Source organism: Manis javanica, chromosome 14 (genome assembly GCF_040802235.1).
Source record: "Manis javanica isolate MJ-LG chromosome 14, MJ_LKY, whole genome shotgun sequence".
Lineage (NCBI taxonomy): Eukaryota > Metazoa > Chordata > Mammalia > Pholidota > Manidae > Manis > Manis javanica.
Window position 1 is genome coordinate 44,699,820 of NC_133169.1, and position 72,089 is coordinate 44,771,908.

Sequence of the window (72,089 nt, forward strand, 5' to 3'; positions counted from 1 at the left end):
GGTCAACATTTATAATTAATCTGTGTAAAATAAAAGGGGCACATATTTTAAAAGGAGCCGTATTTGCTGAGGTAGAGAATTGCAATTCAAAATCATCTATTTAATTACTGAATTTTCATTTATTCTTTTATACATGAGCTATTCTTGTTGACTTGGAAAAATTTCCAGTGAAGTAAGAATAATAATTTTTGAAGACCTCTGTCATTTGGAAAAGTCATTGCTTACATGGATTTTATGATTTAAGAAAAATCTGAAACAAACAAGTAGTTTCATTTTCTTGTTTGACCCAGACCCGGCAATTTTAAATGTGTATTTAAATAAAACTCTAGGGACCAACAGGAGATTGACAACAGATTACCTAAATCATTCAAAATATACATTCATTAATTATATTTACATAGCATTCTAATACCTTTATGATTATAGGAAAAAACAAGATTGTTTTTATTCAGTGTCTCCTCAGAGGGTTCAGTGCAGACAGCATAGTCAGTTGGGCATCTCAAGGGGATGAATCCATGTCAATCACCCCTGCTCATGTCACCGTATCACTCATGGAGAAACTTTAGCATAGCTCAGAAATTAAATCTTGGAATTCTTCTATTATATTTTAAAAAGCCAATCTGAAATATGAAGCTGTATGTAGGTATTTATTTAAAAGTATAATGGGCATGCCCTCAATATAGAAAATTACAATTTTTTCAATGATAGTTTCTTCAGTTTCTTTGTTCATCTTAGACTATTTTAATTTAAAAGTCATATTATTTCTCTGTTTTAGTTTTTACTGTTATAAAAATCATGTGAAATAGCTTGTTTTATCAAGCTAATCACTTTCCTGTTGGCTTCTTTCTCTTGTTCTATTTAATATGGGAATTATTCAAAATCTGGTTATGTGTTTTGTTTTCTCAGAAAAAAGAGCATTTTTTCCTTAGGTATACTTATTCATTCATAGGGATACAAAACAAAAGAACATTGTAAAAACTATAAACTTATGTGTACATGAAGCTTCCTCTCAGCATGTAATTTAAAAATTTCACATCACTGATATTTAGCAAGTGGTCATGAGTAGTTGTACATAATGGGCTATTCTGATTGGTCAGGTGACTGTTCTGATATCTTTCTATAGATATTATAGATACTCTGCTAGTCTGTATATATTTTGAATATCAATTCTTCATATGATGCATAAGTAGAGCCATAGACATATTTTCGCTGAAAAATATAAATCAGTCACAATAGACATCTAGTCTCTGGTTTCCATTTATTAAGTGCTAGTCCACACCAGGTGCTGTGTTAAATGCTTTTTGTTCTTTAACCATTTAAAACTTCACAGCTACTCATGAGAAACTCACTATAATTAACTCTTTTAAAGGAAAATGGAAGCATCAAAAGTTAAGTAAATTTTACAGAATTACATAGATAATCAAGGAGCTAAAACTCTAACACACCACCATTTGATACCAAAGCCCATAGTGTTTTAATCCCAAACTATACTGCCTCTTACAAAATATTAAATGCCTTCTTGTCTCTTTAAAGTAAAATTTAGATAGTCCAATTAAGACTCTTTTTAATTGGTGCTTGCATGGAACATAATTTTTAAGCCACTAGTGGTGATTGATAAAAATTCATTGAAATCAATTTTATATGACTTCTGTGATCTGGACTCCAAAATGGTTACTTTTTCTTCTATGTGACTATATTGATAAAGAGGCAGAAAATAGTTACTATTTTGTGAGACAGGGAAATGAAGAAATCACTGAACCAGAAGCTGAAGTTTTGTTATTGGCTTAACTTTACTTGGATGCAAGTATGTATTTAAAAGTAATTTTTGTTTCTGTGCTACAATGCTGGAAATTATAGGAAATTTAGTGAAATTAAGCATATAAATTGCTTTATACTTCTAATGTAATGTTCCATGAATATGGCAATGGAATAATCTTGATATTAATTTCAGGAATAATCTTTCGTGTAAAAGCTTGATTTCATTTTATATTAATTGGGATCATCAGTGTGATTACTGCTTTCAAGTAATATTGCTATTGTGAGTACTGTTTTTATGGTATTTATTATTCTGTAAGAATTATAGACACTTATTAAGCAGAGTAAAATGTCATAAATATTTATCAGTGAGAATAAAAATTAATTTTACAAAATCTGAATTTAAAATCCTATATGTCATGAAATAAAAAAAAAATCCTGGAAAGTGGAAGTGGTTAGGAGGAGAGTGAAAACATGTTTATTTCCCAGGCTTTTATGATTGGCTGGTGGCAGACAGTTGATTTTTTTTCCTTCATATTCCAAGTAGAGAAATAACATTTTGAGTATTATAAATGAATAGCCCTTGATTATTCCAAATGTAATGTTCCAAAGTGAATAACAGAAAAGATCCATTTCACATAAAAAAGAAGCAAAAACATTTAAAAACTAGAAAGTCTAAATGGTAAACAAAGACCAGATTTAGTGTGTGTCACAGTAATTCATATTAATATTAGAAAGGGAATTTAAAAGTTCTCCAATCCAGTTTTTAAACAAAGCTAATTGGCATAGGTTAAAAGTAAAAACATGAAAAGAGATATAAAGATTAATATATAAAAGCAAGAATTATTACAAGTCTATTAGTATCTTTAACTACACATAAACGATCGTTACCTTAAACCAAACAGAACATTGTATAATAGTGAGAACAGTGTAAAATTCAGTAGAGCATTATGCATCAAATACCACATTACACAAAGTAGCTATAAACACAAAAAGGATGAACAGTTACAGATTCAAAAAGTTAATCATAAACACAATTTTACAGTGAAATTTTAACTATTTCTGTCTTCAATAAGTTTGTCAACATTATTACACTTTTATAGAGATATATTTTATTGTATTATCATTATTAGAGTACTTAATAGTTGGATATTACATTTATAGCCAAAAGGGAAATAATCTTTCTTTCTTTAAAAATTCCAGGTTACTATTTATAAATAAAATAAATATATTTAACCACAATCAAGACTTCCAAAAATTTTAAATAAAAAAAATATGAACTGTATTTAATCATAATATTAGAATACTATAGTATAATTTTAACAGCAAAAAGGAATATAATTACTAAAGAAAATAAAACATCAAAAAGTAAAGAAAATGAATAGAATCTAAATTTATAGAATATGTAAAGTTGATGATAGAAAAATATTTAATGAAACATGGAATGACATCACATTAATAATTGATAAAATTTTTTAACTTTAAGAATTTAGGTTATTAACATGTAATATTGAGGCCAAATTATCTTAACTCTGGCTGTATATTAGATTTGTATGAAGAATACCCCCTTAGACTGGTTAAATTAGAAACTCTGGCAGTGGATCATGGTATCCATGGGTTGTTTTTTTAAATAAATGCAAGGGTTGTTTCTAATGGGCAGCAATGGTTAAGAAATACTACTCAAAATATCCTAATATTAGCAAAAAACAGAAAAAACATAATTTGAGAAAAGGGAATAATGAAAGCAAAGGAAAATTTAATTTATTAGACAACAGAAAATATTTTTAAAAGTTGGAAAGCAAAAAATAATATAATTGAGAAATAAATCTATAAGCTCCTCATAGAAAGATCAGCAGAACAGATGAACTTCTCAAGAATCCCACTGATAAATAGAGAAAATAGTAATATTTCTATTAAAATTAAGTAATATTCAAAAAAAATAAAGAATTAGTCAAAGGTGATATTATCCTAAAAGATTTCATAAAGGCCTTTGATAAGCTGCAGTACGCATTTATTTTAAAATTAAATTATGTATAAAATGTTAGCATACACATATTCATTAATGTGGGCAGTTGAAAAATCAACATACAAAAGTAAATAACATATTTACCTATTAAAAATGAATGATTTTTCAAATCTCCTTTTAAAATTCCAACTACAAAGCCATAAAGATCAGAAAAAATGTTCAGGAATTTTATGAATAAAAATATTAAAGTTCAGTTCTAAACCAGAGAAAACCTGCTCAATTTGAGAATACACCTTTGTTTCTGGATAGAAAGGCTTAATTTTCAAAGAAATGAAAATGTCCTCAAATTAATGTGTAAACTTTACATAATTCCAATGAAATTATTTTTAAAAATGAAATGATTTCATTCCATTTGAAAAAAGTAAAATAAAACAAAAATGTGAGAATACAGAAGAAGACGGGAGGACATGTACTGTGAGATACTAAACATACTATGAAATTATAGTAAAGTAAGAACAACAAGGTATAGAATCTGGAAAATGGGTCCTCACCGGAAAACAAAAAATGTCCCAGGTAGGTGTAAAGGAATGCAGGAAACACCCTAGAGCGAGAGCCACCCAGTTTCAATAGAAAATACTCGAGGCTAACATTCCTAAACCCTGCCCTAAGCTAGATAACTAGGAGTGGGCAACCCCCTGGGAACGAAACTCGTGATAAGTCATTAAGGAATGCTTGTGCAAAGGTCAGGCAAGTGGCGTGTACCCGTTTCAATTTTATTGGCTAAAGTATGGGATGTGTCTTAAATTTATTGGTTGTGGTAATGTGGCTGTGAAAATCCTATATAATCTATACCTAAAGTTGCTTGGGGGTCAGCAGCTCGGACTCTACCTGCGTGTCAGGGGAGGTGCTGTCGGCCCCAGCTAGCTGGCTGAATAAAGACTTTGCTTGGATTTACATCTCCATGCCCGTGCGGTTTGTTCTCTGGAGAGGCCTCGGAGTCCAGGACCCTAACATTTTGGGGGCTCGTATGGGATTCGAGCGACTTTCCCGAGAACAAGGGACGGCTGGAGGCAAGGTCCAATTGTCTGGACAGGGCAGTGTAATTCGAGGGTCACCCCCTCTTGTCTCCATAAATCCAGTATAAAGCGGGAGTCACCATCCCGTGTCTGGTCTCAGGTTAGTGATTCCAAGCAAGGAAGTCCGGGTTGGTAGTCCCGGCCCCCAGGTTAGTGACCCTGGGTGAAGCCCAGGTAACCAATCCTGGCCCTAAGGTCCAAGTGATTCGGTCTTAGGAAGGGAAGTTCAATCGGCAGGAACCTGGCGCCTGAGGAGGAAAGGATCGAGCTCGTCACCCTGCGGCAGTCTGAGTGGATGCCTTTTGGGAGAATCACGAGAGTTTTTGAGGATCCTGAAAGTGGTGAGTGTGGTGCGCACCATAGTGAGAGAAGGATCGGTCCAAGCGAGTGCGATCAAATGTGGTGTGTGTGTTTGGTGATATTGTTGATTGTTTTATTGTGTTTTGGTTTATATTTCTTTTTGCGCTTTTCCCTTTAAGTTTCTCTTACTCTGAGGCACTCCTGTTCCTGTTCTTTCCGTCCCTCCTTTCTGCCACTAAATTATTCCTCTGCAGGCATGGGTCAGGCAATTAAGAGCCATTAGGGTGCCCGCCGCTACAAGACTCCCGTGACAGGATAAGGGGGTCACAGCCGCGAATCCCAGATAAATTCGCGTCCCCCACAGAAGAAAAAACTGTGCAATGACAGGCACCCATTCACAAGCACATACACCAGTCATCTTGTTTAAAGTGGCACTTCTACCTTTCACCTTTGTCTTCCTTGTATTTTTCACCATGGGCCAGACTCAGGCTACTCATAAAGGTCTGATCCTTTTCCAGTTTTCTGAAGGTCAAGGCTCGATATCTTTTGCTCAGCTGAGTGGCCCTCCTTTGGAGTGGGCTGGCCGGCCCAAGGGTCTCTTTCCATGGACCTTACTGGCAAGGTCAAAGCCATCATCTCCCAGCCAGACCCTAAGGGCCACCCTGACCAGCTTCCCTATATTCTTATCTGGATAAATTTGGCCAAGAATCCCCCTTCCTGGCTGAGGCCTTTTTTGGTGGAGAAATCTCACACTGACCCACTAAAAACCTCCGTCTTAGTTGCCCAGGAAGATCTAAAGCCCTCTGACAGCAGGGCCATAACCCCGAGTGCGCCACCCATTCTCCCTGACAGTTCTCCCCTCTATCCCCCTTTGCCAGTTGAGCGGTCACCCCCCTTATGAAGAGGAAGGGGGTGAAGCTGCTGGGGGGTGGGTAGAAAATGAGGCTGTGGAGCCCGGAAGCAACCAGGCGGCCACAACTTCCCCAGACTCTTCAGCAGGAGAAGGCAGGAGGCCAGAAAGAGCTTCCTCACGCTGCCCCACCCAGGCCCCATGCTGGGCACCAGGTAGAGTGGGAGGAATGCAGTTGAGGCCTCGAGGGGCAAGGGAGCAAGAAAGGGAGACCTCCACCTCAGAAGAAGCAGTGCCAGTTCTGCCCGTGCATGCCATTGGTGCAGGTGGTCTGGGCAGAGCTCAGCAATATCAGTATTGGCCCTTTTCATCTAGTGACCTTTATAATTGGAGGACTCAGAACCCTCCCTTCTTGAAGGACCCCAAATGTCTTACAGGTCTGGTGGAGTCCATTATGTTCATCCATTGTCCCACATGGGACGACTGCCAGCAGTTGCCTCTTCACAACAGAAGAGCGAGAGCGTATCCTCAATGAAGCCAGGAAAAATTTCCTCGGAGAAAATGGAAGGCCTACTACCCTCCAGCCCATCATCGACGAGGCGTTCCCACTTACGCGCCCAAACTGGGAATTCGGGATGACAGAAGGTAGGGAGCGTCTCCGGGTCTACTGCCAGACTCTGATGACTGGTCTCCAGGCGGCCGCCAGATGGCCCACTAACTTAGCTAATGTAAAAACTATTGTTCAGGGGGAAAAGGAAAGCCCGGCCGCATATCTGGAAAGATTGTTTGATGCTTACAGGCAATATACCCCCATAAACCCAGAGGCAGAGGAACATAGATCAGCTGTAGTCCTCTCATTTATCAACCAGGCAGCCCCCCGATATCCGGAGGACACTCCACAAGTGGGATGACTTAGGAGAGATCTCTATTAGAGAAATGCTGCAGCAAGCGGAGAAAGTCTTCACCCTGTGTAAGGGATATGGGCATTGGAAGAGAGAGTACCCCAAAAGGAGGTAACAGGGAGGAGGGAACCCCACTAAGACCCTACACCTAGGAGAGGAGAATTGATGGCTTGGCACCCCTCCCCGAGTCCTGGGTAACCTTGTGCGTGGAGGGGACTCCCATTGGGTTCATGGTAGATACTGGGGCACAGTATTCAGTTCTCAACCAAGTCCATGGCCCCCTAAACCCAGGATGCACAAGTATAGTCCAGGGAGTGACAGGGTCCAAGAAATGTGCCTGGACTACTAACAGAAAAGTGGACCTAGGAAGGCATCAGGTCTCCTACTCATTCCTGGTCGTACCCCAAAGTCGGGGCGCGCATCCATTTTGAACCCAAAGGAATAAAGATCATGGACAAAGAAAGGCAGCCTCTGCAACCGGTGCATGTATTGACTCTATCCCTAGCCGATGAACATTGTCTATTTCAGGCAATTCAAGAAAAGGGGGGCCAGGGAGAGATGGACTCTTGGTTGCAGAGGTTCCCTTCTGCTTGGGCCAAAACTGGGGCAATTGGTCTCGCCAAACATCTGCCCCCGGTTATTGTTCAACTTAAAACCACAGCCCTACCCATCCAGATCCGGCAGTATCCAATACCAGAAGAGGCTAGGAAAGGGATAGCACCCCATATCCACAGAGTATTGGAAACAGGAATCCTTAAACCCTGTCAATCTGCATGGAATACACCCCTGCTTCCAGTAAGGAAGCCTGGTAGCAGAGAATACAGACTGGTGCAGGACTTGCGAAAAGTTAATGAAAGGATAGAAGACATTCATCCTACAGTGCCCAACCCTTACACCCTACTCAGCCACCTGCCACCCTCACATGTGTGGTATACTACTCTGGACTTGAAAGATACCTTCTTCAGCATCCCACTCTCTGAAGTTAATCAGCCTTTGTTTGCCTTTGAGTGACAGGAACCAGGGGGAGGAAAGGGCAGCTTCTGGAGTGCAGCCCTGCCCCCTGGCACCTCAGCACAGAAGGTGGAACTTATTGCTCTCGCTGAGGCCCTGGAAAGAGCAGAAGGCAAGCCGGCCAACATCTATACAGATAGCAGGTATGCCTTTGGCACCGTCCATGTCCACAGTGCCATCTACCAGAAAAGAGGATTCCGCTCCGCGGAAGGAAAGGAACTGACGAATCTACAAGAAGTCCAAAGACTACTAGCCGCTATCGGAAAACCAAAGGCAGTGGCAGTTATACATGTACCGGGCCACCAATCAAAGAAGACACCTGAGGCCATCGGCAACAACCATGATGATGCGGAAGCTAGGAGGGCGGCCCTCTCAGACTCCCTTGCACTTGCAGCCCTCGAGATACCCATAACTGAACTGCCCACCCTGCCACCCAATCCTGAGTATTCCCCTCAGGATCTTGAGTGGATTAGGAAACAAGTCTCGGGTAAAGTGTTTGAGGAGGGAAATTGGAGTAGGGACCAAGAAGGTAGATTGATTCTGCCAGAAGCATTGGGACAGTACATGCTTGCTAATCTGCATAAGTCCACCCATCTAGGCTGGAAAAAGCTGCTCAGCCTTTTCCAGTCTGCGCAGTTGGTGTTTCCCCACCAGAATGAGGCAGCTCGACAGATCACGAAAGAATGCAGTAGCTGTGCAGTGCTAAGACCAGCCCCAAGAGGGCTGCACCTGGCAGGTACTCGGGAAAGGGGGAGGGCTCCAGGGAAGAATTGGGAAATAGACTTCACCGAAGTAAAACCAGGGAAGTATGGATACAAGTATTTTCTAGTTATGGTGGATACCTACTCAGGGTGGGTGGAGGCTTTTCCAACCAAGCATGAAACCAGCCAGGTGGTAGCAAAGAAAGTAATTGAAGAGATCATCCCCAGATAGGGGGTCCCTGAAGCCATAGGTTCCGATAACGGCCCGGCATTCATTAGCAAAATCCTGCAGGGATTAGCCCTGGCTTTGGGGGTAGATTGGAAGTTACATTGCGCTTATAACCCACAAAGCTCTGGGCAGGTAGAGAGAATGAATCGGACCTTGAAGGAGACCCTTTCTAAATTGGTATTGGAGACTGGCAGAGACTGGGTGAACCTCCTTCCCTTAGCCATCTTCTGTGCTCGGAACTCCCCCTATGTACATGGTTTAACTCCATTTGAGATAATGTATGGGACTCCTCCGCCCATAACTCGGCGAGTGCAGCTTCCCGGGGCAGAGGACCCGGCCCCTGACTATCTGAATGTGTTGCAAGCTCTCGCTAAAGTGCAACAGGAAATCTGGCCCCTGATTAGAGCATATTATGAGGGTGGGAAGATTCCGAGCCCGGAACATGGCATAGTCCCAGGAGATGTGGTATGGGTTAGGAGATACCAAGTGAGGACTCTGGAGCCCAGGTGGAAGGGACCTTATGTTGTATTGTTTACCACCCCCACTGCTCTCAAGGTTGATGGTATTGCTCCATGGGTACACCACACCCACGTTCGGAAGGTCCTACCTCATAAAGACCCAGGGGCCCATAAGGAAGAGTGGAAGGTGCAGCAGCATCCTGCCAATCCCCTAAAACTACACCTAAGCCGAAGATGAAGGGGATCCTGCTAATAAGCTCCTTAATATAAACCTTCACAGGAGCCACATCTGTGGAGATCAGAGGCACCAACCCCCATCAACCAAGGAACCTGACCTGGATGCTGATTGATAGTGACACTGGGGAGGTCGTCAACTCCACATGACGCATTGTGCCAATCGGAACTTGGTGGCCTCACGTGTATTTCTGCTTTCGGCAGATCAACCCCATTTACCGATCCATCCCTCCAAATGTGGCTCGCTCCCATGGGTTTTATGCTTGCCCAGGAACAGGTAAAGGAAAGCGACGTGGGGGCGACATGCCCTCTTTTGTGCCAGCTGGGACTGTGTAACCTCGAACGATTGGGATTTTAGATGGACAGTTACAAAAATCGATTCTGTCAAATTTAGTTATGTCAACAAGGGCATACCTTGTTACCAGACTATGGCCCTTTACAAAGACAAGGCTGGTGACAGAAGGGACCAGGATTGGGTAAGAGTTCAATTCACCGAGACGGGCAAAAAGACTGAGGTATTGCGCTGGATAAACGAACTAACATGGGGGATGTTGTAGAGGACCGGGTCTGGTTCCCTCCAGGTTAGATAATCCCATGTGGGAAATGGTGCAAGCAGTAGTAGAGACTCTTAACCACACCACTTCCTCCTCACCGATCCCTGATGGCTATGCTACCCAGGTTCACCCCCCTTCTATGAGGCAATCGGGATAAATGGCTCCTACACTATCAACAACTCCCATCCCACTTACTGGGACGGGAAACCGTGGGGACTTACGATTGCTCAGGTCTCAGTTGCTGGCATGTTTGTGGGCATAGTCCTGATAATTCAGAACCAGTTATGCTCTTCCTACACCTACGCCACGTGGGAACAGCATAAGTGGCTTATACCCTCCTCGAGTTGGTGGCTCTGTTCAGAGACAGGCCTCAATCCAGCACTATCCACCTCTGTGCTTAATGCTAACAGTGAGTTTTGTGTGCTTATGGCCATTTTACCTCCCTTAATGTATCATTTTCATGAGTCCCTCCTTTCTTATTGGGAAGAACAGCCGAGTTCCCACCAGGAAAAGAGGGAGGTTGTTACCGCCCTGACCACTGGGGCCCTCTTCACCCTAGGGATGGCAGGGGCAGGCACAGGGGTCGCAGCCCTTGTAACTTGAGAAAAGGGGCTTACAGCCCTGAGGTTGGCTGTCGACAGGGACCTAGAACAACTTTGACAGACAATATCAGACCTGGAACAATCCCTTACCTCCTTGTCAGAGGTGTTCCTACAGAACCGAAGGGGCCTGGACCTCTTGTTTTTAAGAGAAGGTGAACTGTGCTCAGCCTTAAAGGAAGAATGCTGTTTCTATGTAAACAAAACAGGTGCAGTAAGAGACTGCCTGGCCAAACTGAAGAAAGATCTAGAGAAGAGACATAAAGAATCTGAAAGTAGCGGAGGATGGTTTGAGTCTTGGTTCAAATACAAACCTTGGTTAGCTACCCTCCTCTCGGCCGTTGCAGGGCCACTGGTCATCCTGCTGTTGTTGCTTATGATTGGCCCATGCATAATTAACAGGCTTGTTAGGTTTGTGCGGGAAAGAATTGACACTGTCCAACTTTTGGTCCTTCGTCAAAGGTATCAGGCCCTAGATGCTGCTGTGGAAGATTCCTCAGTTTGATCAAGAAAAGGGGGGAATGTAAAGGAATGCAGGAAACACCCTAGAGCGAGAGCCACCCAGTTTCAATAGAAAATACTCGAGGCTAACATTCCTAAACCCTGCCCTAAGCAAGATAACTAGGAGTGGGTGAACCCCTGGGGACGAAACTCGTGATAAGTCATTAAGGAATGCTTGTGCAAAGGTCAGGCAAGCGGCGTGTCTCCATTTCAATTTTATTGGCTAAAGTATGGGATGTGTCTTAAATTCATTGGTTGTGGTAATGTGTGTTCCCAGTTCCCTCCTAACCACAACCAAGGCTTTCCGAAGAGTCTAGAAAATAGATTTTAGCTTCCCAGTCTCTGTGAAGTAGGCTTCTCCATTAGAAGACTGGATGGGTGGGTAGCACCACTTCACCGTAGAGACTATCGCAATGTTTGCTCCGGGCCTTAAAGAGAAAATAAGAATGTGCCAGCAGGACAAATCGTAAGACCTTAGGCAGAGAAAGCAATGTTTATAACGAGAAAGAAAGAGAACAAGTGAAAACAAATGGGAAGTTTATTTTCTTGAAGCATAAATACATTGGGTAACTGAAAAATGTTCATGTGGATGGGTGGGTGGTGGGTAGAAGGATTTTAAATACCATTTTATAGTGATTAGTTTTTGTCTTAGGAGTAATGGGGAGCTGATGAAAATCTTTAAAATGATAAAAGTACCAAATCCTAGTTAAAAAAAACTATTAGTAGTTTTCATGTTCTTCCTGCAAGGATCTTAATGCACTCGCATATATTTTAGTTCCCCAGCATGAAATTCAGGACGTAGTATAGAAAAAATGCCCAACATGTTTGTTACTGTTCCAAATGTCATAATGACCAATCATTTAGAACAACAAAAGCTTAAAATAACTGGATGTAGGCTTGAAAGGATATGCATATGTGGGGTAAATTGCAGAATTTCCAGAATCTGTAACTGCTTACCACTGCAGCCTCCTTCAGAGTTCAGGGACATGGGGTGGAGAAAGAACAGCCATTCTCTCTTCCACTCTGTTCCTGGTATGTAATTGGTGTGGTGTCTGCCAGTCATCAAGCACCCGCCCACGGAGTACCTCCCAGAGAGGTGCGCAGGAATTAGTGTGCTGAGAAGGCAGAGTGAGAGTGTCTGCCCCGGGGGATGGATGGGGTGGGGCCTAGCTAGTGGATTGAGCAAGCTGTGAGCAATAAAAACGGTTTCTCCCAACCTATCCTTTCTCCTGACTTATTTCGGTTTCACCAGTTTCATAGGGGCTTAACCCTCAGCCTGAAACACCCTTCTCCCTGGAGTGACAGCATATTTTTTAGCTTTCTGTATTAAATGAGCTCAGGAAAGAGAACCATGAGCCAATCACAAAAGTTCCTTAGGAAAACAAGTTTAGGCATGACTGAGTTAAACACATCCTCATGGCTTATTGCGAAATGTTCAGTTTTTATAAACTGATGTATAATTTGAATCTTCATGCTGATATTGTGCACCATTTTTCACAATTATTTAACAAAGCATATTTTCCAATAGCATTTTGGAGGACAAGTGTTTCATGGAACAGACTTTGAATGTATTTACTGAAACTCATTGAATTTCTCAATTCTTTTCAGACTTCTTGGGAAATACTATACTTTAAAAATTTGAATTAAGTCATCATTTGGTTTATCTTTGGATATTTGTGTTCCTTTTTAATGTGCTTCCCTTGGGCATTTACAAAGCCAGACAGTTCTTCATTTACCTGGACAGCTGGAAGGGGAAGATAGCATGCAAAATTAAATTTGTAGATTATTTTTTAAAACATCTTTTATCCATTTTCTTTACTCCTCCTCCTCACATCACAAGTATCTTATTCTGAGGCATGGTTAACAATTTGTACAATTTACAGTCTCTCCTTTCTTATGCTTACTAGGATTAAAAAAACTGCTGTAGATGGCTGAGAGCTACGAAACAGAATAAATGAAACACATGTCCTGAAAACCCGTGGGTGGCATTGATGTTAATTATTTTAAATTATTAAGAATGCTAATTTAAATAAACAAAAACACGTAGACTTGATAATTTAGAAGATGTCAAAACAAAAATGGCTAAACATTCACTGAACAAAGTTAAATAATTAAGGAAGACCTTATTCAAGGTTATCACAATAGGGTGGAGAGGCCAGAATTCGGTCTGAGCTCAACTCTGCTTGAAACACAGAGCTGGGGAGTTTTTAAAAGCTAGGCTGGGAGATGAAAGGACATCTCTTTTTGCTTACTGGCTTTACTCAGAGGAAAAGTAAACTTTCTCTTATTTTCATGACAGCAGGTAGTTTTGCAACTTGGAGCAAGTCATTCTGCCAGAGTGAGGCTCCTGCTCTCTATCCCCCAACCCAGACCCTGGGAGACGGGGGCTCTGTCTTTCCTAATGATCACACTTCAAAGGCATGGCTCCCAGGGCCTCTGGAAAGACTAGCCTAGGTTGTAAAACTTACAAGAAGTCTTTTTAAAATTTTACATCTATAGATCTGTAGTGGCAGTGGAAGGATTCATAATTAAATGTTTCCTACACTAAATGTCCTAAGAGAGGTCAGGAGTCCATGGTCAGGAAGAGCCTGTCCAAAGTTTAGTCAAGCTAAGGAGAAGATTAAGACTCTCTTGGGAGCAACATGTAGCCAGAGACGTTGGATGTGAGATTTTCTGGACATTTTCACAATATTGTTTGACATGTATGCAATACCAGATATACTATCATATATACCAGGTATACATTAGGAGAATGTATCTTCTCAGGGACTGGACTAAACTAGTATTTTTAATCTCTTTCTGCTTCCAGAAAGTCTGTTCACTGAAAAGCAGAGTAAGGGATATACTTTCATACTTGTCCTTTGAAATTGCTCTCTGAGAAAGTAAAAAATGTAAAAACTGTCATAATCATAAAATACCCACAAATGAAAAATAGGTACACATTAATACTTACCTCTTCTGTATTTTAATGCGTTCACAGTAGAAAATATACATAAAATGTATTTTTCTCTCCTATCACTTACTCTGGTTTCCTGATTTCTCCATACCTAAGTAGCCAGTAGTTACAAATGGGGCCAAATTTCATGCTTCTTGGCATCTCCTTCATTGGAACTCTTCAGACCAAACACTTTGGTAGAGGTCAGGGTTATTTCACATGTGCTCATGTGAAAGTTCTGGTTGGCCATTTTGTGACTTTTTTTTGCACAGATATTGCTTCTGATCTTTACTTTCACTTCTGCTGGTTTCATTGCACATTCAAGGCTGTCCCACATCAGCGTGTTGCCGCTACTATTTCCCTCAGGTGCTGTGGTCTGAACCAGGTCTCTTGATAATAATGCCCTAATGCACTCAAGGTAATGTTGCTGCCATACTGAGTTTTGTGATTCTTTCTTCTTTTTGCGTATAACTGTTTTTAGAAAATTATGAACCTCTTGCTGCATGTGCAGTTATGTGTTACAGAGTTGTGAGTTAAGATATTTCCATATTTATTAGTTCTTCTCATAAGGTCTCACAGAGTAGCCCATGATGGAATGAATAGTAGAGTGACTGCCCTTCTCAGCGTTCTTCCCTCTGTTCGCCCGGAGGCCTTATGAATGTGTTATGCGTGGCGCATCTGGCTCTCCCTTCTTTTGGGATGAGTCTTTCCAAGAGTCTCATTAGACACTTGTGCACGAAAGTTTTTGATTAGACAATCCATACATGTTCTTGGCTATCCTCAGACATGTCTGATTTCCAGTTTAGGTTTAATCTGGGATTTATAATACTTGATTCTTACTACTGTAGACTCATTCGCTCACTCTGTTCTTCTCTTTCAGGCTTAAGTTCCATTAATACAGGTGTATCAAATTGTGGTCTCTAAAATGTAGTCACCTGAAGAACGTGTAAGCTTCAGCTTTTACTTTACATAAACACTGCACACAATTTTCAGAAATAATCAAAACTTTGACATTTTGTACAATGTACAAGTAAGTCATGGCTCCTGTACTTGCCCACCTGCATTTGCAGACCATACTATTTTGCTATTTTTTTTAACAAAGTGTCATTTTGTGTAAACCTAGGCATCTGGCTACACTAGTGAACTAACTAGACTATATTTCTTGTCCCCATGAAGAATATATATAATAAACATACATATGCATGTGTGTATATGTGTGTGCATATGTATATAATTTCCAAATGGGAAAAATTAAGAGAATATTAAAAATCTGTCTTCCACATATATGCTGATAACTGTCCATTGCTTCTTTTGGTCCTATTGTTTTTAAAAATACAATAAAATTTTGCATTTCCTTATAATTGTCCATGACAAGTCCTTCACTCCCAGTGTGGGCTTCTTTTACAGAAACTGTCACTTAATCTTTGGAGAAAAAATATAAAATTGTTGTATTTTTTTCTAAATAGAAATTAAAGGTAAAGAGGCAAGATCCAAGAATCTTGGCTGCCATTTTTTATATATGTTGCTCAATAATGGAGTAACTACTTGATTAATATAAATCCTCATCTGTAAAATTCAGCTACTAATAATTTCTTGAAAGGGTTGTTACAAGAATCGAAGAGTATGGTAATTGTGAGTGAGGATGATGTTGAACTTGGGACTCAGGTGGGCACCTCAATCACTGGTTATGTTCCCTTGCTGCTCTAGCTCTCAAAAATTAAGACTGACAACTAGCAAATCATACTTCTCAAATCACCTTTAGAAAATCGGTAAAATTTAAATAGATACAGCCTCACCAAATTTGAATCCTCTCTTCAACACCTCTCATACTTAAATTTTAAATAAAACACTTATTACTGTCTTTCCTGTATATGTTTGTTATCCTCTCATCTCATGTCTCTGCTATGGTATGACATCCTCATTGTCATAAATATACTGAGATTATCTCTGGGCTCTAAAGAGTGCCTTGGAAAGGGCTTTGCACAAAGTACATTCATAATAAGTAATTTCTGTGTTTTTAATTTGTGGATGTAGCCCTGTACCTTTACATAGTTTCCCCCAATAACATATTTTTTAAATAATAAAAGTATGCCTTATTTTAATAGTTTGTCAGGGAGAATAGATAATTCATCTTTAGAAGGTATTCCCAAGTTTTATTTTCCTCAATTTAGCTTTTAATTGTCAGTATTTCCAAACGCATGAAAACACAAATCTCATTTCTTTCTGTATCCCCAGTTGGTCTTAAATATATTGCTTCTGTTGTTAACGACAACCAAGATGAATTGTATTGTATTACTGTGCGTGACAGGGCACCAGAGCACCAGCGAGCCCAGTGCACTCAATTTCTGCATGTCTTTTATGGGCTTCCACACATAGAAACAGAGGATTTATATACTGAGAAACAGTTATGTATTCCAACCATATATACTTTCCACCCCTTTTAAAAGTGATACAGATTCTTTTTTTAAAGAATACAGACTTTGCCACATGCAGTCTCATGAACAATGGGTCTCAGGATAAATAAACCAGCAAGGAGATCATGTTGGCATGGTGTTCACTTCACTGAGTAATAGCACTCATAGGGAGGAAATCCTTACAAAGTTGCCAGATAGATCAGATGCATATTAGAACAATTAGGAGAAATGATAAACAGTGACTACCATTTTATTTCAATTTAGCCAAACTAGAAAACTTTCTCTGGAAAACAGTCTGGTCTCGAAAGCTATGGGGTTCAGGAGATTTGGGTTCCATTCCTTCTCCCAACCTAGAAGGTCATTTCAGCAAGTTCTTTATGATTCTATGTCCTTTTTATCCCTTCCATAAAGCCAGGATTGAGAATTTGGTATCTTGCACTAAGTGGACAGGAGAAGTCGGAGGAGGAAGCAGGTTTTTGTTTCCTGTGTAAAGTCACTGACTGGTAATCACATAAATGGTACATAAATTTAGACTCCTTGGGCTGTCACCTAAAGGACTCAGGAATGCAGTACTTGAACACAAGAGACTGGAAATTTATTCTGAAAGGTATTATTGCCAGGCAGCTGCATTTGGGAGGTCACTCCCTGTGCACCAGGTGAAACCTCAATCTGGATGAGGGAGGGTTCTTGACTCTGAATGAGAAAGAATTTTCTAGCAGGTCAGAAGAGTGAAGGTAAGGAATTCATCAGAGCAACAGTAGAAATGAATGGCAGCAGCGTTGAAGGCAGCTGAGAGCAGGAAAATGCAGAGGTGCAGAGGGAAATGTTTGCTAAACATTTTCTTGGCATAAGTCAGATTCTCTTGCCATCTCTTAAATCCAGGGTCGCTTGGTGTCCCTTGTCCACTTGGATCCACACTGCATGGGGAGAAGCCTCTATCATCCGGGGTTTGGGCAGCCATGCAGCACAGGATAGAGTGAGATGATATTCTGAGAACTTTCCAAAGAAAGGAGATTTTCAGGCAGTCTCCTGTAGCTGCAGTTCCCTAGATCTCACTCAGATTTTCAGGCCCAAATACTGAGCTCTCAGCAGCCCCTTTCTACTTGTCAGGGGCAAAATGGAGACTTGAAAATAGAATGAAATAGCAAAAAGAAAAAACACAGTAAGCTGAGCAGTGAAAAAACTTTCTTTAAAGGTATGCACTTACAGAGAGAAAAGGTGTGCGTGCTCTCAGATATGATGCATGCTAAAAGACTGGGGTTTCTGTCTTTTAAGAACTTTTCAAAGGACCAGGGGATATAGACTTGTAAAGTGGTCTCAAAATGCTTATCACCAGTGAAAGACATTAAGTCTCTTCTATTATCAGTCCTCCATGTAATTCTGCAAAATTAACTTAACAAAGAAATTGGTCAATTCCTCCCCAGGATAGCAGCCTCCCTCTGGGAACGTATCCATCTAGACTGCCCACCCTGTCCCCAAGGTGCTCTGAGTTATTGTCTGTTCTCTAAAGAATATGTTAGGAATTTTGCTTCCTAACTTACTGTTTTTAAAAATGGAATTTTAGCTTTAAGGTGTAGTCCTTCCTGTTCTTACCATACTATATCTCAGCACTTTTCATCATAGGCAGGAAAAGTTAACCATGCTGCTTGTCCCAGGGCCCTGCCCTACCTCAGTACGATTCCTGAAAGCAGCATAGTTGATTGTCTAAAAGGTCCCATTATTATTTCATCCCTTCTTGTATATTGACCATACCCATCCAATCTTCCAATAATAGCACCAATAACCAAAGGTGGTGAGAAAATTATCAAAAAGAAAAACAAAAAACAGAAGACCCTGAGATTTTTAAAAAAATAACGTTTGTGGGTAAAATTGCAGTATTTCCAGAATCTCTTGCCTGGTCTTAGTGCATCTCCATATCAGGAGGTGTTTCCAAGGGGTGGAGAGAACTCATCCTTCTCCATGTCAGAAGGTGATCCCAAGGGGAAGCGGGGGCTTATCTGGACAGAGAGGGTGGGTGGGGCTCTTCTCTGGCAGCTGGGGAGCGGCAGACATGGGAGAGCAGAGGTGGATGACTGCTTGTAAGGAATAAACGGGTTTCTCCCCCTTTATTTCTCCCTTTCACTGACTTCGGTCTCAAGGGTATTTTGCCTGGGGTTTCCCCCCAGAGTTACAGGTTGTTGGTTTCATCGTGACATTCCACCACAATTCACCATTACACCAGGACATAAGGAGGAAGGGAGAAAGGGGATATTGTCTAGTTTAGAGCAAACTGGGAACTGGGGTTTGCCCGCAGAGATGTCAGCCCTGAGCAAGCTCCCTTGCCATTGCTTGAGCGGTCGCTGTACTTTCAGGGAAGCCACAAAGACAGAGTGAGGATTAGGAGAAGTAGCTAAAATTTGAACACTGACATCACCGTGTTCTTTAATTCTGATTACCTATGAAGAAGATCTCATTATTACTCCAGTTTTGCAGAGTTGATAAGGAATTGGAAGCTCAGGAAAAGTGAGGAGAAATTTTCGGTCGCATACCAATTATTTTTATGTGTAGAACTTTGTTCTCTTGCTAGCAGAATCCAAGCTGTTTCTAATACTTTATACAATAACATTGCTTTTTTTAAAATCATTGAGCCTATAAAGATAAAGCTCTAAGTAAACAGTTATTTAGAAAAACATATATATATATATATATATATATATATATATATATATATATACGTATATAAAATTTACTGACTGGCTGTTTTTGTGAAAAGATGTGAGATAGCCTTTTTAAATTAAACACAATATCAAAGGTGTATATTTTAAAAATAAACTAATGAAAAAATAGAGAAAAAGATGTCAAAAATATCTTAGGTATTATTGAAATAGTACATTTATTTAGGTTCTCAGTTTCCTAATGCTAGATCAAACACTGTGTTAAAAGAAAATGTACAAGCTCACACATAGAGGCACACTTCTTTCTAATACTAAATTACAAGAGTATTTCATTTTTATCTTTATTGAGAAGACATTGGATATAACAAAAATGGCATCCTCTATAAATTTGCCAAAAATATGTTATTAAAATTACATTTATTCTTTTTCTAGGTATAAACATAGAGTCCAATATACAAATTAGGCAAGCCAGTTCTTCAGATGTTAGGACTACATGGCCTCCTCCTATTTCTTTAGATGATCTAATTCCACATTTCCTGAAATGGCCTATAGAAAAAGACGTTTAGCAGGATGACAGTAGGGGCTTTAATGATTTCCCTCATTCGTGGAGTATAACAACAAAGCAAAACTAAAGGAACTCCCAGAGTCCAAGAAGGGATTAGCCATTACCAAAGGGGAAGGTGGGGAAGGTGGGTGGGGAGGGAGAGAGAAGGGGATTGAGGGGCATGATTGGCACACATGGTGTGGGGGTGTCACTGGGAAGACAGTGTAGCACTGAGAAGACAAGTAGTGACGCTGTGGCATCTTACTACACCGATGGACAGTGACTTCAGTGGTGTATGGGAGGCACTTGATAATATGGGTGAATATAGTAACCACATCATTTTTCATGTGAAACCATCATAAGAGTGTATATCAGTGACACCTTAATAAAAACAAAATATCTTCATCCATTTATACTCCCATCAGCATGATATTTGTGTACTTGCTAAAGCATGGTCAAATGCAACTTTCCAATAGTTGCCAGTCTTGCATTTATAAAGTTTCATCTCATTTTCATTTTTGTTTCATTTCAGATTGCTAGTGTATTAGAAGTCCTTATAACTTATAAGTATGCAGAAATGATGGGTATTTTAATGTACCTTTTTGCCTATTCTTATTGTATTTCTGGACATATCACTTTGATTTAAAAGTGTTATTATTGTGTATTTAATATATCAATAGAAGTTATGCTTTTGAATTAGAAAAACATCTGTTTTTTTCTGTTTATTTAAATTTTGACCCTATATTTATCTTTGAAGAATTAAATTTTCTTTTAATATCACAATATACTTTAACCTGCATTATTTCTGTTTCAGTAATGTTTGTGGAGTTTATGCCGAAGTAAGATTCCAAAGAAATCTCTGTTTCTACTATTTCTGTTGTATCTTTTAAATTGTCTTTTAGTAGCATCTAAGATGACTTGTAAATTATTCTTGGTTTTCTGTAATAAATGATGATGGTGAAGATATACTACTAGTAAATTTTACTTAAAAATTTAAAAAGTAAAAATATTATGTCAAAATCAATAATGCTTTAAATTTACCAATACAACTGTTACTATCAATGTTATTACTATTACGCCTAGTCTGATGGAGTCTAAATCAAGAGGCAATTCGTCATTACAGCTCCACCTCATCTCAGAATGGCAGAAACTCTAGTTTTGCTTATGCTTTAAAAAAGTGATGTTTTTCTTCTGGCAGAATAATCCCAGAAATACTTGGAATTCTGATGTTACAATTATTATATTATTTAATCATCTGTTCAAATATATATTTAGTCATGGAAATAATCCTCATTAATTGTAAAATTAGAGTATAGGAGGCAATATAGATCATGATATCTATCAAAAAGTTGTTTCAAATCTCCTTGAAAACAATTCTATATCCCATATGTATAGCTTAAGTTCCAGTTTTAAATGAACACTGGGCAGTTCCATTGAATAAGCTGGATCAGTACAGTGCACATAGAACACACTCCTGGTTCCTGAAAACATATATTTAATAACAGACCTCACTAACCCTGAATATGTGCTGGTTACATCCTTGTCCATTTAGATTGGGAGAATTGAGCATATTTACCTTCTTCTGGTTTATCACTCTAAAATACCTCAATCTACTAGCTCATCTGTAGGCCTATAAGGAATTTTGGCTTTAGGAATAAAAGGACACAGAAGGACCTAAATGATTCCTATTCTGGTAACTGCCTGAGACTCCTGAGGGTGTGAACCAATGGACATTTGAAAACCTATTTCCCACTGGTGTACATTTGTTTTTCATAAGCCAATGTAATTTTATTTATATAGACTTATTTATACTTTTAAGACTAGCTCATCTGTAGGCCTATAAGGAATTTAAGACACTACCTTACCGATGCATAATTCATATATCATTCATTAATATAAAGTATAAATTCCATTTTAATTCAGAGTTGTACAACCAACATCACAATTAATTGTGGAACATCTTCTAATCATGGAAAGAAACCCAACATGCTTTAGGAGTTACTCCCAATTTCCCCAACCTTCTTTTAATTCTAGGGAATCACTGATCTACTTTCAGACTCTTTGCATTTGCCTATTTGTATCTATCATATAAATGAAATCGTACAATATGTGCTTTTTTAAATTGCCTTTTTAAACTGAGTGTAATGTGTTTCAGGGTTCATTCATGTTATAGGATGTATCAATAAGTCACTTTCCCTTCTTGTCCAATAATATTCTATTACATGAAAATATTATAATTTCTTACTAATTCATCAGTCAATGAACATTTTAGTTACTTCTACTCTTTTGGCCATTATAAATAATGCTATTTTAAACATTCGCATACAAATTTATGCAGACATATGTCTTCTTTTATCTATGTACCGAGGAGTGGAAATACTATGTCATATGATAACTCTGTATTTAATCATTTTGGAAACTGCAAGTCTGTTTTCGAAAGTGGCAAAACCATTTCATATTCCCACCAAAAAGATAGGGTGCTCAAATTTCTCTACATCCTTATTAACACCTGTTATGCCTATTTGCAGATGGCATGATTTTCTGTATAGAAAACCCTGAAGACTATACCAAAAAGCTGTCAGAGAAATTTGCATTCAGTAAAGTCACATGATATTAAATAAATGCACAGAAAACAGTTACATTTCTATAACTTAAAACAAAGTATCTGAAAGAGAAATTTAAAAAGCAATCTCATTTACTATGGTATAGTACTGAAAAGCAATAAAATACTTAGGGATAGATTTAACCAAGGAGATGAAAGAATAGCAACTATAAGGCCTTCATCAAAGAGATTGAAGAAGATAGTGTCCATCATTCGATGAATGGATAAAGAATATGTGGTTCATATATACAATATTCAGTTATAAAAACAAAAGAAATCCTCCCATTTACAACAACATGGATAGATCTAGAGGGTATTTTGCTCCATGAAATAAACCAGGTGGAGAAAGACAAATACCGTATGACTTCACTTGCACATGGAATCTAAAAATGAAATAAAACAAAATGATCAAAACAGTAATAGACTCATATAAATGGAGGAAAGACTGGTTGTTACCATGGCAGAGGGCTTGGAGTGGGTGGGTGAAACAGGTGAAGGGGATAAAGGGGCACAGAATCACAATATAATATAAATTAGTCACAGGGATGAAAGTACAGCATACATAATATAGTCAATAGTCCTGTAACATCTTTCTATGTTGACAGACACTTAACTACACCAGATGGGGTGAGGATTTTAAAATATATATGACTGCTGAAACACTGTGCTGTATACCTGAAACCAATGTAATGTTGTGTGTCAAATGAACTTCAATAAACACATAGCAACAACAAGATACATGGTCCTCAGCACACATCGCAGGATTAGAATCATCTATCATGTTCCCCATATTCTCTGGTAGACAAAAAAAATTCTGTTAGACCAGATGTTCAAAAGACTTAAAAATTACTTTCCAGGAACCAGATGCAAATGGTTGAAACTTTCTTTAGACTTGGTGTGTTCTTTTCTATGCAATATAATACTTGTGTCCTTTGCCAAGACCTTTTATTAGCAAAATTATAATATATGCCTGAACATTTGAATTTAGTCTAACATTTGTTTCATTAGTTAGACAGTATTAGAATAAATATGCCTAACATGTGGAGAAGCAATATGTGGTAGGGATAGATGTACAAAAAATATGAATCATTCCTAAAAAGCCATTACATATGTTTTATTATTTGTGTTAATTTGACAACTCATCTTCCCATCCTTGAGGTACCATACATGTAATTTATGATAAACTTGTGCATAAGTGAAGCTGCACCCTCTACTGTTGCAGCAACTGGGGCCTCCCCAGTATCCACAGGTGGGTGTTCTGGGCATCTCCCCACCCTCTCTAGGGGCAGCCCACTCAAGGGTTGCACCCATGCACACAGATTTCAGGTTCAGAGGTCCTGCCATCGACCACCAGATGTAATTCAGGGGGCAAATACCTTTGAAACCGAAATCAAAGGGAGAAATAAAGTTTATTTGTTACAAGCAGTTATCCACTTCTGTTCCTCTGTGTCTCTTGCAACCAGGCTGCAGAAGAAGGGACCCCCACACAACCTCTCTGATCCAGATAAGCCTGCACTCCCACTTTTAATTACCTATTTACATGGAGATGGCCTACTTCTTTCCACCCCCTGGAAACACCCATTGAATGGAGATGGCGTAAAGCCAGGCAAGAGATTCTGGAAATAATGTAATTTTCCCCACACCATATAATCAATCCCAGCACTCATGGACCTTGTAAGAAAACAGTTGCTAGAAGCCTGTTCCTCCAGTCTTCCAATGGAAATTAATGCTCTCTCTACTCAATTACATCAACGATTACTTGATATTCAATAAAAAATACAAATACAGGTTGAACAGGAGTTATCCAATAATATGAAATGATTAAACCCAACAAACTGGTTTCATGGCGTTAATTCATGTATTTGGGTCATTGGAGCCCTTTGTCTGTTAATCTTATCATTTGTCTCGTAGCCTCCTAATGGTTTGTTTCGTTATGACCTCCTCCAAGCATCAAGAACAACAAGTGGTTACCTTGCTGTGTTCCAAGAAGCACCAACAATATTCAAACAAAAGGGGGATCCGTGAGGAGCCAAATGGCCAGGTCCGGGACCAGAAAGTGGAAGGGCCGCCTGGAAGCAGAACCCTGTTTCCTTTGCAGCATGACGTCCTTCGCTTGTCCATTACTGGGTGCGGAGGGTTTGCTTTCCTTTGAAGTCATCAGAATGGCTCTACGTGGTTGCCTGCACGCACCCTGCAGCATCGTGTTTGGCACACAGCCTTCTGATGTGCTGTGCATTGTTTTTTCAAACGTCCGCTCAATAAATATGAGAGCTTGACAGCGGCTCGGGGAAGCCTCCCCAGCCTCCCTCTCACCTCTTGCCTTTCCTATAGTCTCACGTAATTCTTCTGGCCTCCGCTGACTTCGCTGGACAAAGCCCGACCTGCCTGCTTCACCCGCCCTAACATGGGGAGCCCTTGAACCAGCAGAACAGGCTTGTTCAGGAGAAGTAATTTGGGGGTCGCCCCCTAGTGTCTGCATAAATCCATTATAAAGCGGGAGTCGCCATCCCGTGTATGGTCTCGGGTTAGTGGTCCCGAGTGAGGAAGTCCGGGCTGGTAGTCCCGGCCCCCAGGTTAGCGACCCTGGGTAAAAGCCCAGGTAACCAATCCTGGCCCTAGGGTCTGAGTGACTTGGCCTTAGGAAGGCAAATCCGATCGGCAGAAAACTGGCGCCCGAGGAGGAAAAGATCGAGCTCGTCACCCTGAGGCAGTCGAGTGGACGCCCTTCAGGAGAATTGCGAGAGTTTTTGAGGACCCTGAAAGTGGTGAGTGTGGTGCGCACCAGAGTGAGAGAAGGACCGGTCCGAACGAGTGCGATCAGATGTGGTGTGTGTGCTTGGTGTTATTAATTGTTTTACTGCGTTTTGGTTTTGGTTTATATTTTTTTTGCGCTTCTCATTTTAAGTTTCCTTGTTCTAAGGTTCTCCTGCTCTCTCCGTTCCTCCTTTCTGCCACTACATCATTCCCCGCGGGCACGGGTCGGGCAAGTAAGAGCCATTAAGGCGCCCGCCGCTAGAAGACTCCCGTGACAGGATAAGGGGGTCACAGCCGTGAATCCCAGATAAATTCGCGTCCCCCGTAGAAGGAAAACTGTGCAACGACAGGCACTCGTTCACAAGCACATACAACAGTCATTTTGTTTGAAGTGGCATCTTCATCCTTCGCCTTTGTCTACCTCATATTCTTTTTCCTTCTTCTTTCTCACCATGGGACAGACTCAGATGACCCCCTAAGCGTGTAAATGAACATATCTTTTTACCTCCGGATGGTATTAATGAAATTGATTTAAAGACAAGCGCTTGTGAAAATTAAGTATTCTAAAACTTCCAGAAAACCTGATAAAAAGTGTTAAGCGTTAATGCTAATTTGAGTTTGCCTGAGGCGGGCATGTCCTTGTGGATATCAGCTGCCTAAATTTACCTGAGGTCATTTAAGTCATGTTATCTGCTAAATCTTTTAAGAATGAAATGCTTAAAAGCTTGGCTTTGTCTAATATTCAGTAAAGGTCTTGTAAGTAATCTAGAATAGTTGTTACGAATGAGTGAACTAAATAAGTGTGACAAGTGAACACCTTTTTAATTGTGTGTTGCAGTGTGTATACCTACCTACTGCCTGAAAATCTTTGTAGTAACCTAAAACCTTAAAGTTTTGCTAAGTTAAGAAGATATACTCTATGAGAGATTGTGCTGTAAAGCTCATGGTTACAGAAATTATAAAATGTGTTCATAAATTTGTCAATCTAAAGAATGTTAGTTTAACAATTTACTATGGCCTGCTTCTCAGTGTTCACTGAAAATTAAAGTTTCTAATGGTTTTAAGTTTTAATTAAAACTACTTAAAGTAATAAAGAAAACATTTCTCTATGCTAAAAGATGTATGTTTTAATAAGAAAAAGTATAAAGAATGAAAAGTCTTCTGCATGCTAAAGAATGTGTTTTGTGATAAAGGAAAGTAACTTTGTTCTAAAGTACAGCTATTTATTTAAAGAGAAAAAACAGCGTGGTGCCTTTTGTTGTGGAGGACCCGCTCAGCCTGTTGCTTTGGGGGGAAGGTCAGAATGTTTAGAGATAAGGTGAGATAAACCCAGTCAAGCCGCAGGCAAGCCCAGGCATAATTCTCACCGGTTTATGTGCTTGAGACCATGAGGCAAATAAAGAATAAAATTACTATATTCTTACAGATATAGTCGTGCCTAGTGAAATTAAAGCAAGTGAGTCTTGATATCAAGTGCACAGCAAAATTAGAATCTCGTTTCCAGTTAAACAGTTTTCTTTAACTGTTGGTCTGCTCTTAATGTTGAAAGATCAAAGCAGTTTCTCATGCTTAAAGTCTCAGTGAGTTGCCAGAATATTTAAAAAAAAAAAAAAAAAAAAGAAATCGTAATGTTAAAGGGACTAAAAGCTAAAGTTTGTTAACTGTATAACCTTTATTTGCCTTTGAAATATTTTGTTATTGAAAATGATTGCATGGCCTGAGAAATTGAATTATTTATTCCATATATTTTTATAAGTGGAAAAATCTCTAACCAACAAATGATTAAAGTTGTTACTGATTATTTGTTTTCTTAATTTATCCTAAGCAGAATGGTAACAAAGCTTTTTTCAGCTGATTAAATGCACTTAGTTAACAAACCAAAATTTATTCTTAAAAATTAAACTGTGTAGAATCTAGACAAGATTATGTTTCTCCCAGAAAAACAGGTTTCACTGTAAAGGTTTAGATGGACGAACGTGTGACCACTTTTGAGAAAAGTTGTAATAGATTTTTTTGAGAACCACCAGGTCTTCTTGTTTAATTTATATGCTGTGGATATGTTTGTATGTTTTAAAAAAACATGGAGGACTCTCCATATTTTTTTAATGCAAATGATCTTATAAGCTGCTATGCAAATTCTATTAAAAGCTCTATCTACTATTAAAGAGTAAAACATTCTTGAAGCTTTCAGGGAAGACCTGTAGACTTAAGCACTTTCTCTGCTTTTTTGTATCTGGTCTTAGACACTTATGCTGAGTTATGTTCTTATTATTTTCACTGTTTGTAAGCTATTGATTGTATATAATCTTTAAACCATCCAAATATCCAGCATACATTTCCATGTAATCACCACCCACTATTGACGCCATGAATGAAATGGCTGGTTAGAAAGCCAAAGGTCATCATTTCTCAATCCCTAAATGAAGAGGTAAAATGCCTGATCTCTTTTATCTCAAAGCATATTTCTGGTCAGATCTGAATATCTGTGTGAAAGAAAGAGACATTTAAATTTGAGAATCTGCTTAAACTTTTAAGTTGAATTTGACTATAGCCATATTCATTCTTTGTATGTAACTCTAACAGGTCTTTTGTATGCCTAGTGATATTATACTCTGTCTTGAGTTTAGACAGTTCTTCCAGCTAAATGTGAATTCTTATTGTAGCTTTTTTTTCCCCTTCCTGAAGATGAAAGCAGAGGAATCTACCATCTGCTACCATTCTCTCAAGAATGCTTAGTAACCTAGTATTATTTTGACTTTCTATATATTGTCTTTTAAAACTGACAGCAGCAGTCTCCCCTGCTGCCCCATCTTTTTAAAGTATCTCGTTTACTGTGCTAGGTATATAGATAATAAATGTGTAATGATAGACAGTTCTAAAAGAATTAAATGCAAAAAAGTGCTTTTACCTCTAATTAACTCTGATATTTTCCAGAGGGCCCCTGGAACATGTCAGAAGATTTTTTTTCTCATTAGAGAAAGTATTTGACTGACTTGGCGTATTATATATATATATATATATATATATATATTTACCAGGAAAGCACTGTCAAAGAAAATGATGCTAAACTTTGTTACTGAATGTTTTGTATTACAGAAATATCAGAATTTCCTTATGTCAACTGTTTTACAGTAAGTTCTCATCAGATCTTTAACCATTGTCATTTGTAAGTCTTTTGTCATTTATAGTATTATCCCTAAACTGGTAAAGAACTAGATTTCAGCAGAACAATTATTAGTTACATAAGATTACATAAACTAAAGAAAATGATTTTGTGTCTTTTTGTTTCAAATATTGCTGATAGTGTTTTAACCTTGTTCCCTTAAACTGACAACAGTTTAGTAAATGACTATCTTTATGAGCAGAATTGAAACATCCTTCTCTCTACCTGATCCCTCCAGAGTTTAAAAACTTTCAATGACTGTTTTTGTATTCCATGGCAGTATGTTTATTTGCACGAGTTCAATAAGAATCTGCTTTCCTTGTGAGAAGACTACTTAAGAACACTAATTATACTGCCAGGGCTTTGACTGGAATGTCATACCTGAGAGACATGTGCATAGACTCAGATGTGAGCAACTTTATAAAGCCAACAAAGCCCCTTGGAAGAACTGGCCTAGTACCTTGCTTACAGAGTTCCCAGCAGCCTTACCAGGTGAGTAAAGAAGGTCACTTCCTGGCAGGTGCAGAGACCTCGAGAAGAGAAGAATTCATCCAAATCTACAAGTACTGCAGGCAAAGCTTGATGGCAAGTCTAGCTTGGCTGTCTGACCTCAAGAGGCCTTTAAAAGTTCAATCTGAAATTCCTTACAAAAAGTTCCAGCAAAGCATATTTAAAAGAGCCTGTATAATCAATTGCTCTTCTTGCTGCACTTGTGCAAATGATCAAGCCAGCTGTTAATTATTTTCTTAACCTGGTTACTTCTAATAAAAATGAAGGTGATTTTAGAGAAAAGTATTGTTTCAATAATGGCAGCCTCCTTCCCGAATAAAAAAATCCAACTCCAGATGTTGCTAGATAACCTAATAACACAATTTGTTTTATCTTGCCTAGAAGCCACAAAACTGCAAATAGTAATAGAAATGAAACCCAGAATAGAAGCGCCAGCCTTCTGAGGCCCTCTCAACTGACCAGTGATAGAGACCTAGCTGCACCCTTTACTGCACCCCCTTCTCAGCACGAAGCAGCCAGAGCGGTCATTGCCCCTTTTTCCTAGCAGCAGCTAGAGTCCCTATCTGTAGAAGAGAGAATGAGACAAAGACCAAGACTCACTTTATCCTCTGTAAGTAAGCAAAGAACCTTCATTGAGAGAGTTCCTAAAGCTTACACCTCCCTCTGCAACAGGACAGAAGTAATCAGCACCACCCCAGCTTATTCTAACAAGTAGTAAGCCCGCCAAACCAGAGTCACTCCATGTGTTACCTTTATCAAAGAACGCATTAGCACCATGCAAATCATAGTGTTAAGACAGAACTATCAGAGTGTTAACCAAACAGATGACCCCTAATTTCATGATTGAAATAGATACAAGAAGAAGAGGGGAATGTAAGAATAGAAATAGGTTAGCATAAGCATAGCCATCTTAAAAAAAAGCCTAGAAGCCATTTTCTGAGTATGTGACTTAGAAAGAAAAACTGCAACTGGGTAAGGCCTTGAAAAACAAGCTAATCATGAACACCAGATGGTGGGCAGCTGTGGCCTTTAGTCAGCTAACCTTGGTCAGCTAATCCTACATACCAAGCTTATCGTGCAGAACCTCCCTGACAATTGAAGAGTGGTCTTATCTTGCTCTTGCCTAACCCCAGGATGTATGTCTTGCAAGAATAATGTGCAGCTGTGGAAAATTACTCTGAGTTAAGTGTTTTGAAAATGCTATATAAACCCTTGGCTTTGAGTGCTCAGGGTCCTTGTTGACACCCGCTGCATCGGGCTGACTTGGACCTCAGCTAGCTAGCTGAATAAAGACTTTGCTTGAATTTACATCTCTATGCCTGTGTAATTTGTTCTCTGGGGAAGCCTCGGAAGCCCGGTCCCTAACACTGATTGTACCTTTACTCGGGCTTTCGTCTGATTTAATTAGCTGAATATTTCAGTAGTGCAAGCAATTTGTACCATTTAACTAATTATTAACAGTAGAATAGTCGTATTCAAATATTGGGAAGTAGTATATGCTTACCTGAGTCAAAACATTTTTGTTGACTGTACATTTTTTAAGTCAAATCAATCACCTTTAAAAAAAAGCACTTTATGTCATGAAAAGTATAAAATGGGGAAATAATTTATTGATTGTGAAAATATTTATAAACACAAATACTTCATAAATTATAAATAATAGCATAAGAACAAAATAAAAACTCCCCCAATAGTGTGGTTACTATCTGTAAACAGAAGGATGTGAAAGAATCATTTACTATAATCTCCATGCTGTACTGCTATCCCTGTGATGAGCTTCACTGTGATTGAGAATTTTTGTGCCCCTTTCTCCCACTCACCCTTCCCCCGACTCCAGCCCCTCCCCCATGGTGACCGCTAGTCACTCTCAGTGTCTCTGTGTCTACTGGCTGTTTTGTTCATTCTGTTTTGCTTTGTTTTTATATTCCACAAATAAGTGAAATCATATGATATTTGATTCTATTAACACAGTTTATGAATGTATTTATTAAGCCACTACACATCTGTGACCTATTTGAGGATTTGTGCTTTCTTGTTTTATCAAACCTGTTTCAATTATCATCTCTAAAAATGGACTCTTGTTCTAATTAATCTCGATGGATTGGCCAAAATACCTACAGATAACAAAGAATTGAAGAGCCATTTTGCATTTCAGAGAGGTGAAGTAACTAGTCTCCTGGGGTTTCCCAGATGTGCAAATAAAACATTGCCTTTTCAAGATACCTACTAAAATGGAAAAGCCCAATGCTTGTTATTTCATCTCGCTTAGAATGAAAGTCCTTTCACCTCCAGGAAAGGACTCTCTGAGTTGTGCCTGATGCAGGAAATTGAAGAGTGATATCAGTGGCCTTTACAGAAGAAACATGTTTTTGTGAGAAATACTGATATACGGGGAGAAAGACCTCATGTCTCAGTCATCAGCCTATCATCTCTGCTTCTCTTCCTGCTCATTCCTTTATTAGATTCTAGTTTGATTTTCAGACCCCATTGGACAAAACAAAACATTTTCAATGTGTGTATATAGTATGTAATATTTTTCCTTTATTGTGTTTTCTTATACCCTAATTATTTCATTAGCTAATTAGTAAGTACTCCTCAAGGTAAAACCACTGTGTATGAGTTTTACATGTTTAATTCAATAAACCAATCTGTGTCACATTTTTGCAGCACGTACGGACTGAATTGCTCTCCCACCGTTCTGTCCCCAGCATCATCCTATGTGACTGACCACAGGACACTGAGGTCTGTTCGCAGACATGGGGAGCCTCACCGCCCTCACAGGGCTCCTCCTTGGGGATGTCTCCCACTCCCAGGATCTCCAGGGTCTGCAAGGTGTGGTGTTCTCAGTCACTTATCTGGGTGCTCTGGCTGGAAATTTTGTGATGTTTACTGTCCCTGTTGTAGACCCACATCTTTACTGTCCTCTGTACTTTTTCCTGGGCAGTTTATCCCTTACGGATTTCGGATACATCTCAGTTACTGTTCTCAAATCCATCACAAATTCTCTGATGGGCAGTAAACTGATTTCCCTCACAGCCTGTGCTGCTCAGACTTTCCTGCATTCCTCCTTTGGGTCCACAGAGTTCCTCTTCCTTTTGACCATGTACTCTGACTGGTCCGTGGCCGTCTGCCACCCTCTGCACTGTGGGCCCACTGTGGCCCCCGTTCCTGCCCACGGGCATGAGGTGGCTTGTGGGCAGGTGGGCTGGTCCTTGCTGCCATACACACAGTGACCCTGTGCAGACATCCCCTCAGTGGGTCCAACGTGATCCACCAGTTCTTCTGTGATGTGCCTCAAATTATGAGCATGTCATCCCAGGTGTGCAGTTCCCTGAGTCTGTGACCCTTGCTGTGAGATCTTGCATCATGTCACTCTGCTTTGTCCTCTTATTTGCTTCATATGTTCACATCTTTCAACCGTGCTGCACATGCATTCTGCGGAAGCCCAGAATAAGGCGTTGTCCACCTGCTCCCCCCAGATAGCTACACTTACTCTGTTCATGATTTCTGGATTGTTTGCTTGCTTAGGCCCTGTTTCAAACTCACCAAGCATTCAAACCCCCCTCACAGCAGTGCTCTACCCCCTGGGGCCGCGCTCAGTCAACCCCATCATTAGCCTGAGGAACAGGGAGATTAAGTCTGCTGCGTACAGAATGTTAAAGACAGCTTTCCAGTTCCGTAGAAGAGGTCACATAAAAAATAGAAACACAAAATAGTAGTTGTCGTAGAGAACATATAATTGTGATAGTGTTTTAATTAATACTTTAAAAGTGTTCTTCATTTACAGGACAAAGACTAAGAACATGGAACTAAGATGGTTGAATTCAGTCACTGACCTTCCTGCACATGGAAGCTGGGCGGCATGTGATGGGGTGAGGCACAGGGAGTCCAGATTTGGGGCCAGGAGAAGCTCGTCAAGATGGTAGGTGGAGGAGAAAACACAGCTTATCACAGTGCATGATTCCCATCAGAGAAAAAGTATTTGTTGTTCTCAGTAAACTCAAGACGTTCATATGAAATTGTTTGCATAATTCTTATTTCAGTGTTGAGTTAAATAATTTTTATCAGGAGAGGAGAGGAATTTATATATATAAAAAGACATCAATTCCATGATTTCCAGATACATAGACAACCTTGATCTAGCCTAAAATTAAATTTTAAATTGAAAAAACCTGTCATGGTCTAACACCCTAATATGACAAACTCAAAGGGAGAACTGCCTCAGAGTTAGTTGGCAGATAAGTCAATTCATATTAAATATGGTCATCTGTGTGTGCTGTGTGATTCATTCATTTTAATAAATATTACTAGAAATAAATTTCATTATATTTTATTATAAAATGAAGGAATCATTGAAACTGCTGAGCTTAACTTTTTTAACTTGTACTACATCCTGCATTGTACTTCATTGGATTCACCACATTTCACTGATTCATATCCTAATCAATGAATATCTACATTATTCCAATTCCAGTAGTAAAGTGTCTTGTTAAATCTCCAATCATTTCTACTTCTATTTGTAATGCCTCTACCTGATGATTACTGCACGTCCTTAGGAAATTGGGTGCCCAGTTTTCCAATTATTGTGATTTTTGTGCTAAAAATTTTCACCTCAGTTGTATTTTAGAATATTAGTGAATTATACTTTCTAATTGATAAATGTAGTTATAAATATGTAAGCGAGTTATTTTCTAAATATGTAAAGCTATTCTTTTGCCCATTTTATTGTATTTCTGACCGCAACACTGTGATTTAAAAATGTTGTTAGTACATTTGTTAATAATATAAACATTCCTTTCTCACTGTGAAGAAAGAGAAGCAATCTCCTATATTTATATTTCTAATTAAGTTTTGATGTTTTCTCTTTGATTACCAAAAATTATTTTATCTGAATCTTCTAGGTTTCAATATTATTTTAGATGTTTTTACCAACTTAAGAGGTTAAAAGTATATCTTTTTTTATTTTCTCTATGATTTTATTGTTTATATTTTGTCTTTTAATTATTCATAGTCCAGCATTTTAAAGCAGAAAATAAATTATACATGTGATTTTTCTCCCAATGGTGCTATAGTTTACTTGTCACTATCTATCAATCCACTTTTCTTTTGCTTTGCGAAAACCCTTAATTAAAATATAAATTTACCTTGAACTTATACACCTATTTCTGAGCACTTTATGTTAACTTCATATATTTACTTCTACATTATAATTTTGGTCTGGCTACCTAAAGCTATTGCAGGATCCTTAATTTTATTTATGTATTTGTTCTTTTTCAGATTGAGTCATCTCAGGAATACTCTGAGAAACCTTATTTTAGAAATAATATGCATCATAGTCATTTTTTTCCCATAATATTTAGGCATGGAAGTAATACATATTAATTGGAAATTTGAAGGATAAAAAGAAGGGATAGACTTTAATGGCGACCCATAAGGCAGATCCAAGCTTCCTGTAAATAACTGCACATCTGTATGTATTTATGTAAATTTCATTTCTTTCTAATTTTAAAGATACTCTTGGACACATTCATTAAATAAGTCAATCTTGGTACAGTGCTAATAGAATCCATCTCTGCATATTGAAAAATGCATTGTTATATCAAACCTTCCTTCTCCTAAGATGTACCTACTATATCCTTAGCAATTTAAAGTTGGAGAAAGGGACATGTTTAGCTACTATACTCTCATTACTCTAAATGTTATTCACTAGCTTCTGTTTAGGCACTAACAGACTTAGGGCAGGAAGAGGAAAGCAGTAAAAAGAGACAGAAAACCCTAAATGGCTATATTACTGGTAATTGTCATGGATGCCCTGTGTGTGTTATCAATAAACAGTTGAAGACGTATTTCTAATGGTACACTATTTCTACACATAAACTAGTACACATTTTTTGGGGGTATTGTTAATATACAATTACTTGAACAACATATGGCTACTAGACTCCCCCTATTATCAAGTCCCCCCCACAGACTCCCCCTATTATCAAGTCCCCAGTCACTGTCCATCAGCATAGTAAGATGCTATAGAATCACTACTTGTCTTCTCTGTATATACTGCCTTCCCATGTCCCCCACCCAGCTACCTTATGTGTGCTAATTGTAATGTACCTTTTTCCCCCTTATCCCTCCCTTCCCACCCATCCTCCCCAGTCCCTTTCCCTTTGGTAACTGTTAGTACATTCTTGGGTTCTGTGAGTCTGCTTCTGTTTTGTTCCTTCAGTTTTTTTCTTTGTTCTTATAGTCCACAGATGAGTGAAATCATCTGATACTTGTTTTTCTCCACCTGACTTATTTCACTGAGCATAATACCCTCTAGCTCCATCTATGTTTTTGCAAATGGTAGGATTTGTTTTCTTCTTATGGCTGAATAATATTCCATCGTGTATATGTACCACCTCCTCTTTATCCATTCATTTACTGATGGACACATAGGTTGCTTCCATTTGTTGGCTATTGTAAATAGTGCTGCGATAAACATAGGGGTGCATATGTCTTTTTCAAACTGGACTGCTGCATTCTTAGGGTAAATTCGTAGGAGTAGAATTACTGGGCCAAATGGTATTTCTATTTTTAGTTTTTTGAGAAACCTCCATACTGCTATCCACAATGGTTGGACTAGATTACATTCCCACCAGCAGTGTAGGAGGGTTCTGCTTTCTCCACATCCTCGCCAACATTTGTTGTTGTTTGTCATTTGGATGTTAGTCATCCTTACTGGTATGAGGTGATATCTCATTGTGGTTTTAATTTGCATTTCTCTGATGATTAGCTATGTGGACCATCTTTTCATGTGCCTGTGACCATCTGAATTTCTTCTTTGGAGAAGTGTCATATCAGCTCCTGTACCTATTTTTTAATTGGATTATTTGCTTTTTGTTTGTTGAGGTGCATGAGCTCTTTATATAATCTGAATGTCAACCCCTTATCTTAGATGTCATTTATGAATATATTCTCCCATACTCTAGGATGTCTTTTTGTCCTACTGATAGTGTCCTTTGCCATAAAGAAGCTTTTTAGTTTGATATATTCCCACTTGTTCATTTTTGCTTTTGTTTCCCTTGCCCAGGGGAGGTATGTTCATGAAGAATTTGCTCATGTTTATGTCCAAGAAATTTTTGTCTATGTTTTTTTCTAAGAGTTTTATGGTTTCATGATTTACATTCAGGTCTTTGAACCATTTTGAATTTTCTTTTGTTTATGGGGTTAAATAATGATCCAGTTCCATTCTCTTACATGTAGCTGTCCAGTTTTGCCAACACCAGCTGTTGAAGAGGCTGTAATTTCCCCATTGTATATCCATGGCTCCTTTATCATATATTAATTGACCATATATGCTTGGGTTTATATCTGGGCTCTCTATTCTCTTCCACTGGTCTCTGGGTCTCTTCTTGTGCCAAACTAGCACACATTTTTATCAGGTTTATTGAGTCATAATAGAAAGCCAAGATATGGAAGCAACCAAAGGATCCATCAAGAGATGAATGGATAAAGAAGAATGGTACATATACACAATGGAATACTATTCAGTCATAAAAAGAAAGTGATCTTGCCATTTGTGACAATATGAATGAACAGAAGAGGATATTATGCTAAGTGAAACAAGCCAGGCAAAGAATGACAAATATCATATGATTTCACTTATTTTTGGAATCTAAAAACAAAACAAAACAGAATGAACAAAATAGCAGTAGACTCACAGACACTGAGGAGTGACTGGTGGTACCATGATAGGGGTGTTAGGATGGAGGTTGGGAGGTTGATGGAGATAAAGAGGTACAAAATTCTTAATCATAATATAAATTGTTCACAGAGATAGTAGTAGAGCATAGAGAATATAGCCAATGATTCTGTAACACCATGTGTTGAAATATAGTAACAACTTAATTGGGGTGAGGATTAAACAATATGTAACTGCTGAACCACTGTGTTGTATACTTTAAACCCATACAAGATTGTAGACAACAATATTTCAATTAAGAAAAAGAAAAGTAACACTGTATAAGTTTAGGGTGCACACCATGAAAATGTTCAAGCCATATATATTGTGAACAACAGCAATAACGTTGGTTAACACATACATTATCCCACATAATTACATATTTTTGTTGTGTGACATTTAAAATATACTATCTCACCAACTTTCCATTACATAATGCAATATTGCTAATTATATTCAACATGCTGTACATTAAATCCACAGGACCTATCATCTTGTAACTAGAAGGTTTCACTCTTTGGCCAGTATGTCCTATTGCCGCACAATCCAGTCTCTGGAAACCACAGTAGTACTGTTTGTTCTGATAGTTTGAGTTTGACTTTTTTTAAATGGATTCCACATAGAAGTTAAATCACACAGTTTTTGTCTTTGTCCAATATATTTCACTTAGCATAATATTCTCAAGTTCTATTCACTTTGCAATAAATGGTAACATCTTAATTTTTATGGCTGGGTAATTTCCATTATATACATGTACCTCAGTTTATACATTCAACCATTTACAGACATGTGCGTTGTTTCAAGTTTTTGGCTATTGTAAATAATGCTACAATGAACATGAGGTAGTAATTTCCTCAGGATAGTTTCTTTGTATGTGCCCAAACTTAGAATTTCTGGGTAATACATTATTTCTATTTCTAATGTTTTGAGAAATTCCAATACTGTTTTCCATAGTGACTATACCAATTTGTATTACCACTGAAAGGGAATATGGACTCCCTTTTCTCCACATTCTCACAATCACTTACCTCTTGTCATTTGATGATAACCATTTTAAGAGGTGTGTGGAGATACTGCATTTTGGATTTGAGTTGTGTTTCCTTAAAGATTAGTAGAGTTGAGTACCTTTTATTGACTCTGCTTGCCTTCTGAGTATCTTCTTTGAATACATGTCTATTCAGGTCCTTTTGTCCATTATATTTGGAGGAGGATGATGATGATTAACTAATTTGTTAGTGAGTTGTATGAGTTCTATATCTATTTTGGATATTAATATATGTAGATTGTAAATATAAGATATGTGGTTTGTAGTTATTTCCCATTCCAAGGTTGTCTTTTCACTTTGTTGAATGTTTATTTTGCTGTGCAGATGTGTTTTAATTGGACATCATCCCACTTGTTTACTTTTGCTTTTGTTGCATGTGCTTTATGTCTCATATTCAAAAAATCATTGCAAAGACCAATGCAAAAAAGATTTTAGCCTATTTTCTTCCTGCTGTTTTATAGTTTTGGGCCATGCATTTAACTCTTTAGTCTATTTTAGTTAATTTATGAGAGTGGTGTCGGGTGGGGTCCTATTTACTTATTTTGCATGCAAATATCCAATTACACCTTTGCCATGAGAAAAGACTGTCATGATCAAATTTTGTTTGGTGTGGCTCCTTTGCTAAGTAGTGATTGACTGCATATGCAAGGATTTATTCTAGGCTCACGATACTGTTCCACCACTCTATTCTGTTTTTATTTCCAGAACCATGCTGTTTTTATTATGATTGTTAGCACTGTAATATCTTTTGAAATAAGAAGTAAGTAACTATCACTGCTGTTCTGTTCCAGGATTGCTTTGGCTATTCAGGGATCTTTGTGGTTCCTTAGAAAGATTAGGATTTCTTTCTCTTCCTGTAAAAATTTCCAGTGGAATATTGTCGGGGATTGCATAAAATCTATAGATGGCTTTGGTTAGTATGCACATTTCATAGATTTAATTCTTCCAATCCATGCACAGATTTTTTCCCTTTGTTTGTGTCCTCTTCAATTTCTTTCAGTGGTGTCTTATAATTTACAGTATAGAGAACCTTCACCTACTTGGTTATTTTTTTCTGTCATTGTTTTTGATATTGGATCTGAAATTATTTTACTTTTTAGAAAATATTCATTTGTGTATCAAAAATTCTACTATATTTTTTCATGTTGAATTTGGGTCATTCAACACACTGAATTTGATTATTAGATTAACCATTTTTGGTGGAATGCCTATGTTTTTCTCTATATTAGAACATGTCATCTGATAATAGAGTTGTTTCATTTTTTCTTTCTAAGTCTGATGCCTTTTCTTTCATTTTCTGGCCTGATTTGTCAACTAGGACTTCCCATACTCTGTGGAGTAGGAGCAGTAACAGTGGGCACCCTTTCTTAGTTCTGATTTGGAAGAAAAGCTTGGAAATGCTCACCACTGAGTATGATGTTAGTTGTAGTCTTTTCATATACGAAGTTCACCATGTAAGGTTCTGTCTTCTACACCTAATTTGTTGAGGGTTTTTATCATGGACAAATTTGAATTATGTCACTTACCTTTGGCAGCTATTGAGATGATGATTTTTTCTTTCATTCTATTGATGTGTTGCATCACATTTGTTATTTGCATATGTTAGATCATCCTGGCATCCAAGAGGTCAGTCTTCTTATTGTGGTTTAAGACCCTTTTCATGTGCTTCTGACTTTGGTTTTTATACTGTTTCCTTGAGAACACTTTAATATATATTTATCCAGGATATTGACCTATTGGTTTCTTTTCTCTTAGTGTCCTTTTCCTGCTTTGGTACCAGGGATATATTGGGCTCTTAAAATGAATCTGAGTGTTCATCTTTTCCAATTTTGAAAATAACTGGCATTCATATTTTAAATGTATTTTTTTTAGAATTCATTGTTGAAGCCATATGATCAAGGGTTTTTCATTTTCAGATATTTTTATTATTGATTTAATCTCCTTACTTGTTATTCATATGTTCAGATTTTATGTTTATAATCCAGTCATGATTATTTGTATGTTTCTAGCAATTTATCCATTTGTTCTATATTGTCCAGCTATTTGGCATACAATTGTTTAAAGTGGTCTCTTGTGATTCTTTTTATTTCCTTGGTATGACTTTTAATGTTTCCTCATTCATTTATAATTTTATTGATTATGGTCCTCTCTCATTTTTTCCCAATCAGTCTAACTAGACTTTGTTAATTATGTTTCTGATTCAAAGAACCAACTCAGGCTTGTTAATCACCTCTCCTTTATTCCCATTCTCTACATTTGTTTCAGCTTCCATCTTTACTATTTATTTACTTCTGAAAACTTGGATTAAGTTTTCCCTTTTGTAATTCTATAAGTTTTAAAGTTAGGTGTTTATTTTAAGTCTTTCTATATTCTTGATATATGCATTTTCGTGTATAAACTTCCCTCAGAATTGTTTTGCTGTATCCCATAAGTATGGAATGTTGTCTTTCCATTTTTTGTTAGTCTCAGGCACCTTTTTATTTCCCTTTTAATACCTTACTTGATCCACTAAAGCTCAGTAGTATGTTGATTAATTTCCATGGATTCATGAATTTTCTTGTTTCATCCTGTTCTTGATTTTTACTGAGATTTATGCTACCATTCTGTGTTTTGTGATCATCCTCATTGGGATTATTGGGTGACAAACACAGAATCAAGTTTGAATCCATGAGAAATGATATCCTTCCCTTAAGTAGATGGTATTTTGTTGTGTAAAACTGGGTAAAGATTTGCAAATTTTTAATAGATTTTATCTGTGTTTATTCTTGATTCTTTATACATTATATTAAAATTATAATAGCATTTTTGTAATAGCATAGGTTATTATTAATTGTAATGGTTTGTATAAACAATTTAAAAAATCACTTTACTGCATTATGTACATATTTTAATTTAATGTATACAATTCAATTAGTTCTGGGATAAGTATTAACCATAAAACCATCACCACCATCAAGGCCATTATCATCAATCACTTCCTAAAGTTTCCTTATGCTGCTTTATTATTATTTTTCTATGATAAGAACATTTAACCTAAGATCTACTCTCTTAATAAATGTCAGGAATACAATAGAATATTGCTAGCTATACACTTTATGTTGTATAGTAGATCTTGGGAACTCGTCTCACTAAAGTCTTGCCACCTACCCATTTCTCCTTTTCCCCAGGCCTGGAAAACTACCATTTAGCTCTCTGCTTCTGTGAGATTGATGCTTTTTGATATGAAAGTGAGATCATACAGCATTTGACTTTCTGTGTCTGACATATTTCATTTAATATAATGTCATGTGGCCTAACCCATGCTGTTACAAATGGTATATTTTTCAACACTTTAGAGGTGGAATAATATTTTTGATAAGCTTTTTTATATGCACAGTAAGTATATTTTGTATGATTTTGTTCAGCGTTTGTAACAAAATTTGTTTAGATATTTTCTGCATTGGTCAGGAAATCCAGAGCAGGGTTAGGTTATAGCATTGCAGTTTTGCCCTTGATTGCAGAAAAAGATCAAACAATATTTCATATTTATATAGGAAACGATGTTTTTTGTTATAGTTACTGTTTATGAGAATAAAGTTGGCCCTAACATTACTATTTTGCTGATTTTTTAAAATTAGGAAGTATTGAACTGTACTAAATTATTTTAGATTCTATGGAGATATTCTGTGTCATCTCAAATATTTTTTACAGTTCAATATGAGTTCTTGAATTTCCTCCATTAGGATACTTTAGTTGAAAATTCAAATATTTAGTAGAGACAGAAACATTACTTTTTCTAATATTTTATCTTGCCAATTTTGGTAAAGTTGTGTTTTAGAAGAGTGTTTCATTATTATAATATCTTATGTTCTTATTTATAATGATAACTTCTTGACATATCTCCCCATAAATTTGCACAAAACTCCTGAGTGTATAAATCCCCAGAATATCATGAAGCAGAGGCGGCTATGTAAGCACACGCAGCGAGCAGCAGCGCACCCCGGCGGGGCCGTGGGCTTCTTCAGCCTCCCAGACTCAATAGCTGGCCTGGTCCTTGGTAAGTCTCACCAGGGTTTTATTAATTTTATTTATGTTTTCAAATTTACATACATCATGGTAAGTGTAAAATGGGGCCATAATTGGTTGATTGTATATATTAACACAGATACTTTTATGTATTTTAAATAAAAGGACAAAAACTAGAAGAAAAATAGGATAACCAAAACCATCTGTTCAGAAATTATTGAAGAGCTGTTGCTATGAAGTCCATGTACCCCAACTCCAGAAAGTAACAATCATTTCCCTGCTGAGAGAAAATCAACTGTAATTCCAGAAGGAAGAACGCGTGGACAGTGTCAGCTTGGGACTGAGCACAGACAGTCCCGGGGCCGGGCACCCACAGCGGGCCCTCTCACCAGGGGTGCTACCGCACTGGGGTGCCGTGGTCCACAACCCTCCCCTGCTCTTCCCAGAGGCACCTTCTGAGGACACTGCAGCCCTAGAAATTTTAATAATTGCTTTTTATGATTTTTTAATCTGCTTGTTGAAGATGTTAAACAGTAAAATGTACACTATACTTTTTTTTTTTTTTTTGAGAGGGCATCTCTCATATTTATTGATCAAATGGTTGTTAACAACAATAAAATTCAGTATAGGGGGGTCAACGCTCAATGTACAATCATTAATCCATCTCAAGCCTAATTCTCGTCAGTCTCCAATCTTCTGAAGCATAACGAACAAGTTCTTACATGGTGAACAAATTCTTACATAGTGAATAAATTCTTACATGGTGAACAGTACAAGGGCATTCATCACAGAAATTTTCGGTTTTGATCATGCAATATGACCTATAAACAATCAGGTCAAATATGAATATTTGTTTGATTTTTGTACTTGATTTATATGTTGATCCCACATTTCTCCTATTGTTATTATTATTTTTATTTTTAATACAATGCTGAAGTGGTAGGTAGATGCAAGATAAAGGTAGAAAACATAGTTTAGTGCTGTAAGAAGGCAAATGTAGATGATCAGATGATCAGGTGTGTGCCTATGGACTAAGTATTAATCCAGGCTAGACAAGGGCAGCAAGACATCCACGGATGCTGAAGATTTCTCTCAAAGCAGGGGGGGTGAGGTTCTGAGCCTCACCTCTGGTGATCCCCAAATTCTCACCTGATGGCCCCCCTGCGACTGTGCCTGTCTTAGGTTGTTCCTCCCTTGAGGAATCTTACCCGTCTCTGGCTAACCAGTCATCTTCCGGGGCCATACAGGGAAATGTAAAGTTGGTAAGTGAGAGAGAAGCCATATTGTTTGCAAAGGTTAGCTTTTTTACTTCTTTGCAGATTTATGCCTTGTGGCTTCTATGCCCAGCACTTGTCTCAAGGTATCTTTACCACCTGGAGGAATTATGATACTCGGTAAATTCGATATGAGGTACAAATTCTATTTAAGGGTTGTAATTAGGAAGGAAGAAGAAAAGCTATAGATGTAGCATATGAAGGAAACATGGGAGGATTGATTATTTCTTTGACATATCTTCTTGTATAGTACCTTAAGTATGTATAGGTTTTAAACTACTAACCAATTTGCACACACATATTAACATAATAGGAATACGGTGACATAAACAAAGCAAATCTATAATTACCATCCATCTCCAGTGAAGCCAAGAAAACCATTTAGGCACCCTAGGCATTTGTGAAAATTTGTCTATGATATGATGGATATTGTCCAACTGTACTTGAACCATCAGACAAATTAAAGCAGCCCATTTCTGGGATCTGTTCACATCCCATATGTTCTTTTAACCATAGATAGTCTATAGTCATGAGATTTTGGAGTGCTACAACTTGCACCCCTCCCAACTCCTGGTTGAGTTCCAACAGTACAGATCCGGTCAAATTCGTTGTCGCACTGTATGCACATGCCAGCCTAGACATCTCCCTCCTCATTCCTATGGCAAGTCCAGGAGATGGTGGGCTGGATGCAGCCACAACCGCAGCATCGTCCGGATCCCTGTAGAGGCTTTTTGATGATCATCCCCCGGCACAAGTCCTCCAGAGAGTGCTGATGCCGGAAGCTCCTCCTCATATCGTATCTTAGTTCATTTTCTGGGTGTCCAAGCTAGGCCTTGATCTTCTGCATAGAAACAAACAGACCCTTTGCCCACACTTTGACATGCCCTCTATACCACTGTGCAGAACTCATTGGAGGTCAGCACACAGTAACTGCTTTTTTTTTTTTTTTTTTTTTTAATTAAGAGAAAGGAATATTATCAGAAAAGAGTACCTCCATAGCTGATCATCTGACACCCTTTAAGTGATCAACATTAAGGATACTTAAAGCATGCATTGATCTTTGATTTACCAATAGTTTTATCCTGTTAAGGAGTAATCCCCCTTTTCTTTCTTTCTTTCTTTCTTTTTTTTTTTTTTCAATTTTTAATCTACACTTACATGAAGAATACTATGTTTACTATGCTCTCCCCTATATCAGGTCCCCCCTAACAACCACATTACGGTTACTGTCCATCAGCTTAGCAAAATGTTGTAGAGTCACTACTTGTCCTCTCTGTGTTGTGCAGACCACCCTCCCCTTTCTCCCTCCCCCCATGCATGCTAATCTTAATACCCCCCTTCTTCTTCCCCCACCTTATCCCTCCCTGCCCACCCACCCTCCCCAGTTCCTTTCCCTTTGGTACCTGTTAGTCCATTTTTGGGTTCTGTAATTCTGCTGCTGTTTTGTTCCTTCAGTTTTTCCTTTGTTCCTATACTCCTTAGATGAGTGAAATCATTTGGTATTTCTCTTTCTCCGCTTGGCTTATTTCACTGAGCATAATACTCTCCAGCTCCATCCATGTTGCTGCAAATGGTTGGATTTTTCCACTTCTTATGGCTGAGTAGTATTCCATTGTGTATATGTACCACATCTTCTTTATCCATTCATCTACCGATGGACATTTAGGTTGCTTCCAATTCTTGGCTATTGTAAATAGTGCTGCGATAAACATAGGAGTGCATCTGTCTTTCTCAAACTTGATTGCTGCGTTCTTATGGTAAATTCCTAGGAGTGGAATTCCTGGGTCAAATGGTAGGTCTGTTTTGAGCATTTTGATGCACCTCCATACTGCTTTCCACAATGGTTGAACTAATTTACATTCCCACCAGCAGTGTAGGAGGGTTCCCCTTTCTCCACAGCCTCGCCAACATTTGTTGTTGTTTGTCTTTTGGATGGCAGCTATCCTTACTGGTGTGAGGTGATACCTCATTGTAGTTTTAATTTGCATTTCTCTGATAATTAGCGATGTGGAGCATCTTTTCATGTGTCTCTTGGCCATCTGTATTTCTTTTTTGGAGAACTGTCTGTTCAGTTCCTCTGCCCATTTTTTAATTGGGTTATTTGTTTTTTGTTTGTTGAGGTGTGTGAGCTCTTTATATACTCTGGACGTCAAGCCTTTATCGGATCTGTCATTTTCAAATATATTCTCCCATACTGTAGGGTTCCTTTTTGTTCTATTGATGGTGTCTTTCGCTGTACAGAAGCTTTTCAGCTTAATGTAGTCCCACTTGCTCATTTTTGCTGTTGTTTTCCTTGCCCGGGGAGATATGTTCAAGAAGAGATCACTCATGTTTATGTCTAAGAGGTTTTTGCCTATGTTTTTTTCCAAGAGTTTAATGGTTTCATGACTTACATTCAGGTCTTTGATCCATTTTGAGTTTACCTTTGTATATGGGGTTAGACAATGGTCCAGTTTCATTCTCCTACATGTAGCTGTCCAGTTTTGCCAGCACCATCTGTTGAAGAGACTGTCATTTTGCCATTGTATGTCCATGGCTCCTTTATCAAATATTAATTGACCATATATGTTTGGGTTAATTTCTGGGGTCTCTAATCTGTTCCACTGGTCTGTGGCTCTGTTCTTGTGCCAGTACCAAATTGTCTTGATTACTATGGCTTTGTAGTAGAGCTTGAAGTTGGGGAGTGAGATCCCCCCTACTTTATTCTTCTTTTTCAGGATTGCTTTGGCTATTCGGGGTCTTTGGTGTTTCCATATGTATTTTTGAATTATTTGTTCCAATTCATTGAAGAATGTTGCTGGTAATTTGAGAGGGATTGCATCAAATCTGTATATTGCTTTGGGCAGGATGGCCATTTTGACGATATTAATTCTTCCTAGCCATGAGCATGGGATGAGTTTCCATTTATTAGTGTCCCCTTTAATTTCTCTTAAGAGTGACTTGTAGTTTTCAGATTATAAGTCTTTCACTTCTTTGTTTAGGTTTATTCCTAGGTATTTTATTCTTTTTGATGCAATGGTGAATGGAATTGTTTTCCTGATTTCTCTTTCTATTGATTCGTTGTTAGTGTATAGGAAAGCTACAGATTTCTGTGTGTTAATTTTGTATCCTGCAACTTTGCTGTATTCCGATATCAGTTCTAGTAGTTTTGGAGTGGAGTCTTTAGGGTTTTTTATGTACAGTATCATATCATCTGCAAATAGTGACATTTTATCTTCTTCTTTACCAATCTGGATTCCTTGTATTTCTTTGTTTTGTCTGATTGCCGTGGCTAGGACGTCCAGTACTATGTTAAATAACAGTGGGGAGAGTGGGGATCCCTGTCTGGTTCCCGATCTCAGAGGAAATGCTTTCAGCTTCTCGCTGTTCAGTATAATGCTGGCTGTGGGTTTATCGTATATGGCCTTTACAATGTTGAGGTACTTGCCCTCTATTCCCATTTTGCTGAGAGTTTTTATCATGAATGGATGTTGAATTTTGTCAAATGCTTTTTCAGCATCTATGGAGATGATCATGTGGTTTTTGTCTTTCTTTTTGTTGATGTGGTGTATGATGTTGATGGAGTTTCGAATGTTGTACCATCCTTGCATCCCTGGGATGAACCCCACTTGGTCATGGTGTATGATCCTTTTGATATACTGTTGAATTCTGTTGGCTAATATTTTATTGAGTATTTTTGCATCTACATTCATCAGGGATATTGGTCTGTAATTTTCTTTTTTGGTGGGGTCTTTGCCTGGTTTTGGTATTAGGGTGATGTTGGCCTCATAGAATGAGTTTGGGAGTATTCCCTCTTCTTCTATTTTGTGGAACACTTTAAGGAGAATGGGTATTATGTCTTCTCTGTGTGTCTGATAAAATTCCGAGGTAAATCCGTCCGGCCCCGGGGTTTTGTTCTTGGGTAGTTTTTTGATTACTGTTTCAATGTCTTTGCTTGTAATTGGTTTGTTTAACTTTTGTGTTTCTTCCTTGGTCAGTCTTGGGAGGTTGTATTTTTCTAGGAAGTTGTAAATTTCTTCTAGGTTTTCCAGCTTGTTGTCATATAGGTTTTCATAGTAGTCTTTAATAATTCTTTGTATTTCTGTGGAGTCTGTCGTGATTTTTCCATTCTCATTTCTGATTATGTTGATTTGTGTTGACTCTCTTTTTCTCTTAATAAGTTGGGCTAGAGGCTTATCTATTTTGTTTATTTTCTCAAAGAACCAGCTCTTGGTTTTGTTGATTTTTGCTATTGTTTTATTCTTCTCAATTTTGTTTATTTCTTCTCTGATCTTTATTATGTCCCTCCTTCTGCTGACTTTAGGCCTCCTTTGTTCTTCTTTTTCCAGTTTTAATAATTGTGATGTTAGACTATTCATTTGGGATTGTTCTTCCTTCTTCAAGTGTGCCTGGATTGCTATATACTTTCCTCTTAAGACTGCTTTCGCTGCATCCCACAGAAGTTGGGGCTTAGTGTTGCTGTTGTCATTTGTTTCTATATATTCCTTGATCTCTATTTTGATTTGTTCATTGATCCATTGATTATTTAGTAGCATGTTGTTAAGCCTCCATGTGTTTGTGAGACTTTTTGTTTTCCTTGTAGAATTTATTTCTACTTTCATACCTTTGTGGTCTGAAAAATTGGTTGGTAGAATTTCAATATTTTGGAATTTACTAAGGCTCTTTTTGTGAGCTAGTATATGGTCTATTCTGAAGAATGTTCCATGTGCACTTGAGAAGAATGTATATCCTGTTGCTTTTGGATGTAGAGTTCTATAGATGTCTATTAGGTCCATCTGTTCTAGTGTGTTGTTCAGTTCCTGTGTGTCTTTACTTATTTTCTGCCCGGTGGATCTATCCTTTGGGGTGAGTGGTGTGTTGAAGTCTCCTACAATGAATGCATTGCAGTCTATTTCCCTCTTTAGTTCTGTTAGTATTTGCTTCACATATGCTGGTGCTCCTGTATTGGGTGCATATATATTTAGAATGGTTATATCCTCTTGTTGGACTAAGCCCTTTATCATTATGTAGTGGCCTTCTTTATCTCTTGTTACTTTCTTTGTTTTGAAGTCTATTTTGTCTGATATTAGTACTGCAACCCCTGCTTTCTTCTCACTGTTGTTTGCCTGAAATATGTTTTTCCATCCCTTGACTTTTAGTCTATGCTTATCTTTGGGTTTAAGGTGAGTTTCTTGTAAGCAGCATATAGATGGGTCTTGCTTTTTTGTCCATTCTATTACTCTATGTCTTTTGATTGGTGCATTAAGTCCATTTACATTTAGGGTGACTATTGAGAGATATGTACTTATTGCCATTGCAGGCTGTAGATTCATGGTTACCAAAGGTTCAAGGTTAGCCTCTTTAGTATCTTACTGCCTAACTTAGCTCGCTTGTTGAGCTGTTATATACACTGTCTTTTCTTCTCTCCCTTCTTATTCCTCCTCCTCCATTCTTCATATGTTGTGTGTTTTGTTCTGTGCTCTTTTTAGGGATGCTCCCATCTAGAGCAGTCCCTGTAGGATGCCCTGTAGAGGTGGTTTGTGGGAAGCAAATTCCCTCAGCTTTTGCTTGTCTGGGAATTGTTTAATTCCACCATCATATTTAAATGATAGTCGTGCTGGATACAGTATCCTTGGTTCAAGGCCCTTCTGTTTCATTGCATTAAGTATATCATGCCATTCTCTTCTGGCCTGTAGGGTATCTGTTGAGAAGTCTGATGTTAGCCTGATTGGTTTTCCTTTATAGGTGACCTTTTTCTCTCTAGCTGCCTTTAAAACTCTTTCCTTGTCCTTGATCCTTGCCATTTTAATTACTACGTGTCTTGGTGTTGTCCTCCTTGGATCCTTTCTGTTGGGGGTTCTGTATAATTCCGTGGTCTGTTCGATTATTTCCTCCCCCAGTTTGGGGAAGTTTTCAGCAATTATTTCTTCAAAGACACTTTCTATCCCTTTTCCTCTTTCTTCCTCTTCTGGTATCCCTATAATACGAATGTTATTCCTTTTGTATTGGTCACATATTTCTCTTAGTGTTGTTTCATTCCTGGAGATCCTTTTATCTCTCTCTATGTCACCTTCTATACATTCCTGTTCTCTGACTTCTATTCCTTCAATGGCCTCTTGCATCTTATCCATTCTGCTTATAAATCCTTCCAGGGATTGTTTCACTTCTGTGATCTCTTTCCTGACATCTGTGATCTCCTTCCGGACTTCATCCCACTGCTCTTGCATTTTTCTCTGCATCTCATCCCACTGCTCTTGCATTTTTCTCTGCATCTCTGTCAGCATGTTCATGATTTTTGTTTTGAATTCTTTTTCAGAAGGACTAGTTAGGTCTGTCTCCTTCTCAGGTGTTGTCTCTGTGATCTTTGTCTGCCTGTAGTTTTGCCTTTTCATGGTGATAGATATAGTTTGCAGAGCTGGTACAAGTGACCGCTGGAAGAGCTTCCCTTCTTGTTGGTTTGTAGCCTTTTCCTGGGAGAATAGCGACCTCTAGTTGCTTGTGCTGGGCAGCTGTGCGCAGACAGGGCTTCTGCTTCCTGCCCAGTTGCTTTGGGATTTATCTCCGCTGTTGCTGTGGGCTTGGCCTGGCTGGGGCTGTTCCTCCAAAATGGTGGAGCCCCGTTGGAGGGGGAGTGGCCAGGAGGCTATTTATCTCCGTAAGGGGTCTCTGTGCTCCCTGCTGCCCAGGGGGTTAGAGTGCCCAGAGATCCCCAGATTCCCTGCCTCTGGTCTAAGTGACCTGTCCTGCCCCTTTAAGACTTCCAAAAAGCACTCTCCAAACCAAAACAACAACAGCAACAATGAGAGAGGGAACAGAAAGAAAGAAAAAAAAAAAAAAAGGAAAAAACAAGAGATTTTTTTTTTTTCTTTTTTTTTGTCCTCAGGTGCTGGTCCCAGGCACCCGCTCACTGGTCCTGCTGCCCTGTCTACCTAGCACCAGGGTCCCTGTCCTTTCAAGGCTTCCAAAAAGCACCCACCCACTGGTCCCGCAGGGAAGGAACGCTCGATATTCTTTGTCCTCAGGCACTAGTCCCAGGCACCCGCTCACCAGTCCCGCTGCCCTGCCTCCCTAGGACCAGGGTCCCTGTCCCTTTTAGGCTTCCAAAAAGCACTCGCAGAAAAGAGAAAAAAAAAAGGGGAAAAACGCGCGATTTCCTCTGTCCTCAAGTGCCGGTCTCAGGCACCCGCCCACTGGTCCCGCAGGGAAAAACGTGGGATATTCTTTGTCCTCAGGCGCCGGTCCCAGGCACCCACTCACCAGTCCCGCCACCCTGCCTCCCTAGCACTGGGGTCCCTGTCCCTTTAAGGCTTCCAAAAAGCGCTCGCCAAAAAGAGAAAAAAAAAGGGGAAAAATGCGCGATTTCCTCTGTCCTCAGGCACAGGTCTCAGGCACCCGCCTGCCGGTCCCGCAGGGAGAAATGTGGGATATTCTTTGTCCTCAGGCGCCGGTCCCAGGCACCTGCTCACCGGTCCTGCCACCCTGCCTCCCTAGCAACGGGGGCCCGTCCCTTTAAGGCTTCCAAAAAGCGCTCGCCAAAAAAAAAAAAACCGCTCCGGTTTCTTTCCACCCGCCGGGAGCCGGGGGGAGGGGCGCTCGGGTCCCGCCGGGCCGGGGCTTGTATCTTACCCCCTTCGCAAGGCGCTGGGTTCTTGCAGGTGTGGATGTGGTCTGGATGTTGTCCTGTGTCCTGTGGTCTCTATTTTAGGAAGATTTTTCTTTGTTATATTTTCATAGCTCTATGTGTTTTTGGGAGGAGATTTCCACTGCTCTACTCACGCCTCCATCCTGGCTCCACCCCCTACACTATGCTTTTTTAAACCATTTTTACATTCCATACTCATTAACTTCTAAAGAGTATGTAACCCAAATCGGGAAATATGTTAAGTGGTATATTTTTCTTGTTAATATCTTACTTAACTGGTGTCAAGCTTCTTAGAATATACAGTTTTGAAGTTATTTTCAGAATTTATTCAGAGTACTACACATTCTTCATGACAGTTTTCAATATCATTTTGATATTTTGTCCATTTGCTTTTTTTCATTATAACCTCTTCATTAGTTACCCACCAGGGACTCATCCTATCATAGATAGTAATTTAAATTGTCCTATAATAGCCATTTTCATTTTTCAATCTGTGGCTGCCAAAGTTTTAAAGTATTGCATTAATTTTACCACTTATAGGGGTGAATTTGAGTCTGCATCAGGTAAGTTTGGTAAACTTAAATCAGATGTGTGTTGAACACACCTTTTGATGTGGTTTACTTCACTCTATTAACACACATTTTATAAATATATTTATTCCTTCAGCCACTACTGACCCATAAACCGTTTGAGAACTTGGGCTTTCTCAAGTTTTATGAAACCTGTTTCAAATGTCATTGCTAAAAATGGACTCTTGCTGACCTAAGTAATCTCAATGGATTGGCCAAAACATCTATAGAAAACAAAGTGTCAATAGGCTGTCAGTTATTCAGGAGGCTACAATCACTAGTCCCCTTGAGGCTTTTCAGAAGCACAACTGTGCCTCCAGAGAGTGATCACCAAACAGTTCAGAGAAGCCCCATGCCCATTTCTCCATATGGTTTATAATAAAAATACGCCTCTGTGAAAGGGCCTGGGGCTCATGCTCACTGAAGAACAATGGGATGGTCCTGGATTTGTGTCTGCAAGAGTGCTGTGCAAAAGAGAGAGCTCCTACCTCAGTCCTCAGGTATGACTGTGATCTGAGGGCTCATTCCTTTATGGGGATACAATTTTAGTTCTGTATTTTATTGGAGAAAACCATAAAATCTCCAAGGTATACAAAGAACATTCAATGTTATTACTGTGTTTGTGTTTTCCTGTTCCCTGAGTCTTTCACCTTACCAATTACCAAGCACTCTACAATCTATAAACTTATATGAGGTATGTGTAGAGGGTGAAATACATTCCCTCCTCCCTGTTAGGTTTATTGTTGGGTCTCCCAAAGAAACCAAGAGCTGGTGCTTTAACAGAAGAAAAGGCATACGCATTTATTAATATTTAAAATTTAAATGCAGAGGGGTATCACAGAAAAAATATCAATACCCAAAATAGTGGTGAGATTTGAGAGTTTTATACCATCTCTCCATATGCATCTTTAATCTCAGTAAAGCAATGTATATGAAAATCTAGCATAGAAGTGTCATTTAGCACTGTCTTCATTTTGATTGTAACATCATCTCATTACTTTATGCATCAACTACAGGTCACTGCAGCATGCTGGCATATGCAGAGAACCTCACCGTCTTCACAGAGTTCTTCCTCATGGACATCTCCAGCTCCCGGGAGCTCCAACTAGGGCAAGGTTTAATATTTTTAGTGATTTATCTGGGTGCCCTGGCTGGAAATCTGGTGATCTTTACTGTCATTGTGATGGATTCACATCTTCACTTCCCTATGAACTTCTTTATAGGTAATTTATCTCTGATAGACTTTGGTTACATCTCAGTTACTGTCCCCAAATCTATCACAAATTCTCTGATGGGCAGTAAACTGATTTCTCTCACAGAATGTGCTGCTCAGACTTTCTTATTTATATTATTTGGAGCCACAGATTTCTTCTTCCTTGTGGTCATGTCCTATGACCGCTATGTTGCCATTTGCCACCCTCTGCACTATGGGCTCACCATGACCCCACGTCTGTGCACACAGGTGGCAGGTGTCTCATGGGCCAGTGGGCTGGTCTACTCTGCTGTCCACACAGGGACCGTGTTCAGGCTTCCCTTCACAGAGTCCAATGTGATCCACCAGTTTTTTTGTGACATCCCTCAAGTCCTGAGCATCTCATCCCAGGACTTGCAGTTTTCTGAGTCAGTGGTCCTGGCTCTGAGCGCCTGCATTGTCTTGTTCTTTTTTGTCATCTTATTCACCTCATATGTTCACATCTTTTCAGCTGTGCTCCGCATGCATTCTGTGGTAGCCCGGAACAAAGCCCTGTCCACCTGCACTCCCCAGGTAGCTACACTTATTCTTCTTGTGATTTCTGGATTGTTTGCTGTATTGGGTCCTGTCTCAAATGAATCAACCATCCAAACTTTGCTCATGGCCATGTTCTATTCTGTAGTCCCACCCTTTATAAACCCCTTTATTTTTGGCCTGAGGAACAGGGAGATAAAGAATGCTGTAGGCAGAATGTTCAAAAGTATTTTCAATTGCTACTAAACAGGCATTTTTGTTTGACTTGAAGAATTATTTCAGAAATCAAAGTGGAGAAAAAGAGTACCCATAAAAAATTATCCACAAATTCAGGTAAATTTATAATTTTAGACATATGATTATTTGGTACTGTATGGTATATATAAATAAGCTCTAATCATATAAAGAGAATTTTTTCCTTGAGCAAATTGAATATTTACTGTATGCATTATGCTCTTTTGAGTGTTAACATTAGTAGTAAGAGTGAACTTTTGTCTTATCATACTGATTTTGTTATAAATAAACTAAGGCCTGGAAAGATAATTATTTTCCCCATTTACATATTGATTTCAGTAGCAAAGGTAGGATTAAAACTCATCACTCTCTAACTCTGAAATATGCCTTCTTCTTTTTTCCAATATGTAATGTAATCTTATTTTTTCATATTTGTACCAAAAATGTATATATTATTTAATATATATGTTCACATGCAAAATAAAATCCTACACTTATAAACAGGTCCAACCATATCATTAACATACACAACGTAAAATCTGTTTCTTAGTCCCCATGAATAAGCCTGCAAGCCGTGGGCAGGAGACGGCGCTCAGCACAACGCAGGAGGGACTCAGAGGTCACTGTCCCGCATCCAGAAAACATATGGCGATGAACAGTAACTACATTGTTTTAAACTGTAATCTAATCATTTAGAAAGACAAAGACTAAGAAGATGGCCCTTAGGTTGCTGCTCTCAGCCACCGGTGCTCCTGCCCAGGGGATACAGATTGCATGTGATGGATGAGGCACAGGGAACCCAAACGCTGGCCCAGGAGGAGCTAATAATGATGCAGAGAGGACAAGAAAGCTCTGGTTTAGACTCACAATGTATGATACCTCTCAGAGATAAAATAGATTTTGTGTTCAGTATCCTTAAAAACTTCACAGGCAAGTACTGCTTATATAATGTTTTATTCAGTGTATAGTTGAGTAGTAGTATTTCAGGAATGGCAGCAGGAATTCTTAGGGAAAACTATTAGGAAAGAAAGTTGTTTTATTATCATGATATCTAAATATACTGATAACCATGGTCTATTGTAAGAATGAAATCTTTCATTGCACAACCTGTGACAGTCATGATTCAAGGCCCTGATTGAGTAAACTCACAAGCAGTTCTACATCAAATATAATTGTTGAATAAAAATTCATGCTCTTTTTTAGTTGTCATGAAAATGTTTTATTGATTTTTAATAATACAGATGGAAAGGAATTACACTGAAGAGTTATTTATTTCCATGCTTTGCAAGTGTAGACAGTTTTGGGGCTGTATACCTTTGTGTTTTATTTGAAAAATTAATAAACTTTTACATCTATAATCTAATTACTTTAACAAAAGAAAGTATGCAGAGGAAAATGTGTTTGTATGTTTAATTCTAATAGATGTTACTATACAATAAACATCAAACTTTGTTTTTCTTAAATGATGAAAGTATCTGAGAATAAACTGTTTAAATGTGTGCTGAGTGCTGTGTCACAGCATGTGGCCCACAGCCCAGTCTCAATCCCTTGCTTTCTCATGCAGAATGTTTCAGCGTCTGCACCCAGCTCAGCAGCTGGGACGCCAGCTACAGGGAGTCACCACTAGGATCACCCCATGTCTTGTAACACACCAAGCCAGGCTTTCTAGTTGCTATCTTATGTTTATAAGTTGTGTTTTATTTTTGTCTAAATTGCATGTTTCATATTAATACTGAAATATAGCCTCTCATATTGAATATACCTATGGAAATTATCTTATAGATACTATAAAAATATTATTTGGGTTTCTGGCCATACCTCTTATATTTGACAATGTTGTTATCAACATGTATTAATATCTAATTAAAAAATTAATTTGGTGTATGGCAAATAGCTCCTATTCTCCACTTATCTTGACACTTGGCTTATATATTAGTCATTATTTTACTATGAATCATTTTACTTGTATCTTTGAGTTTAGATATTGTTTTGGGAGCTTTGGCCAACCTAATATCACAATTCTATGATGTGATAGACATGTTAGCTAATGCTAAAGTGTAATTATATTGCTATATTTGTGCAGTGTAATTACATTGCTACATATGTGTATCAAATCAACATGTTGCATACATTAAACCTGCACAGTTATATGTCAATTATGTCTGCACAAATGCACATAAGAAATGACTGATATTTTTTGGCATTTTGTCCAGTATGAATGGAGGCTACTATGAATCCTGAAAAAGTATCTACAGACACATGTATATATTTCTTATGGCCAAATGTATAATGCATAACATCATTCTGCCAAATTAGTTTTGCAGTCAGACCTCAGAAATTGACCCCCCTCTGGGTAAAATTATAGTATTTCCAGAATCTCTCGCCTGGCCTTAGTGCATCTCCGTATCAGTAGGTGTCTCCTAGGGGTGGGGAGAAGTAGGCCATCTCCATATCTATAGGTGATCACAAGGGGGAGTGAGGGCATGACTGGACCCAAGAGGTTGGATGGGGTCCCTTTTTGCAGCCATGTTGCGAGAGTCACAGGTGAGCAGAGGTGGAAAACTGCTTGTAAACAATAATTGGGTTTCTCCCCCTTTACTCCTCCCTTTGGCTGACTTTGGTTTCAGAACTATCTTGCCCCAGACTCTCCCCCTTGGACTTGCTCTCCCATGTATCTCACCCATAGTATCTCTAACAGCATGCTACGGGGGACTCCTCATCCTTACATCTTCCAAATGACAAGCAACAATTTAGATGAAATTTTTGATGACACATTATATTTTTATGGTGACTTCCATGGCTTGGTATATGTCCTGCTTTAGCCATTATCATGTCACTAAACAGAGTATTTCATATGTGGTTATATTAAAAAGACATCCTCAAGTTTGGTAACTGGTAAATTTGACACCACCCTGGGAAGGGTCTAATGGTCTTGCTAAATTGACTCTAGTCATGTATAAATGGAGACCCAAGAGATTTACTGGATGGCGCATTGCCTTCCTCAGTTCTGCAGCCATTATTTTAGCTACTGCCTCTGTAGCAGCAGTGTTATTAAAGAATCTATCCACACGGCTAAGGTAGTGTAACTCTGGGGGGGGAATATTTTCCCAGCCTGGGGCAAATTACCTTTGACCTGAAATCTGTCAAAGGGAGAAATAAAAGGGGAGAAACCTGTTTATTGCTCACAAGCAGTTGTCCACTTATACTTACCTGTGTCTCTCACAACCTGGCTGCAAAAAGGGACCCCACCCAATCTCTACTGTCAGATATGCTGGGCTCCCCTGGAAATTACCTACTGATATGGGGATGCACTAAGGCCAGGTGAGAGATTCTGGAAATATTGCAATTTTACCCACAGGTAGTTAACCATGTTATGACTAACATCACTTGAGCAATGATAACACAAACACAAACTGATAATGGCATTACGCAGAGGCTGCCAGCTATGGAGGCTGCTCTTGAGTGGCTTGGGGACTAACAACAAGCTCTCATTGATCAACAACACATGCAATGCAACTGACAACATGACAAAATCTGGTCACACCATCACCATATGATCAGTCTCAGCCCTAATGGGGCCTTGTAAATTGACACTTGCTAGGAGCCTTTTCCTCTAATCTTCAGATGGAACTTAATGCTCTCTCTACTCAATTACATCAACAGTTACTTCATATCTAACCAGAAACACAAATACAGGTTGAACAGATTTATCCAATATCATGAAATAGTTAGCCAACAAATTGGTTCCATATCATTAATTTATGTATTGGGTCATTGTAGCTCTTTGTCTCTTAATCATTTTCATTTTTCTTGTAGCCTTATAAATGATTTGTATCACTATGATCGACTCCAAGCATCATGAGCAACAGCTGGTTACATTGCTGTTGTCTGAGAAGCCTGATGGATATTAGAACCATAAAAGGGGGATCCGTGGGGAACCAAACGGCTAAGTCCGGAACTAGAAAGCGGTAGGGCCACACTGCAAGCAGAACACTGTTCCCTTTGCAGCATGATGTGCTTCGCTTGTCTATTACTGGGTGCATGGGGTTTTATTTTGTTTGAAGTCATGGTAATGGCTCTACCTGATTGCCTGCACATACCCTGCAACATCCTATTTGTCAAAAAGCCTTCTGATGTGCTGTACATTGTTTTTCTAAATGTATGCTCAATAAATATGAGAGATTGACAGCAGTTCAGGGAAACCTCCCTTAGCCTCCCTCTCACCTCTCTTGACTTTCCTATCTTGAGTAGTTCTTTCTGCTGCCACTGACCAACCCAGACAACAGAGTGTTGTGCATTTCAAAATGTATTAAATGAGTAGATCTCATGTAGTGTTCCTACCACACACAAGCTCACACACAAACACACATAGGAACACGAGGAAACTCTGGGAGATGTTGGATATGCCCATAACCTTAACGGTATGATAAGTGTTTGCATATGTCCAAACATATCAAACTGAATATGCTAAATATGCATAGTTTGTATATCAATTATGCCTAAATGAAACTGTTGGAATATATAAAATGTAAGAAAAACAAAGAAATGAAGTTTTTGAAGCCACCTTCCTTCTTATTCCCAATACAAAACTATTAGGGCATGGAAGCTTTGGAAGTTTAATTTAGTTAATTCAGTTAACTTACTAAGATTTAAACACTGAAAATCAGCTTAGCTTACTCTTTATCCATGTTATCTTTTACTGCTCAGACTAATCTGCTTCTTTTGCTTTATTTCTTGAATCATCACTATTTTGAAGTAGCGCATCGCCTCCTCACGACACCTCTCCTCACTGGAGAGACGGAAGACCACTTTGGGACTGTGACGCTGGCGTGTAGAACATTTGCTTTTTCCCCACTCTGGACTTGCCTCAAAGTCTTTCTACTCAAATGTTGATGATATCATCTCAAAATCCATCAGGATTCTTCCATCATGTATCAACCATTCAAAACCTTCTCAACGCCATGTTCTATTCTATGGTGTCCCCCTTTGCAAACCCTATTATCTTTAGTCTAAGAAATAGGGACATTAAGAGTGCTTTGGGTAGAATGTTTATTAGAATGCTTCATTTCCCTAAAAGAATTTGTATGTGTGTGTGATTGGAAATATTTCTTTCAATAATAAATGTGGAAATTGAGTTCCTATTAAATATTAATCCAAAATTCAGATACAGTTAAAATTTAAGCCACATAATTGTTTTATACATTAAAGGGTATATAAATAAATTAGGTGTATTTAATAATTTGAATTGGATCATGGATTGTGTAAGAATAATTTCTTTTTCTTGTTGAAAGTTAACATAAGATTATACGTAGTAATTTTTTGCCTTACCATCTCATGCTGTAAGTGAATTAAGATATAAAAAGAAAATCTTTTTCCTATGTGAATAAAGATTTGTTGCAGCATGTAATTTTTCATATAATTCTCTAAAAGCTCTTCATATTTCCATGGTGTCAGCTGTAACTTGACATATTATGTTGACAATTGTTTTCTGGCAAAATATCAGGTATATATGTAGAATATTGCATGTGCTCCTGGGAAAATAAATTTTTAAAATTTTTTAATGAAAAACATTTTTTTGTTTGAGGGTATTGTCAGCATGTCTTTTATGACAGGTTAGTTTATCGTGCTCTACAAAATCTGGACTTACCAATGCTCTTTTGCCTATGTTACTCATGTTCTTGAAGAGATGGTAGCTGAAAAGTAGATCAGCCTGGGGGTTATTAAAACAATGGTCATCCCTGAGGCCATCCCAGAGTGAAAAGTGTGACTTAGCAAAACACAATGCACATCCTTATAGGACAAGGTTCTTACAGACCAATGTGACTCCCACACATAAAGTAGGAACACAGGCCACAATGTCCATTTCTGTCTGTCATGTGATGGAGTAACGTGGGATGATAGTCATTCTGTGAAACATCAGATTTCAGCAAACTTTGGAAGTATCTTTCAGGCTTAGACATGCTCTTGAAGGTTTCAAATGTTATTCTGGAGTTCTGATATAGTTTTTCCTGACAGGTATTTCCAGAACAATAGTTTTGGTGAAGGGACTAATTCCTGGACTGTCCTGGACATCACTTCATTTCCTTAGAGTTGTACAGATATTATTTCTTCCTGGGACATTTTTATTTTTGCTATATACTGTGAAAACGTTGTTTCTTTATCTTCTTACTTATATTGTTTAAATGAAAGTTTACAATCAAACTTATTCTTTGTCTTTTATATATTTTTTTCTCCAGCTTATTTTCAGTTTTACTCTTAACAACTAGGAGCAATTTTACCACGATGTGTCTTTGTGAAGCTTTCTTCACATTTGTTTTGCTTTCAGTACATTTATCTCAGACATAGTAGTTTATAGTTAACATCAAATTTGTAAAAATTTGGCAATTATTTCTTTAAACATATTTCTTCCCCCTTTTCATACTCTTCCCCTGTGTGGATTCTATGTCAAATGGGCTGCTTTCAGTTGATTTTTTACATTTTAAAAACGTTTTTGTGTGTTTTATTCCCAGTAGTTTCTATCACTGTAATTTCAGTTTCACTCTTTTCTTCTGCAATGCCTAAAATGCCATTATCCTTACCAGTAGAGTTTCCTAGGTGGGAAAGAGTGTATTAAACACTAAAACTGAGTTTGGGGTCTTTCAAAATTTAAACCAAGTTGCATACTTCATTGGTAGTTTCTTTGTTTTCCTTCTTGTCTTTTCTTGCTCTCATTTCAGTCCAGCATCCAGTTATGATATGGAGTCATGGCATTGAATCCACTATATTACATGGTACTCTGTGATCATGTTATCTATTGTCCTCACATCTCTGGCCAATTCTCAGTCTTTCTTGTGTTTCATGAACATTATTTCATTTATTTTTTTGAAATACAGAAGTCAGTTATTTTGCAGAATGCTTCTCATTTTGTGTCTGATGCTTTCTCTTGGTTAGATTTGAGCTATAAATTCTGGGGAGGAGCAAAACAGAAGTATAATTACCTTCTCTTCCATTCTATCACTGTGTATTTCGGATTAAGTTAATTAACACTGACTATGTTAATACTGATACTCTTTTAAGGTGCTGTCTGTTGTCACCATCACTATATACATATGTTAGGCAAAAGGACCTATGCATCTCAGGCCAACACCTGGCTAGGGAAACAAGACCAATGACATAGGTGTGAGAAAATGGACAATAAATGTAGCCTCCATGACAAAGAATCTCAGAACTTATGGGTAAAATTATAATGTATAACATTTGGCTTAAGAGAAAATGGGGATATTACTATTGATGTGATGAAGGTGAAAGTTTGGATAAAATCTGGAATATATGAACAAATTTTATGTGAGTAGTTTCATTTGTCTGAATTTAATATGGAAATTAATATATCTACTCTTTAAAAATAAGGAGGCATGTAAACCCAACATTCTTGGTGTACCAACTGGATATGCTAAATGGGAATATGTAGAAATGCTGAAATGTACACATATTGTTATTTTGGAATAGTTAAATATATCTGGTGGATAAAAAGAGATTAATGTTTTAATACATAGCATGTTAGAAGCCCAGTTTTTTTTGGAAATTTTAAGACTCCATATTCCACGTCTGGGGATAGTGCTATCTCCTATTCATAAAGTACCTAAGTACATCTTTAAATGGTGACATTAATAATAGACAATATGATCTGAACATAGTGGTCTTCCCCTAGATGCCTTGGGCCCCAAGGATCCACACTCAGATTTGATTTTGGAAGTGCCTGTAGCACATCCTTGTGCAGGATTGAACCTGTGGAAAAGGCTTTGAGAAGCTTCCGACAGGGACTACTTGAATTTAGACCATAGAATTTTCAATGGAGAGATATTAGCTTGGTATTGTCTTTAACAATACTGTAGTCTGGCTGAAGGTCCTACAGTAATCATAAAAGTTGAGATAGCACACAATTTTGGTTGATGCTAAATACTCTAATGGGATGGTGGTGTCCAGATCATCAGCACCAGTTCCACAGCAAAGTGCAAATGGATTCTTCAAGAACATGCTACCATGTAATGAAACCACTCACCTTATTCACAAGCTGATAACGTCTTTTTTCCAAGACTGACATTGGAACCACCTGAGGAACTTCTGAATCCTGTCGTCCTATTGTCATTGCCCTAAGAACAAACCAATTTTGAACAACAAAGAGCTGCCTGCAGCAACCAGGAAGCACGAAAGAGCTTTGCCCTCCCTGCAAATACCCACGCAAAATTCTTAATCATAGTATAAGTTGTTCACAGGAGTAGTAGTAGAGCATGGAGAATATAGCCAATGATTTTGTAACACCTTCATGTGTTGAAATATAGTAACTACTTAATTGGGTTGAGGACTAAACAATATGTAACTGCTAAACCACTGTGTTGTGTACTTTAAACCAATATAAGATTGTAGACAACAGTATTTCAAATAAGAAAAAGAAAACTAACACTGTGTAACTTTAGGGTGCACACCATATAAATGTTCAAGCCGTATATATTGTGAATGACCACAGCAATAACATTGGTTAAGACATGCATTGTCCCACATAATTACATATTTTTGTTGTGACATTTAAAATATAGTATCTCACCAACTTTCCATTATATAATGCAATATTATTAATTATATTCAACACCCTGTACATTAAATCCCCAGGACCAATCATATTGTAACTAGAAGGTTTCTCTCTTTGGCCAATATGTCCTTATTGCCGCACAACCCGGTCTCTGGAAACCACCGTAATACTGTTTGTTCTGATAGTTTGAATTTGACTTTTTAAAAATAGATTTCACATAGAAGTTAAATCACACAGTTTTTGTCCTTGTCCTATTTATTTCACTTAACATAATATTCTCAAGGTCTATTCACTTTGCAGTAAATTGTAACATCTTAATTTTTATGGCTGGATAATTTCCATTATATACATGTACCTCAGTTTACACATTCAACCATTTACAGACACGTGCATTGTTTCAAGTTCTTGGCTACTGTAAATAATGCTGCAATGTACATGAGGTAGCAATCTCCTCAGGATAGTTTTTTTATATGTACCAAAATTAGAATTTCTGGGTAATACGTTATTTCTATTTCTAATGTTTTGAGGAATTCCAATACTGTTTTCCATGGTGATTATACCAATTAGTACTCCCACATAAAGGGAATATGTGCTCCTTTTTCTCGACATTCTCAGTCATTTACCTCTTGTCATTTGATGATAACCATTTTAAGAGGTGTGTGGAGATACTGCATTTTGGATTTGAGTTGTGTTTCCTTAAAGATTAGTAGAGTTGAGTACCTTTTATTGACTCTGCTTGCCTTCTGAGTATCTTCTCTGAATACATGTCTATTCAGGTCCTTTTGTCCATTATATTTGGAGGAGGATGATGATGATAACTAATTTGTTAGAGAGTTGTATGAGTTCTTTATCTATTTTGGATATTAATATATGTAAATTGTAAATATCAGATATGTGGTTTGTAGTTATTTCCCATTCCAAGGTTGTCTTTTCACTTTGTTGAATGTTTATTTTGCTGTGCAGATGTGTTTTAATTGGACATCATCCCTCTTGTTTACTTTTGCTTTTGTTGCATGTGCTTTATGTCTCATATTCAAAAAATCATTGCAAAGATCTGCGCAAAAAAGATTTTAGCCTATTTTCTTCCTGCTGTTTTATAGTTTTGGGCCATGCATTTAACTCTTTAGTCTATTTTAGTTAATTTATGAGAGTGGTGTCGGGTGGGGTCCTATTTACTTATTTTGCATACAAATATCCAATTACACCTTTGCCATGAGAAAAGACTGTCATGATCAAATTTTGTTTGGTGTGGCTCCTTTGCTAAATAGTGATTGACTGCGTATGCAAGGATTTATTCTAGGCTCACGATACTGTTCCACCACTCTATTCTGTTTTTATTTCCAGAACCATGCTGTTTTTATTATGATTGTTAGCACTGTAATATCTTTTGAAATAAGAAGTAAGTAACTATCACTGCTATTCTGTTCCAGGATTGCTTTGGCTATTCAGGGATCTTTGTGGTTCCTTAGAAAGATTAGGATTTCTTTCTCTTCCTGTAAAAATTTCCAGTGGAATATTGTCGGGGATTGCATAAAATCTATAGATGGCTTTGGTTAGTATGCACATTTCATAGATTTAATTCTTCCAATCCATGCACAGATTTTTTCCCTTTGTTTGTGTCCTCTTCAATTTCTTTCAGTGGTGTCTTATAATTTACAGTATAGAGAAACTTCACCTACTTGGTTATTTTTTTCTGTCATTGTTTTTGATATTGGATCTGAAATTATTTTACTTTTTAGAAAATATTCATTTGTGTATCAAAAATTCTATATTTTTCATGTTGAATTTGGGTCATTCAACACACTGAATTTGATTATTAGATTAACCATTTTTGGTGGAATGCCTATGATTTTCTCTATATTAGAACATGTCATCTGATAATAGAGTTGTTTCATTTTTTCTTTCTAAGTCTGATGCCTTTTCTTTCATTTTCTGGCCTGATTTGTCAACTAGGACTTCCCATACTCTGTGGAGTAGGAGCAGTAACAGTGGGCACCCTTTCTTAGTTCTGATTTGGAAGAAAAGCTTGGAAATGCTCACCACTGAGTATGATGTTAGTTGTAGTCTTTTCATATACGAAGTTCACCATGTAAAGTTCTGTCTTCTACACCTAATTTGTTGAGACTTTTTATCATGAACAGTTTCGAATCGTGTCACTACCTTTTGCAAGTATTGTGACGATCATATGATTGTTTTCTTTCATACTATTGATGTGTTGCATCACATTTGTTGTTTGCATATGTTAGATCATCCTGGCTTCCAAGAGGTCAGTCTTCTTATTGTGGTTTAAGACCCTTTTCCTGTGCCTCTGACTTTGGTTTCATACTATTTCCTTGAGAACACGTTAATATATATTTATCCAGGATATTGGCCTATTGGTTTCTTTTCTCTTACTGTCCTTCTCTTGCTTTGATACCAGGAATATATTGGGCTCTTAAAATGAATCTGAGAGTATTCATCTTTTCTAATTTTGAAAATAATTGGCATTCATATTTTCAATGTGTTTTTTTCGAATTCACTGCTGAAGCCATATGATGAAGGGTTTTACATTTTGCAGATATTTTTATTATTGATTTAATCTCCTTACTTGTTATTCATATGCTCAGATTTTATGTTTCTAATCCAGTCATGATTATTTGTATGTTTCTAGCAATTTATCCATTTGTTCTATATTGTCCAGCTTTTTGGCATATTATTCTTTAAAGTGGTCTCTCGTGATTCTTTTTATTTCCTTCATATCAGTTTCAATGTTTCCTCATTCATTTATAATTTTATTGACTATGGTCCTCTCTCATTTTTTCCCAACTAGTCGAACTGGACTTTGTCAATTATGTTTTTCTTTCAAAGAACCAACTCAGGCTTGTTAATCACATCTCTTTCATTCCCATTCTCTACATTTGTTTCTGCTTCAATCTTTATTATTTACTTCCTTCTGGAAACTTTGGACTACATTTTCCCTTTTGTAATTCTTTAAGTTTTAAAGTGAGGTGTTTATTTGATGCCTCTCTATATTCTTGATATATGCATTACGTGTATAAACTTCCCTCAGAATTGTTTTGCTGTATCCCATAAGTTTGGAATGTTGTCCTTTCATTTTCTGTTTGAACCTTTTTATTTCCCTTTTAATACCTTACCTGACCCACTAAAGCTCAGCATTATGTTGATTAATTTCCATGGATTCATGAATTTTCTAGTTTCCTCCTGTTCTTGATTTTTAGTGAGATTTATGCTACCATTCTTTGTTTTGTGATCACCCTTATTAGGATTATTGGGTGACAAACACAGAATCAAGTTTGAATCCATGAGAAATGATATCCTTCCCTTAAGTAGATGGTATTTGCTTGCATAAAACTGGGTAAAGATTTGTAAATTTTTAATAGATTTTATCTGTGTTTTTTTGATTCTTTATAAATAATATTAAAATTATTTTATAACATTTTTTGTAAGAGCAGGTTTTTATTAATTGTGATGGTTTGTATAAATAATTTTTAAAAGTCACTTTACTGAATTGTGTACATATAAAATTTGTATAATTTAATGTATATAATTCAATTAGTTCTGGGATAAGTATTAACCATAAAATCATCACCACCGTCAAAGTCATTATCATCAATTACTTTCCAAAATTTCCTTATGCTGCTTTTTTATTATTATTTTTCTATGGTAAGAACATTTAACCTCAGATCTATTCTCTTAACAAATTTGAAGTATACAATAGAACATTGCTAGCTATACACATTGTGTTGTACAGTAAGTCTTGGGAACTTATTTCAGTTAAGTCTTGTCACCTACCCATTTCTCCTTTTCCCCAAGCCTGGAAAACTACCATTTAGCTCTGTGCTTCTGTGAGATTGATGACTTTTTATATGAAAGTGAGATCACTCAGCATTTGACTTTCTGTGTCTGACATATTTCACTTAATATAATGTCATGTGGACATATCCATGTTGTTAAAAATGGTATGTTTTTCAATACCTTAGAGGTGTAATAATATTTTTGATAAGCATTTTTACATGCACAGTAAGTATATTTTGTATGATTTTGTTCAGTGTTTGTTACAAATAAAATTTGTTTAGATATTTTCTGCATTGGTCAGGAAATCCAGAGCAAGGTTAGGTTATAGCATTGCAGTTTTGCCCTTGACTGCAGAAAAAGATCAAACAATATTTCATATTTATATAGGAAACGATGTTTTTTGTTATAGTTACTGTTTATGAGAATAAAGTTGGCCCTAACATTACTATTTTGCTGATTTTTTAAAATTAGGAAGTATTGAACTGTATTAAATTATTTTAGATTCTATGGAGATATTGTGTTATCTCAAATGTTTGTTACAGTTCAATATGAGTTCTTGAATTTCCTCCATTAGAATACTTTAGTTGAAAATTCAAATATTTAGTAGAGGCAGAAACATTACTTTTTCTAATATTATATCTTGCCAATTTTGGTAAAGTTGTGTTTTAGAAGAGTGTTTCATTATTATAATATCTTATGTTGTTATTTATAATGATAACTTCTTGACATAACTCCCTATAAATTTGCACAAAACTCCTGAATGTATAAATCCCCAGAATATCATGAAGCGGAGGTGGCGCTATGTAAGCACACGCAGCGAGCAGCAGCGCACCCCGGCGGGGCCGGTGCTTTTTAGGCCTTTTCCCGGACACAACAGTTGGGCTGGTCCTTGGTAAGTCTCACCAGGGTTTCATTAATTTTATTTATGTTTTCAAAATTACATACATCATGATAACTGTAAAATGGGGCCATAATTGGTTGATTGTGAAAATATATATTAACACAGATACTTTTTAAAAATCTTTATTAAGGTCTGATTGATATACACTCTTATGAAGGCTCCACGTGAAAAATAACGTGGTTACAACATTTACCATTATTATCAAGTCCCCACCCATACCCCAACGCACTCACTGTCCATCACTGCATGGGCTGCTGCATTCTTAGGGTAAATTCCTAGGAGTGGAATTCATGTGTCAAATGGAATTTCTAATTTTTTTTTTGTTTTTTTTTTTATTTTGGTATCATTAATCTACAATTACAGAAAGAGCATTATGTTTACTAGGTTCCCCCCTTTACCAAGCCCCTCCCACATACCCCTTCATAGTCACTGTCCATCTGCGTAGTAAGATGCTGTAAAATCACTACTTGTCTTCTCTGTGTTGCACAGCCCTCCCCGTGTCCCCCATGCACTATACATGCTAATCGTAATGCCCTCTTTCTTTTTCTCCGCCCTTAGCCCTCCCTTCCCGCCCATTGTCCCCAGTCCCTTTCCCTTTAGTAACTATTAGTCCATTCTTGGGTTCTGTGATTCTGCTGCTGTTTGTTTTGTTCCTTCAGTTTTCCTTTGTTCTTATACTCCACATATGAGTGAAATCATTTGGTACTTGTCCTCTGCTTGTCTTATTTCACTGAGCATAATACCCTCTAGCTCCATCCATGTTGTTGCGAATGGTAGGATCTGTTTTTTTCTTATGGCTGCGTAATATTCCATTGTGTATATGTACCACCTTTTCTTTATCCATTCATCTACTGATGGACATTTAGGTTGCTTCCATATCTTGGCTATTGTAAACAGTGCAGCGATAAACATAGGGGTGCATCTGTCTTTTTCAAACTGGAGTGCTGCATTCTTAGGGTAAATTCCTAGAAGTGGAATTCCTGGGTCAAATGGTATTTCTATTTTGAGCATTCTGAGGACCCTCCATACTGCTTTCCACAATGGTTGGACTAGTTTACATTCCCACCAGCACTGTAGGAGCATTCCCCTTTCTCCACAACCTCGCCAACATTTGTTGTTGTTTGTCTTTTCTATAATGGCGATCCTTACTGGTGTGAGGTGATATCTCATTGTGGTTTTAATTTGCATTTCTCTGATGATTAGGGATGTGGAGCATCTTTTCATGTCCCTGTTGGCCATCTGGATTTCTTCTTTAGAGAACAGTCTCTTCAGCTTCTCTGCCCATTTTTTAATTGAATTATTTGTGTTTTGTTTGTTGAGGCGTGTGTTAACACAGATACTTTTAAGAATTTTAAATAAAAGCACAAAAACCAAAAACATCTGTTCAGAAATTATTGAAGAGCTGTTGCTATGAAGTCCATGGACCCCAAGTCCAGAAAGTAACCATCATTTCCCTGCTGAGAGAAAATCAACTGTAATTCCAGAAGGATGAACCCGTGGACAGTGTCAGCTTGGGGCTGAGCACAGACAGTCCCAGGGCCAGGTGGCCACAGCAGGCACTCTCACCTGGGGTATCCCCTGAGCTGGGGTCTGCCGCAGTCCACACCCCTTCCCTGCTCTTCCCAAAGGCAACTTCTGAGGACACTGTAGCCCTAGAAATTTTAATAATTGTTTTTATGCTCTTTTAATCTGCTTGTAGAAGATGTTCAACAGGAAAATGTACACTATGCTTTTTAAAACTATTTTTACATTCCACACAAATTTACTTTTAATGAGTATGTAACCCAAATCGGGAAATATTTTAAGTGGTATATTTTTCTTGTTACTATCTTACTTAACTGGTGTCAAGCTTCTTTGACTATACAATTTTGAAGTTATTTTCAGAATTTATTCAGTGTTGTTCTACTCATTCTTCACGACACTTCTCAGGATCATTTTGATATTTTGTCCATTTGCCTTTTTTCATTATAACCTCTTCGTTAGTTACCCAACAGAGACTCATCCGATCATAGATGGTAATTTAAATTGTCCTATAGTAGCCATTTTCATTTTTCAATCTGTGGCTGCCAAAGTTTTAAAGTACTGTATTAATTTTACCACTTTTAAGGGTGAATTTGGGTCTGCATCAGGTAATTTTGGTAAACAAATCAGATGTGTGTTGAACACACCTTCTGATGTGGTTTACTTCACTCTATTAACACACATTTTATAAATATATTTATACTTTAAGCCACTACTGACCCATGAACCATTTGAGGATTTGTGCTTTCTCAAGTTTTATGAAACCTCTTTCAAAGATCGTATCTAAAAATGGACTCTTGCTGACCTAAGTAATCTCAATGGATTGGCCAAAACATCTATAGGAAACAAGGTGTCAATAGGCTGTCAGTTATTCAGGAGGCTACAATCACTAGTCCCCTTGAGGCTTTTCAGAAGCACAACTGTGCCTCCAGAGAGTGATCACCAAACAGTTCAGAGAAGCCCGGTGCCCGATTCTCCATGTGGTTTATAATAAAAATACGCCTCTGTGAAAGGGCCTGGGGCTCATGCTCACTGAAGAACAACTGGATGACACTGGATTTGTGTCTGCAAGAGTGCTGTGCTAAAGAGAGAGCTCCTACCACAGTCCTCATGTATGACTGTGATCTGAGGGCTCATTCCTTTACAGGGATACAAGTTTATTTTTGTATTTCATTGAAGAAAACTATAAAATCTCCAAGGTATACAAAGAACATTCAATGTTACTACTGTTTTCATGTCTTCCTGTACCCTGAGTCTTTCACCTTACCAATTACTAAGCACTCTGCAATCTATAAACTTATACGAGGTATGTGTAGAGGGTGAAATACTTTCCCTCCTCCCTGTTACGTTTATTGTTGGGTCTCCCAAAGAAACCAAGAGCAGTTGCTTTAATAGAAGAAAAGGCATATGCATTTATTAATACTTAAAATTTAAATGCAGAGGTGTACCACAGAAAATATAGCAATATGCAAAAAAGTGGTGAGATTTGAGAGTTTTATACCATCTCTTCATATGCATCTTTGATTTCATTAAGTCAATGTATATGAAAATCTAGCAGAGGTGGGTCATTTGGCACTGTCTTCATTTTGATTGTAGCATCATCTCATCATTTTATGCATCAACTACAGGTCACTGCAGCATGCTGGTACATGCAGAGAACCTCACCGTCTTCACAGAGTTCCTCCTCATGGACATCTCCAGCTCCCGGGAGCTCCAAGTATTGCAAGGTTTAATATTTTTAGTGATTTATCTGGGTGCCCTGGCTGGAAATCTTGTGATCTTTACCGTCATTGTGATGGATTCAAATCTTCACTTTCCTATGTACTTCTTTATAGGCAATTTATCTCTGATAGACTTTGATTTCATCTCAGTTACTGTCCCCAAATCCATCATAAATTCCCTAATGGGTAGTAAACTGATTTCTCTCACAGAATGTGCTGCTCAGACTTTCTTATTTATATTATTTGGAGCCACAGATTTCTTCTTCCTTGTGGTCATGTCCTATGACCGCTATGTTGCCATTTGCCACCCTCTGCATTATGGGCTCACTATGACCCCACGTCTGTGCACACAGGTGGCAGGGGTCTCATGGGCCAGTGGGCTGGTCTATTCTGCTGTCCACACAGGGACCATGTTCAGGCTTCCCTTCACAGAGTCCAATGTGATCCACCAGTTTTTTTGTGACATCCCTCAAGTCCTGAGCATCTCATCCCAGGAAGTGCAGTTTTCTGAGTCAGTGGTCCTGGCTCTGAGCGCCTGCATCATCTTGTTCTGCTTTGTCATCTTATTCACCTCATATGTTCACATCTTTTCAGCTGTGCTACACATGCATTCTGTGGAAGCCCGGAACAAAGCCCTGTCCACCTGCTCTCCTCAGGTAGCTACACTTATTCTTCTTGTGATTTCTGGATTGTTTGCTGTATTGGGTCCTGTCTCAAATGAATCAAACATTCAAACTCTGCTTATGACCATGTTCTATTCCATGATCCCACCCTTTATAAACCCCTTTATTTTTGGCCTGAGGAACAGGGAGATAAAGAATGCTGTAGGCAGAATGTTCAAAAGCATTTTCAATTGCGACTAAATAGGTATTTTTGTTTGACTTGAATTATTTCAGAAATCAAAGTGGAGAAAAATAGTAATCATAAAAAATTATCCACAAATTCAGGTAAATTTATAATTTTAGTTGTATGATTATTTGGTACAGTAGGGTATATATAAATAAGCTATAGTTAATCATATGAAGAGAATATTTCCTTGAGCAAATTGGATTATTCAGTGTATGCATTATGCTCTTTTTGAGTATTAGCATTAGTAGTAAAGAGTGAACTTTTCTTTTGTCTTACCATAGTGATTTTGTTATAAATAAACTAAGTCCTGGAAAGATAATTATTTTCCCCATTTACATATTGATTTCAGTAGCAAAGGTAGGATTAAAACTCAGCACTCTCTAACTCTGAAATATGCCTTCTTCTTTCCAACATGTAATGTAGTCTTATTTTTTCACATTTGTACAAGAAAAGTATATATTATATAATATATATGTTCACATGCAAAATAAAATCCTACACTTATAGACAGGTCCAACCATATCATTAACATACACAACATAAAATATGTTTCTTAGTCCCCATGAATAAGCCCACAAGCCGTGGGCAGGAGACAGCCATCAGCACAGCACAGGAGGGACTCAGAGGTCACTGTCCTGCATCCAGAAAACATATGATGATGAACAGTAACTACATTTTTTTAAACTGTAATCTGATCATTTAGAAAAACAAAGACTAAGAATATGGCCCTTAGGTTGCTGCTCTCAGCCACCGGTGCTCCTGCCCAGGGGATACAGATTGCATGTGATGGATGAGGCACAGGGAACCCAAATGCTGGCCCAGGAGGAGTTAATAATGATGCAGAGAGGACAAGAAAGCTCTGATTTAGACTCACAATGCATGATACCTCTCAAACATAAAATAGATATTGTGTTCAGTATCCTTAAAAACTTCACAGGCAAGTACTGCTTATATAATGTTTTATTCAGTGTATAGTTGAGTAGTAGTATAGTTGAGTTGGGACAGGAATTCTCAGGAAAAAGTCTTAGGAAAAAAGCTGTTTTATTTTCATGATATCCAAATATACCGATAACCATGGTCTATTGTAAGAATGAAATCTTTCATTGAACAACCTGTGACAGTCATGATTCAAGGCCCTGATTGAGTAAACTCACAAGCAGTTCTAAATCAAATATAATTTTTGATTAAAAATTTGTACTTTTTTTTAAGTTGTCATGGAAATGTTTTAGTGTTTTTTTAATAATACAGATGGAAAGGAATTACACTGAAGAGTTATTTATTTACATGCTTTGCAATTGTAGACAGTTTTGGGCTGTATACTTTTGTGTTTTATTTGAAAAATTAATAAACTTTTACATCTATATTTATTTTAACAAAAGAAAGTATGCAGAGGAAAATGTGTTTGTATGTTTAATTCTAATAGATGTTACTATACAATAAACATCAAACTTTGTTTTTCTTTAATGATGAAAGCATCTGAGAATAAACTGTTTAAATGTGTGCTGAGTGCTGCATCGCAGCATGTGGCTCACATCCCGTCTCAGTCCCTTGCTTTCTCATGCAGAACGCTTCAGCATCTGCACCCAGCTCAGCAGCTGGGACACCAGCTACAGGGAGTCACCACTAGGATCACCCCATGTCTTGTAACACACCAAGCCAGACTTTCTAGTTGCTATCTTATGTTTATAAGCTGTGTTTTATTTTTGTCTAAATTGCATGTTTCATATTAATACTGAAATATAGCCTCTCACAATTAATATTCCTATGGAAATTATCTTATTTGGGTTTCCAGCCATACCTCTTATATTTGACAATGTTGTCATTAACATTTAT

The 72,089-nt window shown here is 37.9% G+C and overlaps 1 protein-coding gene across 11 annotated transcripts; it reads left to right on the top strand.

Annotated features, from left to right (window-relative positions):
- The first annotated feature begins 23,447 nt into the window (after positions 1 to 23,447).
- LOC118974030 (olfactory receptor 14I1-like) lies at positions 23,448 to 58,471 on the top strand. 11 transcript variants are annotated; one of them, XM_073221332.1, is made up of 8 exons: positions 23,448 to 25,050; positions 31,380 to 31,544; positions 32,500 to 32,634; positions 41,399 to 41,510; positions 51,960 to 52,058; positions 52,647 to 52,708; positions 56,720 to 56,871; positions 57,660 to 58,471. In XM_073221332.1, the coding sequence occupies exons 3-7, from the start codon at positions 32,632 to 32,634 to the stop codon at positions 56,729 to 56,731; spliced, it is 288 nt and encodes a 95-aa protein (XP_073077433.1). In that variant the 5' UTR covers positions 23,448 to 25,050; positions 31,380 to 31,544; positions 32,500 to 32,631; the 3' UTR covers positions 56,732 to 56,871; positions 57,660 to 58,471. The 11 variants fall into 11 exon arrangements, 10 of the variants coding, with proteins under 10 accessions (XP_073077433.1, XP_073077428.1, XP_073077429.1 ...); XM_073221327.1 differs by having other exon boundaries at positions 51,960 to 52,708; XM_073221328.1 differs by having other exon boundaries at positions 51,960 to 52,708; positions 57,663 to 58,471.
- The last annotated feature ends 13,618 nt before the right edge of the window (positions 58,472 to 72,089 follow it).

What these genes read in the sequence shown, in the direction of transcription:
- LOC118974030 (XM_073221324.1), top strand. An exon ending in AATAGCTGGCCTGGTCCTTG is followed by an intron (nt 41,511 to 51,959) that starts GTAAGTCTCACC and finishes CATCAACTACAG; the next exon opens with GTCACTGCAGCATGCTGGCA.